Genomic DNA, 72,089 nt, shown 5'->3' on the forward strand with positions numbered 1-72,089 from the left:
TCCATTTGACAAGATTTGCTGCTGCCATCCTGTTTCCTGGTCAGGACTGATAAGAACTGGTTGTGTGGCAAAAGGAAAAGGTAAACTATTTTAGCGACTAATAAGAAGAGTCTCTTTTTAGTTTATTACAATGAAACCAAAGAGGTACAAGTTCCATTGTCTTGTAACAACGTCGATCATGTCAATGAGGGAGATGTTAGGTCTTGCTCCTTCAAGGCCAATAGCTTTCCTTCCACTTAGATCCATATGACATCATCATTTTGGGCTGTGCGCATGGATTGCAACAGTTCAAGGCAGCAGCTTGTTCAAGGCACCATTTTTTAAAAGGGCAACTAGAGATGGGCAATAAATGCTGGCCAGCTAGGTACGCCCTCATCCCACCAGTGAATATCAAAAAAAGGAAAGATCTCTTCTTCCTGCTACAAACTCCATTTCTGACTTTTTTTTTGCTGGGAAGTGGCACTTTGTGGGAAAATGCAAGATACCAGAAGGCGGCAGAATAGTGCTGCAAGAAGAAGTGGTTTAGCATTACTACATTGCAGCAACAGTTTCAGAATGCTCTCACTTGGACACATGAATATTCCAACGATGCTCCATGATGACTATTAAACAGAGAATTCAAACTGTATTCTTTATTGTTGTTTGAAAGAGAGCTCATGAGAGGAATTGTTCTGGCCCCATACTGAGCTGCTATCCGTTGTTAAATCTCCAAAGCAAAATGAAATTTCATTCCTCTTCTGGGTTCAAAATGATCCATAGCCTCTCTACCTAAATCATCATTGTATAGCTTAAAATGACACATCTGGCTGACCAGCACCACCTCAGGGGCAATTAGGATTGCGCAAATATTGTTGCCTCGCTGATGACACCCACATCCCATGAGAAAACAAGAAGAAAAAAAAAATCACCAAACGTGCTTGTCCATATTGCAAGTTTATAATTTACATTACAGTCAGAGTCAAACGGCAGAGAAACAGACTCTTCGGTCCAATCAGTCCATGTTGAACATAATCCCAAACTAAACTAGTCCCACCTGCCTGCTTCTGACCCATACCCCTCCAAACCTTTCCTATCCATGTACTTATCCAAGTGTCTTTTTAACGTTGTAACTGTACCCGCATCCACCACTTCCTCAGGAAGTTCATTCCACATACAAACCACCCTGCGTAAAAAAAATTGCCCCTCACATCGTTTTTAAATCTCTCTCCTCTCACCTTAAAAATATGCACCCTAGTCTTGAAATCCCCTATCCTAGGCAAAAGACACCGACCATTAACCCTATCTATACCCCTCATGATTTTATAAACCTCTGTAAGTTCACCCCTGAACCTCCTACACTCCAGTGAAAAAAGTCCCAGTCTATCCAGCCTTTCTTTATAACTCAAACTTTCCATACCTGACAACATTCTAAGAATTTTGAAAAAAAATGACAGAGAACAGTCGATTATTTGTGTTATATGGAGCTACAGAAACGCTCTCGTTGACAGAGAAATCCAAATATCTCTCCTCTCTGACTGACTTCACATTCACAATTCAAGCTGCTCAATTCAGAATGCGAGCTTGCAGCCTGAAAAGGACAGCTACTTCCCAATCTGCAAAATTATCCAACCAAAGAACAATTAGCCACAGTGATCAGAACCTGTGTTTAATTGGACCTAAAGGGATATAACTCCTTCCTTAGCAGCAAAGTTAATATTGTCCGCTAGATATTATAAAGTGCTTGTGCCATAAATAAACAGTATTATCAACATCAGCTCTGCCAGAGGAGATCTGCTAGCAGCCACATGCTGGAATTATATTACTCTCTCATTCAGAACAGTGCCTTCAAAATGCAAAGTCATATTTTGTCGGACGACGATAAAACATAGACGGAAAGCACCAACTGCAAATTTTCAAATGTGGATTGAGGAGAAGATTTTAAAACAGTTGAAACAAATGACTTAATTCACAAACATCTTCACATTCCTATTAAAGGATGAAAAATCTCACAACTTGTGTCACTTTATCAATAGCGATGATTAAATCCTGAAATCTGGAAAGGACCTGGGGAAAATATATCTAAATTCAAAGGGAATGGGCTGAAAATGTTGAATATGTTCTTCATTACGTGCCTGTTCAATGAGCAGCACAGATACTAACTTTACATTTGTAAGGCTGATCAACCTTTATACTGAGGTGTTTCAGATCTATTATCAGTGATTCTTTCTAATTTAGTTAAAACAGTATGAGATCCATTACAATGAAAGAATATTTAATCTGTATTCATTCCATACTGTCAATTAAAATAACTGTATGAAAGGAAATGGTTTTCAACAAAGGAAACAATACTATTCAGGAATGTACAGAGGACTGAAGGCTAAGATCGCGATTATTGAGTAGCCAAGTACTGCCATCTGCAGGTTTACATTCTAACTGCTAAATATTTGAAATACAATGAAATTCAAATAATTTGTTCAATTTTTTTTTTACACTCTTTACACATAGATAGTAATTCTGATGAGCTAATTACAGTTTAAGATTTTTCCAATTATGAAGACAGCATCTTCAACACTCAGTGTAGATTGGATATGCAAGGTCGTGAAAGTACCTTATGGTCTAAGGTTTAGTTTATGTTGTAGGGCCTGGGTATAAAGACCTTTTTGTTCATGCACCAAAGTTCATATCCCAAGATGCAGAGTAGGGAAACAATCAACAGGTCACCAATTTCAAAGAACTTGAAAAAACAATATAACATTGGTACTTGTTAAGATGCTGTATATTACCAATGTGGGACGGTCAGTGTTTTGGTAATTCAAGGTCCAGTAGACTTTATGTTAGAGGCATACAGGGTTTCAAAATTGGATAGATATGCAAATAGAAGCTTGGAGTTTCAAAACTCTCTGAAAATGATTTTACTGTACAGGCTGCAACCATCCTACTGGGCCAAGCTGCTAGTTATTCATTATTAAAACTGAATAGGTCCAAAACAATCAAATAAAGTGTAACATCTTCTAAGTTCTGGCTGCAATGTGAATATGCAAATAAACTGGATTTTCTTTCCTGGTGTAATTTCTAATGGGCAAAGCACACTCTCATTGAATATTCACCCCATTAAAGGTCAACTGCCCTCTGCTGTGGGCATTAAATAACCGGCATTGCCTCTGTGCCAAAATTAAACTGGCAACCACAGACCTCCAATATGCTCATCACTACAGTATCAATGCCACTTACACCAGATTTACAAGCTACTTTCAATCCCTTCAACTTCTGCAAAGAGCCTGTCCTTGGATGTTGCCAAAAGAAAATTTGTATCAACTTAAGGCCTGGTCATTCAAACATTTCACCTTCAAAATCTGTTGAAGGGACTCGAGAATAGCTTGACCACTTCATACCTTAACAATCATCTCTGTCAAAAGGCCATCGTTGACGAGGAGGTTCAATGCCAGATCAGCTCAACTAGCTCAGCCTTCTACAAACCACAGCAGTGAGTACAACAAAGACTTCCACACATTAACTAAGTCTAACTTCTAGTGTACAAAGGGGTATTGTCGCCACATTCCTGTGCAGCAGTGAAACATGGACTGCAGTATCAGCAATACACGAGAACAGTCTGTATCCCAGTATGATGGGCGGGCATCCTGCCTTACATGCCCAAAGATCAGCTTAGATGTCAAGATCCTCACCAATTAACTTAGTTGGCATTTCAGGATTATTTCAGATAATAACATTTTTCCAATAACGTATTAGACTATCAGAATCAAACATGGCACTGTCAAGACTAAATGGATCTGATTTAAAATAAAGCTCACATTGTCCTGTCCTAAATATGCCTTATCTACTCCTAAACTCCAATACAACATCTTCTATTGTAGCAATGAGAATTCTTGTGTTGACAACCATCCTCATATCATCTGAATGAATGCGAACCTGGAGGCAGTTTTTCCTAAATGAAATTCCCAAGCATATTGATGCAGGATCCTTTTCAATTCATTTTTGGACAAATGCCTGCATTTATTTCCCATTCCTAGTTGCCCTTCAGAAGGTGGTTGTGAGCTGTTTTCTTGAACCATTGTAGTGTGTGTGTGGTGTAGGTGGACCCACAGCTCTATCAGGGAGGATGTTCCAGGATTGTAACCCTGATAGATTGAAGGAACAGTGATATAGACCCAAGTCAGAATGGCGGTAGCTTGGGAGGAACTTGCAGGTGGTGATGTTCCCATGTAACTGCTGCCCTTGTCCATATGGGTGGCTTACATTGTGGATTTGCAAGATGCTATCAAAGGATCCTTGATGAACTTCTGCAGTACATCCTGTACATGGTACATGGCATTGGTGTGTGTTGGTGGTGGAGGGAATAGATGTTTTTGAATGTGGTACCAATCAAGAAACTTGACACCATCTAGGACAAAAGCAGCCTGTTTTAGTGTTGTTGGAGATGCACCCATTCAGGCAAGTGGGCGGTATTCTACTGTACTCCTGACCTGCATCTTGGACAGGTTCTGAGATATCAGGATATGCATTAATTGCTCAGGATTCCTAGCCTCTAACCTGCTGTTGCACTTATTGCACTTACTTGGCTTCTTCAGTTCATTTTCTGGTCAATGTTAACCCCCAGAATGTTGGCAGTGGGGGACTAAGCAACAATAACGTGATAGGATGTTGAGAGATAAGAGTTGGACTCCCTCTTGTTGGAGATGGTCATGGACTGGAACTGGTGTAGTGCATATGTTTCTTCCCACTTGTCAGCCTAAACCTGAAAGCTGTCCAGGTCTTGCTGCATTTGGACATAGGACTTTGTCAAAAAGAGAGGAGCTGTGAACAGAGCTGCACTTTGTGCAAATTCCCACCTCTGACCTTCTAATGAAGGGAAGGCATGGTGACCTTCAGGTTAAACCACCATCAGTCATCTCTCTCTAATGAAAGAGCAGCCTAATGATCTTCTGGGACTATGATAACTTCACCTTATTCAAGTACAGTCAGCATAATTAATTTTTACTTCTTGAAAAAATATGTCCTATCAAGCTATCAGGGTACAACTGAATATTGTTTCGCAGAAATAGGTTCTTTTTCAATTACAAGTAGGTGGCGATCAGTAAGAAGCAGAGATAAAGGAAACCAGCAAGGAAAATTGATGAATATTCATGAATAATGGTGCCAGGTTTTTACATGATGGTCAGAACTTTTCTGTCATCTTCAAAAGTACTGTGGGAGTTGTCAGAAACCTCATTATAAAAGGATGAAATTCTTCCTGATACAAGAAATGGGAAGTTACCTGTTACTTACCACTGACCCCATCACAAATCATAAGAATAAGCAGCTTTGAAATGGACAGTTTCTGTTGATGCAATTTGTATCACAGGCCATGAAATGTTTTACGAGAAAAGAGAAATTTCACCCTATGTAATTGTCTTTGATCATTGACAGATGCTTTATTTCTTCTTTTGGCCAATGACCATATTTGAAAAAAAAAACAAATTAACATATGAATCCTACAGAGAGAACAATTTAATCACAAAATCTGATCAAAACCTCAACCTGTTCCTTATAAATGAACATATGCATATATACTATTGTGACACTTTGCTCTTATTACTTCCAGGTTGTTCAAATTAATTGCAGCTTTTAGCACTTTGGAGAAGGGGAAAAACAAGAATAAATTCCGGAAAATTGTAACCATGTCTTGCCTTGGCATTTATTCCTTAATTACATACCAGTGAGATGAATTGTTACATTCCGATTTCCTTTCCTGTATGGGGTTTAAGCGCCAAATGCTTCAACAAATTCAACTGAAGCCATATTGGTCTGGATTCTCCGATGGTCAAACAGTTGTTATTCCCGTGTGGGGGGAGTCGCTCATGAGGACTCTGCAGAATTCCCATCGTAGCAGACTCCAAAGGAATCCTCCAGGAAATTGATGATTCCATTGGGCAATTTCTCTATGCTTGATACTTCTGAAAGCATCCATTTAAATCAGGAAATTTGGAGGGTTTCGATTAAATTAGTTAAGTCATTACTCAGGAAATGTTGGACTATTAAATACGTAGCATAACTCCAGAGAAACTATTCAAATCACTCCATACTCACACATCCCCAGCTACACCTCCCTCAGCCAACTTACACACAGCACCCCCGCCCCTCCCAGATCCAGACTAGGCACTGCCAATATCCCTGACCCTGCCCTGGAACTGACACCCCACTTCCCTGCTCTGGACCCAACACCTGCTCATTCCCTCCAGACTCAGCCCCTCACATTCCCTTCCTTGATCTCACAACACCCTCATGGGATTCAATTTCCCCTACCCTGCCCACCCAAGGCATAAAGGCTATGGGACAAGTGCTGAAAATGGGATTAGAATAATTAGGTCAGAGATAGTAGGAACTGCAGATGCTGGAGAATCCGAGACAACAAGGTGCAGGGCTGGATGAACACAGCAGGCCAAGCAGCATCATAGGAGCAGAAAGGCTGACGTTTCGGGCCTAGACCCTTCATCAGAAAAGGGGGAGGGGAAGGGGGTTCTGAAATAAATAGGGAGAGAGTGGGAGGCGGATAGAAGATGGATAGAGGAGAGGATAGGTGGAGAGGAAACAAACAGGTCGAAGAGGTGGGGATGGAGCCAGTAAAGGTGAGTGTAGGTGGGGAGTTAGGGAGGGGATAGGTTAGTCCAGGGAGGACGGACAGGTCAAGGGGGCAGGATGAGGTTAGTCGGTAGGAGATGGGGGTGCATCTTGAGGTGGGAGGAGGGGATAGGTGGGAGGAAGAACAGGTTAGGGAGGCGGGGACGAGCTGGACTGGTTTTGGGATGGGATCCCTCTTCCGTACCTACACCGGCCCTAAACCCCACCTCTTCCTCCGTTACATTGATGACTGTATCGGCGCCGCCTCGTGCTCCCACGAGGAGCTCGAACAGTTCATCCACTTCACCAACACCTTCCACCCCAACCTTAAGTTCACCTGGACCATCTCTAATACCTCTCTCCCCTTCCTGGACCTCTCTGTCTCCATATCGGGCAACCACCTAGAAACCGATATTCATTTCAAGCCCACCGACTCCCACAGCTACCTAGAATACTCCTCCTCCCACCCACCTTCCTGCAAAAATGCTATCCCCTATTCCCAATTCCTTCGCCTCCGCCGCATCTGCTCCCAGGATGAGGCATTCCACTCCCGTACATCTCAGTTGTCCTCGTTTTTCAAGGACCGTAACTTCTCCCCCTCAGTGGTCGAGGACGCCCTCAACCGTGTTTCCCACATCTCCCGCAACTCATCCCTCACACCCCGTCCACGCAATAAGAACCAAAAAAGAATCCCCCTCGTCCTCACGTACCACCCCACCAACCTCCGGATCCAACGCATCATCCTCTGACACTTCTGCCATCTGCAATTCGACCCCACCAACAAAGACATCTTTCCCTCCCCACCCTTATCTGCTTTCCGGAGGGACCACTCTCTCCGTGACTCCCTTGTCCGCTCCACACTCCCCTCCAGCCCCACCACACCCGGCACTTTTCCCTGCAACCGCAGGAAGTGCTACACCTGCCCCCATACCTCCTCCCTCACCCCCATCCCAGGCCCCAAGAAGACTTTCCACATCAAGCAGATGTTCACCTGCACATCTGCCAATGTGGTATACTGCATCCGCTGTACCCGGTGTGGCTTCCTCTACATCGGGGAAACCAAGCGGAGGCTTGGGGACCGCTTTGCAGAACACCTATGCTCGGTTCACAATAAACAACTGCGCCTCCCAGTCGCGAACCATTTCAACTCCCCCTCCCATTCCTCAGACGACATGTCCATCCTGGGCCTCCTGCAGTGCCACAACGATGCCAACCGAAGGTTGCAGGAACAGCAACTCATATTCCGCTGGGGAACCCTGCAGCCCAATGGTATCAATGTGGATTTCACAAGCTTCAAAATCTCCCCTCCCCCTACCGCATCCCAAAACCAATCCAGCTCGTCCCCGCCTCCCTAACCTGTTCTTCCTCCCACCTATCCCCTCCTCCCACCTCAAGCCGCACCCCCATCTCCTACCGACTAACCTCATCCCACCCCCTCGACCTGTCCGTCCTCCCTGGACTGACCTATCCCCTCCCTAACTTCCCACCTACACTCACCTTTACTGGCTCTATCCCCGCCTCTTCGACCTGTTTGTTTCCTCTCCACCTATCCTCTCCTCTATCCATCTTCTATCCGCCTCCCACTCTCTCCTTATTTATTTCAGAACCTCCTTCCCCTCCCCCTTTTCTGATGAAGGGTCTAGGCCCGAAACATCAGCCTTTCTGCTCCTATGATGCTGCTTGGCCTGCTGTGTTCATCCAGCCCTGCACTTTGTTGTCTAGAATAATTAGGTGGCTGTTTTTGACCAGTGCAGACTCAATGGACTGAAAGGCCTTTATCGGTCGGCCTCAATGATTGTGGCAATCTGACCTACGTCGAACACTGCATTACTTAACCTGGCCTACCTGCCATCTTATGCCCTGGCATCTAACATCCTACCCACTTGGCACCCTAGACCATACACACTTGGCATCCTCCCCTCCCAGCACCCTCACCTCACATTTACGTTAGGAACATACCAGTTGGCAGCAGCAGTGGCAGTGTGCCATTCTGGGTTTTTGCAGTTCAGATATAGTGACGGACACAATAAGCTGCAGTTGGCCTTCCTCTGACCATTCCGTAATTATGACAGAACTGTCAGAATGGAAGTATGGCTCCACAGTTCCAAATCTGTTTGAGATTTCCACTCCTCAGGAAATTCAGACCATTGTTTCTGAAAGTAGAAGGGCTGTGTGCTTGGTGCGGTGGGCAAGATTCTCATGATTGCTATGGCCAGTTCCTGGGTGAGGTTGCCCTGTCCTTGTCTTGGGGACTCCCGAAAGAAGGGTGTCTTGCTTGACCTGACTGAGGGCTATTAGTTGGACTTTGAGACATGGCCATTTGGTTGAAACACAGTGTACTTGAAATATAAGCTGCTGGCGTATGGTGCAGGTATGATACTGATGTGGAATGATGCCAAACTGCAACATATTCACCCTCTTTACTAATGACTACTGAGAACCAGGACAAGCTGCCTGGCTTTGTATCTGCACTAAAAGGCATATCAAGGAAGAAGTAAAATAAAACAAAGAACTGTGGGGAAACAAAAACAGAAATTGATGGATAAACTCAGCAGGTCTGGCAGCATCGTTGCGGAAAAAGCAGAGTTAATGTTTCAAGTCCAGGGACCCTGTTCAGAGCTAAGAAGCTATTCAGTAGCTCGGAAAAGGTGGTACTGCAGTTCCAAATAGAATATACAAAATTGCCAAGCACATGGGGGTGATTAAGAATGACACGGCTCCTCTTTATTCTGCCATCCACCATACCCCTGCAGCCCCTGTCCCACCTGTCTCATTGGTCACAACAAGGTTCATTTAAGAAGGAGAGTAAATTGATTTACAGTCAGAAAGGAGTCACTTTAACCTGGCTGTCTTGAATTAACAAAAGAGTGTGTTTTTTTAGTTATTGTACGCAAGAAATAATAACATGACACACAGATAGGTTGAGAAAATTACAGGCAACTCCAAAATAAAGATAAAAGTTGAAAAACATATACAATCAGCCTCCAAGTTCTATGAAAAGTAGACATGTTGGATGTTGTGATCCTTACAATGGGTGATACCAGTAGCCCTGATGTTGACTACTGAGCAGTTGATTGTAAGATGCTTGGCTCTGTGGGTCAGCTGAAATGTCTTTGTCCTGTTGCCTTTTGACTGTGATCCTACTTGCCTTGTGGCGTTAGGCAAAGACAGAGAGACTCCTCACCTTTTTACCTGTAGCACAGGGATGATTAGGGGTTTTCTCAGCCTGATTCACAGACCAACGTCACCTACTGATACACACGGTGCATTAATGAAAGGAGAAAATGCAAGCATGCATCTCATTCAGGCTGTTCTCTTTAATTCCATCATGGTCACAGTCTGAGTTAACGAGATATTTAAAAAGTTAAAATTCTTGCTTTTTTCAATTTCACCTTTCTCTTGCTATTTTGTTTTCTAGACATGATTTCAGGTTGAATTACGTTTTCTGTTTCATTCTTCCTGGTGTAAACTCAATATGACTCAATGAGGTTGCTTCAACATGATCAATTTAAGAAACTTGCTGTTGCCTGCCCTATTCACAAAGATCCAGGACCTGGGATATAATGAAGCTCTAATTATCACATGTTGCCACTCAGAAATCTGCTGTTGTCACTGACAATAAAAGCCATTCAATTACATCCAAGACTCACCAGCCTGTTCAGCCAAATAATAACATATCCATAAACTAGATCAGGGAATACTTCAGAGATAGTAAGTACTGCTGATGCTGGAGCCAGAGATAACACAGTGTGGAACTGGAGGAGCACACCAGGCAGCATGGGAGGAGCAGGAAAGTTGACCAAGGGTCCCAACCCAAAACGTCAACTTTCCTGCTCCTCTGATGCTGCCTGGCCTGCTGCGTTCCTCCAGCTCCACACCTTGTTATCTCAGGGAATACATCAGATCCTTGCCATCCAAGAGCTCACGATGGTCTTGATCTGAACAAGCAGGGAATTCACGACGGTGTATCTGGCAGATTGGCTGTGTATCATAGTCCCCCCTACCCCCCACACTCCTGACAGGGCACAAACAACAGCAACATGAAGGCCTCAACTGGCAGAGGAAGGTGAAAGTCCCCCTCAAACTTCTCAGCCCCCGACTTGGTCAGAGGGAGTCAAGGAGGTTGACCCCATGTCTTTCTATGCAATCGTGGGCTCACTACTTGTTTGGAGGACGACTGGAGGTGGAGGGAGAGGTGAATATAAATTCCACCCATTACCCTATATTTTCAACAAATGCACTTCAAATTCAGTGTGTTCAGATAGTCTACGTTTTCATCATGCTTCGTGTTTTATAGCGTCATAAGGCACAGAAAAGGCCCTTCAGCCCATCAAGTCGACACCAATCCCACTTTCCAATACTTGATCCATAGCCTTGGATGTTATGACATTCCAAGTGCTCATCCACATACGTTTAAATGTTGTGAGGTTTCCTACCTCAACTGCCCTCCCAGGTTCTGCCAGACTGGAGAATAGATTAGTTTTGGGCACTGGCCACTCTTAACATTTGAGTTTGAGGGATGGAAGACAATCAACATCCCACGGGTAACGGACAGAATGGAAGAATGCAATTCCTTTTCTGGTGGCAAGGACATCAACAACTGAGTTAGAAAAGCAATTCAGCAAATTAACAGCTGTTGAAGTATCATGATGAATTTAAGGTCAAGAGTTAGACAGTTGGTAGTTTGAAAGTACAGTGGCAGATGATTTGAGAGAAACTATTTGTTCTCCCCTACGAGAAAATTTGCAGAACATAATTCATATTTACACAGTTAAATTAGTCTCATCAAGCTGAAGGCCAAATAATTTAAAGTCTTTAATGCAAACAATTTTATGATGAGGAGATTACTATTTCAGAGGTTGAACTATGTCCCTCTGCTCATCACTAGATTAATATAAATTACACACCATGAGTAGCTTAAAGAAAGAATAATTCATATTTATTGTTGCATCTAATCACTTCTCTCAGAAATATTCCCAAGTATTTATTTATTTGCTGGAAATGCAATCATCCTGTGCAAGCAAATACAATGGTTTGTGCACAAATATGGGTATCCAGATAATCTAATCATTGGCTGAGACAGATGGAGAATTCTGCTTTTCAAATTATGCAGCAGGAGCTTTCATATCCTCCTAGTCCAGAGGAATAGGTGTACAGGACTTCAAAGTCACATCACATCCAATGGACAGCACCACAAACAACGCAGAATATCTCTCAGTACTTCACTGGAACATGAGCTTAGCTTATATGCTTAAGTTTAATTAAAACTGGTCCATATTAATGGAGTACACATCCTATAGGACAACCAAGATAAAACAAGAGAATTGGTATTCAGAGAAAATTAAAGTTTCTGAAGGTGAAATAGTTACTAAATGGACTGGTATAAAAGAGAAACCCATTAAGTGTAAAATCTGCAGAAAGCCAAATAAAGTAAATAAACAAGGCAATTAAACTAAAATGAATTTGGACCTCCTGATAGAATAATTTGGTTATATTTTCTTGCTACTGACTTTAACATAATAAGCATGCATTTCTAGAAACAAACCTGAAGTTCAGCTGAATTTTCTCTTATTTTTGTACAGATCTTACCCAATTTATTTTTAAATGGATTAAGACTTGTATGAAAGTAGCAAAGTACAGAATTGCAGATGGAGGAGTTAAATACCTGGACACATACATGCCACAGCATTGTCCCTCAGTACTCAAATATTAAACTTATACATACGACTGATTTATCTTATGAATTCATTATTCTATTAGTACTGCAGAAGCTCAAGCACTCCACTCCGAGTAAAATGAATCAGTTTTCTTAAGTCAGGAAACTGGAAGAAGTAGAATTTGACAGGTTTCAACAGTGAGTGACCATCTTGTGATTCCTACGGGAACGTGTGTGAGACAAACTCAACAGAACAGGCCAACATCAACTGCTCAAATACGTACCAATAATCACTGTCTACGTTCACACACAAAGGATGACCACTTCAGCAAGGGTGTGGAGGTGCCAGTGTTGGACTAGGGTGGACAAGGTTAGAAATCACACAACACTAGGTTATAGTCCAGCAGGGGTTATTTGGAATCACAAAAGCTTTCGGAGCACAGCCCTGAACAGTGCTGCACATGACGAAGGGGCTGCATTCCGAAAGCTTGTGTGATTCCAAATAACACCTGTTGGACTATAACCTAGTGTTGTGTGACTTCTTATTTCAGCAAGGGGACTGATGAGAACTCAAGCGTACTACTCCTTTGGATCTAAATACCCAATATAAATTAGAACTTACATGGTTAGCTTCAATAGAGTCAGAGCCTCAATGCATGCTGGTATGGGCTCACTGAAAAGACAGAAACATTGTTCATGTCACAAAGCTGTGGCGCTGAGGCGATGTTAAAGTGACCAGAAATATTCTGCTACAGTAATGTATCAGATACAGTTTGGCAGATTTATATGTCCTGCTTATCTTCATCCCCTCCCCCACTGTGCTCCCTGACCTATGTTGGCTTATGGTGTGCTAACACATGGATTAAAATTTTAATCCATTTCTTCCAAGACTTCCACCACATTTCTGTCACATTCTCCAGGGTCCTCCCATCCTCAGGTTTTGATGTAGAGTGTGCACTATCCAGATTGCAGAGCCTACAAAAATTCTTTCATTCAAGGATGATAATGCTTTAAAACATCTCTCTGCCAAGATCATAAACATTCTGTAAAGTCATAATAGATGCCTTTCAGCAGGAGTAAATTGTATTTTCTAATACATATTGACAACCAAGATGCAAAAACAGATCTCGGTATGATTCAATTTCCAATTCTTAATAAATTTAGACAGTGTGTGTGTTGGATAGGAACATAGTTATCAAAAGTTGATATGCTGCAGGGCAGACTTCAGCTTATTATACAATACCTGGGCCATGTAGACTGTATTTCCAGTGAGTAACAGCCTTTCTTCCTGAAGCACTGGGGTGTTCCTCACAAAAGACACACAGCTTCAAACATGAACACTCAGCATCACTCTCTGGAAAGGTGACAAAAAACACATTGCTAAGTTTTGCTGATGTTAATGCCTCACGATGACCCCAAACCAGAACTAACTCAAAATGTACTTCCTTGCTCCTTTGCTGTAAAGAATTACCTATCAAAATTAAGCTTCAAACTTGTAGGTCTGTAATGACTTTCAATTTGCATTTAATTTGTGCCTTCAATGTAGTAAAACATCCCAAAGCACTTCACATACGCATTAGCAAGCAACTGTTGACCCCGAGTCACATAAAGAGAAATTAACATGGACGATCAAAGATAGTTTTAGGCAACTTTTTAAAATAGGTACAGAGAAAAGAGTTAAAGAGGGAATTTCAGAATTTAAGATCCGGCAGCTGAAGACTCAGTGAATAGAGTGTGGAACTGGAGAAACAAAGCAGGTCGGGCAGCAGCCGAGAGAAAAAAAAAAAACGACGTTTCGGGTTTACACCCTTCAGCAGGACTCATCAGCTCACGATACAACATCATGAGCTGAAGACTCATCAATGTTGGATGACCACTTGTACTGTTGTCCCAAAGCCCATTTATAAACTCCAATTTAAACAACTGAAGATGCAGAAAGTATAGAGATCATTAATAAGAATTTATAAAATAGGAGGAGATCATATAGCCTTCTGAGCCTGTTCCAGCAACCGATAAGATCATGGGTGATCTTCTACCGCAGCTTCATTTCCCTGCCCTAACCCCATATTTCTTCATTCCTAAGTGTCCGATAATCTACCAATCTCAGTCTTGAATATACAACTGAGCATCCTTGGCCCTCTGGGATTGCAACGTTCAGATTCCTCTGACAAAATTCCTTCACATTCCCCTCCTGACCAGCCAAACATATTCTGAACATGCAACTACATCCAAACTCCTTCTTTGGGGAAACAACGTCACAACATTTACTTGACAAGCTACAAAAAAAGTGCCATTAACTCTTTGGTCTTTACCATACACCCATTTACTAAAATGCATTGTGCCCAAATCTGTTTTTTTTTCTTAAATTGCACAGCATCTTTCAAAAGGGTGACAAAGCTTGACATGAAAGTGGGATTCAACATGACCAGTGCGCACTGCCCCAAAAATGTATCTAATAGTCCGCAATTAAAAATAATCTTTAAAAATGGTCAAGTATTTCATCCTGAAATCAGAACATTTTGATCAAATCACTGAAGCCCTAATTGACTTGCAAAAATTACAAGCACCAATAATTAGATGGATTCCCTCAAGGCATTCCTCAGCAATAGCTTTTAAAAGGAACAGGCCAGATAAGCAACGAATCATTAGAAACATCAGGCTAAATTTTAAGGGAGTGTTTTAATGTTCCCTGCCTTCCCCTCCCCCTCAAATTAGTCATATGCAAACTAACTAACTTTATAAAAAGAGGCCTCCCTCCAGTCATATCACAACTTGAACTGAGATGGGACTTCTGCCGCTCAGTGGAAGAAAGGAAGTCCACACTGCAAGAACTAGCGACTAATTTGCTTGAGGGAGGGCAGATTTTACAGGCCCTGGGATACACCCAGATGGATAAATCAGTAAAACATGCAAGTGACACACGTTGATCCCAATCACATCAAATTGGAGCTCCAGTAGGACCAGTACAGCCATTTCCAAGTGTCACTTTCTTGAACTTACTTTTCCCTTTGGACAGGAACCACCTCCCCAATGACGTACACTTGCCCCCCCATTGTCCTTTTCACCAAATTTAGTGAAAAAGATGGCCTTCCCACTTTTCCCTACCTTCCCAGTGCATTGTGGCACTGAAGGTAGAATAAAGGCCTCAGTAGGATATTAACTGCCCCCATAAGAGCCTGCAATAGGCCCATGTGCAGTCAGGTTAGTGCACACCTTAAAAAAAACCTAGCAAGTTAATGTAGTAGTCCCACTGAACCTCCATTTTGAAGTATACATGGCATGTTGGAAATAGTATGTGTCATTCGCAGGTTTCAGCTGTTTTTCCTTGTGGGCACAAGGTTGGAGGTGGGAGGGCAATAATGGGCCACCCACGTGTCATATTTCATACGCTTCTCTCCTTCCTCCACCAACCCCAAAGAAAACAAACCCAACAGTTTGTTTGGGGCCATATGTTCCTGTGTCTGAAGCTGCTCATTAGCAACATCAGATATAATTGACACCCTAAAACAAAGTAAAAATACTGTGGACGCTGACAATCTGAACTAAAAGCACCAATTTCTGGAGATGCTGAGCTGGTTTGGTGAGAGAAACAGAGTTAACATAGAAGGGTCCAATTGGAACTTTCTTCTGAACTGTAGAGAGGTAGAAGCCTCAAAAGATTAACTTTGTCTCTCTCTCTCTCCCCACACAGATGCTGCCAGACCTGCTGAGCTTCTCCAACATTTTCTGGACTTATACTAAAAATGCTGTTCTGAATACCGTATGTATCAACAAAGATTCTAATATCACAATACCATATGATTTAATTTGAAGTTATGTATGTCTCTCTTTGGGTACTGTTTGTAAACATTATATTAATAAAGTCACCTTATTTGGGCTTAATATTGAGACTGGTGTATGTTAAAGCACATGTGGTTTCAAGTTAGGAAATCTACATTTCTACTCTTCAGATGATGTTTGTAACTGGATCCCTGCAGAAATTTAAGGCGTACCATTTTGCAATAATTCAGCATTTTTCACACATTTGAGAAGTGATAATGAATGCTTCACCCCAGCAGCCTTGGTCCCAAATATTGATAGGCCTGCAGATAGTCTTTAGAGATAGGTATCCAGTCTGAGGATTCAATAAGACAGATTCAGGAAGAGAGGCTGGAGCTCTCTGGGATGCATAAGGTAATGGTTCTGCAAGGATTAATGATAGAGACTGTATTAAGCACCACCCAATCTGATGATGTTATTCGGTGGGGAAAAGGCTGAACGCATTTGAATCATGAAAAGGTCAGACCTACTATCCGAGATCTCCTGATAGTCTTAATAACAATGCTAATTTACTTGTGTAGCTTGTCTCTGATGGCCAATGCACAGTAAACTACATCATCGTTAAGAGATTCTTCTCATTAAGACTCACTGTTGATTTTCCTCTCCCGTTGTAAACCAAGAGGGGCCTTGGGCCCAATCAAGGAAACAGGATGGTGACAGTAAACCACCCCAACCACAAGCTGGCAGTGGCTGGCATCACAACACTTTCGGCAAAGTGCATCTGCTACCCATTAGGGCAGTAACAAAATGACATGCAATCCACTGAGACAAGTGAGATTAGCACGTATCACATGCACTAATCCACCTTATGGACTTAATTCATATATTAATCAAAGTGGTTAGACGTAATACCAAAACGGGCCATGACAGGCATCCTATGAACAAATTAATTGCTTTAAAAAGTCACAACAGTTGCCAGATGCAAATTAATCCCACAATCCTCAACAGAAACAAGACAACACAGAATGAATCGAAAATTACAGATCAATCTCAAACTCACATAACAAGACCTGCAGCTATGAAAAGGAGTGCAACACTCACGTAAATAGCTGAGAGTGACAGATATAGCATTAATCCCACACACATTCATTATCAGAGACAAACAATTACAGAACAATTCTCATGCCTGACAAACACAGATTGAATGCCACATTCAAATAGAAATTGCAGAGACCGGGATACACAGAATGATTCCAGCAAATTTTAGAAGGGCTCACACTGTGAATTTGAGTTCAGTGTCACACATACAGAATGCATGATATATTCAAATTCAGTGCTGTATACTGACAGATACAACATTGAGCCTGTTGGACTTTCCAGTGTTTCTGAATTACATCAGCTCACAGTCTACATTAAAAGCAAAATACTGCAAATTCTGTAAATCTCAAATGATACACAAAGAAAACGCTGGTAAGATTCAGCAGGTCAATCATCTGTAGACACAGGGAGGAAGGAGTGACATTTCAGAATCGTTGCCAGTAGGGATTTCCATTTACAGGTCATTGTAACACCTTCACCTCAGAGTCACACAACTCCAGCTTCAAGTCCCATTCCAGGGCTAGAGCATAACAATAATCAGGTTATAGTGTCATAGAGTCATACAGCATGGAAACAGACCCTTCAGTCCAATGAGTCCACACCGACCACATTCCCAAACTAAACTAGTCCCACTTGCCTGCATTTGGCCCATATCCCTCCAAACCTTTCCTATTCATGTATGTGTCTAAATGTCTATTAAACATTGTACCTGCATCCACCACTTTCTCTGCCAGTTCATTCCGCACACGAACCACACTCTGTGTAAAAAAGTTGCCCCTTATATCCTTTCTCCTCTCACCTTAAAAATACGGTCCCCTAGTTTTGAACTCCCCCACCCTAGGGAAAAGACCCTTCGCTATTCAACTTTTCTATGCCTCTCATGATTTTATAAACTTCTTTAAGGTCATCCCTCAACCTCCTACACTCCAGTGAAAAGAAGTCCCAGCCTAGCCAGCCTCTCCTTATAACTCAAACCCTCCATTCCCAGCAACATCCTGGTAAATCTTTTCTGAAGCCTCTCCAGCTTAATAATATCCTTTCTATAGCAGGGCGACCAGAACTGTACACAGTGCTCCAGAAGAGGCCTCACCAACGTCCTGGTATCGTGTCTCAGAGGAGACATTAAACCAAGGTTCCATTTATTTTCTTGGATGGTGCAAAAAAATGCCATGGCATTTTGAAGAGCAGAGGTGGGTATGCATGGTTTCCCAGTCAATATTTATCGCTCAATAAACAGTTCAAAAACACATTATCAAGATGCTATCACATTGCTATTGATAGCACCTTGTTGTGTACAAATTGGCTGCCCCATTTTGTACCTTTCAACCCGTGGTTACATTTCAAAAGTACTCCATTGGCTTGATATCTAGTGGTCAAGAAAGCTGCCATATAAAATCTGAGTCTTTTCAAATGTGCATTTCCCATTGCAAGCAAGAAATGACAAAACTTAACAAAAACGGAAAAAGAAACCTTCACTTGAAAGCTTTTGGGAGAGAAAAACAAACATTTTACACTTTGCCCAACCATTAGCTTTTCAGTTTAATGCTAACAAGGGATAGGAACAGCAATTATTCAAACTGTTGCTTACAGCAGTTATAAACTTGTCATTTTGGCTTCTGCATTCCAATTTACTAAAAGAGAACCCTTTTTGAGTCATTACAGTTGTTTTGAATAAAGTGACAGTATAAGCAATACCCATTTAAAAAGTTCCATTTCCATTCTCGAAAGAAATGAATAATCGCTCAGATAGCACAGAAACCTGAATTGCTGCACCTAACACTGGATGACCTTTTACAAAAGCAAAAAGAATCCAGCAACCAAGTGAATAATTACAAGTCATTAGCTCATTCGGAGGATGTAGCACTGCAAATTCAATGACAGAATTTAAAGTTGATGTAACTCTTTCTGCTAATGCTGGAGATGTTTTTTTTTTGTAGGTAGGATATGTAAATGAGCAGTGTGCAAGCAGGAAAAAAAAACAGTTGACTCTGAAATGTTTTCCTGATATATTGAAAATGTTCTGTGGCCATTAAGAAGTCACGACAAATATTCTCACTGAAACTTCCCTTTCTTTTTCAGTTTGTTACAGTTTACATGGGATTGACAAAATGTTGGTTAACCACCTTCAAATAAAACTGTAAGAAACAGGAACAGGAGTAGGCCATTCTGCCCTTCGAGCCTGCTCTGTCATTCAACAGGATCATGGCTGATCTGACATTACTCATAACCATTTTCCTGTTTTTTTTTCCATAACCCTCAATTCCTCTACTAATTAAGAATCTATTCGATCTCAGACATAAATACACACATGGTCTCTGCCCCCACAGTTCTCTGTGGCAAGGAGTTCCAAAAATGTACAACCCTCAACGAAGAAATTCCTCCTCATCTCTGTCTTAAATCAGTGCCCCTTTATTCTGAGACTATGTCCTCTGGTCCCAGGATCTCCCATGAGGGAAAACATCCTCTCGGCATTTACCCTGTCCAGTCCCTCAAGAATCCTATATGTTTGAATGAGACCACTCCTCATCCTTCTCAACTCCAGTGAGTAGAGTCCCAACATGTTTAGCCTTTTTCCATCAGTTGAACCACAATTTTTGGATTTGGCAGATAGTTTCACATTTAACCCTGTCATCCCTAATTGTGGCATCAATATGCACAGGCTTGGCTGCACCAGTAACTGAATTCTTCTGTAACAAAGATGTCCTCGATTGGAACTTGATCCCAGGGCCTCACAATTCAGAGGAAGCAGAGCTACACATTGAGCCACTCCAGTCAAATTATTGCAGTGAATTTTATCAAACCATATTAATGAGAAAAAAGCAAAATGGGATCCTCTACTGCTGGCTATTCAGCTATGGATGGGTATTGTGTTACATTTCTACCACCACTGGTGTATAATTATAAAAATTCACAATGGTCAATTATCATAAATTATCCTCTAAAGCTGCCCAATTCCTCCACTTGAAAATTATATACAATATTAACACTTAATTGTGCAGTAGGATAGTTTTGAAAAACATTAAAAAGGAGTTCAAATACTTTCCTGCAAAATGAGCTTTTGATGTCCAAAACATCAAATAGCAATCACCATTTAATTTTTAAAAGCAGAAATGGCCAGGAATGAGGGCTGTCTATGCATGCCTTTGAAAGTCAGGGAAGAAAAGGTTTGTAATAATATTGTCAATTGTTGCAGTGGTGGTTTAATCTCTTGAAATGTATTTATCTTCCCATGTTACATAAGCCAGTCACCAAGTTGATAATGTGTTCCCATACCTCAGCCATTATAGCTTGAACAAGTTATCTCCAAGGTACAGGAGTTTAGGCTATGCATTAGTTTTCATCTAATTTCCTCTATTAAAAAGAACATGCAAAATCTCTGTCCACATTTCCATGGTGACACAACTTGTATAAGGAGCTCAGCATCTCTGGGGGGATATACAGTGACAGACAATATGCAATGTCACTCTAAGCAAGATCATATTACAGAAAAAAACTGAAAATTATTACATGCTGCATCTCATTACTGTTACGATTTCTAACAATTTACTCCACAGAGTTATTTATTTCACAGTCACCGCAGCACATGTAATATTTCCTGCAGTTAACCAAAATGGGCACCATCTAATTGCTTCACTTCAATGGTTTATATTTTCGTGCAGGGCAAGGGAAATAGCAGCTCACTGGGGAGTCCCACTTGCAGGATAATAAAACACTAAAATTACTGTCCAAATTTGCATGCATCTGAAGATCCCAACACAACTCACGCTGTACTGTGCCAAGCTTTCATGCCAACACTATTCATTCTTGGTGTACATATTTGACATTTCCATGCACTTGGAAAGGGCAGAGATTTCTTGCTGAACAACAAACCTTCCAGCTAATTTACTAATTGTCCACCGCCGCTTCAGTACGGTGATCGTGATATCATGGCACATGCAACGCCTGCATCTGCTCTCTGATCCTCAAGTCTCATTTTAAGAAGGATTCCAGAATGGAACAAAATGCCCCTGTTAGTTTTGATTTCTGCTTTCCAATTCTGCCTTAACGGTCTGAAGAAGCAGGAGCAAACAACGGGGAGCACTGCAAGATTGTCAACTCTGTGATACTCTCATGTGGTCAACATATTAAAAAGAGGACTCTGAGCCAGGAGGCCCAGGTTCAAGCCCCATCTGCCCCAGATGTGTGTCACAATATATTTGAACAAGATAACTAAAATAACTACAAAGAAAAGACCCTGTTTACCTGATCACCTCCAGCGAATCAAGATGCAGTGACTGATTCCATTGCTCTGGACTAGAAAGGACAAAATTGAGCAATATCCAATGACCACTGCTGGAAAGTGTACAGAATTTTGAGCAAGGACAGGACCCAGCTCAGCTGGGATGGCCAGTGTTCACAATCTTGATTCAACAATAAAAAGCAGTAAAGTGCATGAGACAGCAAATTGCTGCTGATATGCATGCAACAAGCTGCCCAGTTTAAGATCTCAATACCTTTTGGACAGAGAGGTGACAGGAAACAATATTAAGCTTTTCAAAATGAAGAATTAAAAATTTTAACCCCTATCGACCTTGACATTTATTTATATTTGTATGCCAATAGCCTATTACTATTGACAATCAAAAAAAAAACCCCATGTGTTCATGAATTCATGCGGGCACAAGAACAACTGCAGAGAGAGAGAATAAAACCCAGACAGCACATTGGTATAAATTTTCTGTGGCTAGGTCAGTCAGACATTTGCTGATATACATTGACAACAAACTGCACAATTGACTCATGTATTGTGCTGTCTAGATATCAGCAATCAGTTTTGTCTCACATGGGTTTCAGCCATTTTCAACCAGGAACATTCATAAAAGCATTGTTGAGGTTGGTTAGCTCGCCAAGCTGGTTTGTTGTTTTGCAGATGTTTCATTACCATGCTGGGTAACATCCTCAGTGCAGCCTCCGATGAAGCGTCAGTGTGTTTTCCCACCTGGTTTTTAAACTCTGGGGTCTGTTGAGATGGATTGCCTCACTTCCGGTTTTCCTTCATAATGGAATGTATATGGGGTTGAGTTCAATGTGTTTATTAATAGCATGCTTCGTGGAGGTGCCATGCTGCCAGGGATTCTTGTGCCTGTCTCTGCCTAGCCTGTCCCAGGATCTTGGTGTTGTCCCAGTCGAAGTGGTGGTTCTCCTTGTCCATGTGGATTGAGATGAGTGAGTATCGGTCGTGTCTTTTTGTAGCCAGTTGGTGTTCATGTACTCTTGTTGTTAGTTTCCTTCCTGTTTGTCCGATGTAGTGTTTCTCGCAGTCTCTGCAGGGGATCTTGTAGATGACATTGGTCCTGTTCATGGCGAGGAGTGGGTCCTTGGTTCAAGTGAGCAGTTGTTGCAGGGTTGAGGTGGGCTTGTGTGTCACTCTGATACCCAGCGGTTGTAGGAGTCTTGTGGTGAGTTCCGACATGTTCCTGATTTAGGGTAGTGTGATGAGTGTGTCGGGGCATGTAGAATCTTTCTGATGCTGTTCGTGTAGGCATCTTCTGACCCAGTTCTTTGAATATCCATTATCCTTCAACACTTGGAAGAGGTATTATTCTTCCTCTTGGCGTAGTTCCATGTTGCTGCAGTGTGTTGTTGCCCTTTTAAATAGTGTTCGCAAAACCTTAGAGATTCATAAAAGCAGCCCAGCCTGTGAGTAAACATAGGCTGATGTTTCAGGCCTAGACCTTTCTTCAGAAATGGGTCTAGGCCCAAAACAACAGCCTTCCTGCTCCTCTGATGCTGCTTGGCCTGCTGTGTTCATCCAGCTCTACACCTTGTTAGCTCAGATTCTCCAGCATCTGCAGTTCCTACTATCTCTCCCCAGCCTGTGCGAGGTTAGTTTGATAGAAGTTTAATACCTACCACAGGAGGGCACTGCAGAGACTGTACATACCACACAAAGTCCCTTTGAAAATACATTTTTAGAGTATTGAATGATTGAACTCACATTAAGTCGCGATCAACTAATGAAAAAAACAGGAGAAAGTGGATTTTTACCTGCAGGCAGAATAAGGTAATCAATTGGAATAAACCTTGGTTTACAGGTGGTTGAATTAGAACTGTACACACAAGGAAAATTGGTGCAAATCTGAATGATCTCTCTGGGTTCATTCGTGTGCTTTATTATTCTGAGTCAAAGAAACATTTGACAGCTCCAGCCAAAAAGAAAAAAAGCATCTCCACTTAAGCTGTCATCTTCAAAGCTGTTCTGCCAATATCAAATAGCAAAGCAGCAGATTGATTAGCTAATTATTTTCTGACATTTTATAATATATATTGTTTAATAGAGGGAGGCTACAATGACAGAAGAGATTTGGTGAGCCAATTACACCCGATATGCCCATTTTGTCAGAACCATGCGACAATTGGATTATGCCTCATTTGTGTGGACAAAATGTCCATAGGGCTGAATGTTAGGACCCAGATTGTACACTGACCTTGGAATTGGGAATTTTTTTGACTATCTTGGTTTTCTAGGGATCGTCTAGGTATCCCATCCTTGCTGATGATGTGACCCAGGAAGCAAATGGAATCCCTGGAAAATTCACACTTGTCATTCAGCATGGAGTTTCATTTGGATAATCATAGAATCCCTACAGTGTGGAAACAGGCCATTCAGCCCAACAAGGCCACACCGCCCCTCTGAAGAGCATCCCACCCAGATCCATTCCCCCGATTTCCCATGTCTAACCCATCTAACCTAAACATCCCTAGGGCACTATGGGCAATTTAGCATGGTCAATCCACCTACCTTGCACATCTTTGGACTGTGGGAGGAAACCAGAGCACCCGGAGGAAACCCACGCAGACACAGGGAGAACATGCAAACTCCACACAGACAGTCGCCCGAGGGTGGAATCGAACCCGGGTCCCTGGCGCTGTGAGGTAGCAGTGCTAACTGCTGAGCCACTGTGCCACCCTAAATGTGAGGTATTACATTTGGTAATACAAAGAAGGACAGGACTTGCACAATTAATGGTAGGGCCCTGGGTAGTGTTACCAAACAGAGACCTAGAGGTTTGGATACATAATTCTTTGAAATTTGTATCACATGTAGACGGGATGGTCGAGAAGGCATTTAGCACGTTTTTCTTCATCGCTCAGATCTTTCAGTATATGAGTTGGGATGTCATGTTGAGGCTGTACAGTACTTTGATGAGGCCTCTTCTAGGGTACTGTAGACAGTTCTGGTTGCCCGATTATAAGAAGGATATTATCAAGCTAGAGAGGGTTCAGAAAAGATTTAGCTGATGTTGCTGGGAATGGAGGGTTTGAGTTATAAAAATAGACAAGAAAGGCTGGGACTTTTTCCACTGGAGGATGAGATTGAGAGGTCACCTAATAGATGTTAATAAAATCATGAGGGGCATAGATAAGGTGAATGACAAGGGTCTTTTCCCTAGGGTGGGGAAGTTCAAATTAGGGAGCATATTTTTAGGTGAGAGGACAAAGATTTTAAAAAAGGACATGAGGGGTAACTTTTTTTTTTTAAAAACACAGAGTGGTTCCTGTGTGGAAATGAACTGGCAGAGGAAGTACTGGATGCAGGTACAGTTACAACATTTAAAAGACATTTGGATATGTGCATGAATAGGAAAGGTTTGGAGGGATTTGAGCCAAATGTAGGCAGATGGGACTAGTTTAGTTTGGAAACGTGGTCAGCGTGTACTGGTTGGACCAAAGGATCTGTTTCTGTGCTATAGGACTCTATAACACTTGTTCTTAGGACATCATGTAACCTCCTATCATGGAACTGGATAGTTTCAGCATTCATCAGAATACCATCCATGTGACCTATGACACTGTCTAGTCCCCGAAAATAGTGTGTCAGGAAATCTCTGGTGCAGGATTGATACCAAAGAATAGCCTATTGAAACAGCTTTGACCAAAAAGGGTTAATGAAAGTGGTGAGGATTCAAGATGTCTCATCCAGAGGGACCAACCAAAACCCACTGTTGCCATCCAGCTTAAGTGTTCCACTACTAGTGGATTGTTTAGCCAAACGTTCATCATCTGAGAACACAGGATGAATTTCTCTACCAACTGCTTTTTAGAGCTGTGTGAGATTGATAAATTTGTGTGGAGCCGAAGGACTTGGAAGCAGACTTGGGAGCACCTATGTGTGATCTTTGAAGGTTAGTGAGACACACTACAAACATTTTTAACTGTAGGTATGGTACTGTGGGCAACCCTCAGCTTTAACCCTGCGGTAGAATGTTCATCTCTGTTAATCTCTGTTTGCTGATCTAACAACTGCGTCTAGAAGATTACACTTTTTCTGGTGGAAAGATTGGTAGAGGTGAATTTTGTTCCTTGTTGGGTTGCTGATGGGCAATTGAAGTTGCTGATTGAAATCAGTCATTATGTAGACCAAGAAAACAATGTCCCACTACAGCACATTTTGTTAAAAGCAATACACTGTGGATGCTGGAAATCTGAAACAAACACAAAGTGCTGGAGAAACTCAGCAGGTCCGGCAGCACGTGTGGAGAGAGAAACAGAGTTAATATTGAGTACAGGATGACTGTTCTGCAGAAATCACTTTGTAGCCTTGTTGTATTTTTTGTTGATTAAGTTTGTTGTTGAATCATTGTTGTTATAAATATAGTTGTCGCAGAATAAAGACGAAAACCTGTTAAATTTTCATTTTTCTTTTACATGCTGTTTCTTCCCTTACCAATATTGCATCTTCATAGATATGAATGAATGAAATATTCCTTCTCCAAGATGGCTCAAGAATTGCCTAAAGATTTGTCGGTAGAAACTTCTTCAAAACGGCTTCTCTCAAAAAGATCCAATGATTTTGTTTGACAGTATCAAAGATGGCTGCTATAAAACTACCTAGTTGTTGAATAAAGGCTACGTACTTTGCTCACTAAAGAACAACAGGAATCTCTTGACTGAAAATAAAAATTGCTGGAGATCACAGCAGGTCAGGCAGCATGCGTGAACAGAGAGCAAGCTAACGTTTCCAGTCTAGATGACTCTTCATCAGGTGAGCCATCTAGGCTCAAAACACAAGCTTGCTCTCTCTCCATGGATGCCGCCTGACCACTGGGATCTCCAGCAATTTGTTGTTTTCAATGCAGATTCCAGCATCTGCTGTAATTTATTCCTACAATGGGAATTTCTTAACCTACAGAAATGTCTGCTAAGTCCTGGGCCCATTTGGGCACAGATCTGTTTGTCAATGATGATCATTCTTTTCTCATCGTAGTTGATTCCTACTCAAGGTGGTTCAAAGTGAACAAACTGACATCAGTGACCACCAAAGTGGTTGAAGAGCCAAAAACGAGATACTCGCCACCAAAAGTATTCCAGATATTGTTATTTCTGACAATCACCCACAGTTCATTGAGATGTTTGGAACACTTACAAAGACAATAGGCAGTCAACATGTCGCCAGTTTGCCTAGAATCCCTCAGTCCAATGCAGAGGTAGAATGAGTGGCTCAGACAATGAAACATCTAGAGAAGTTCCAGATTTTCTTCCTGCTCTGATCACCCACACCTTCACTCTGCACTCCCCAGGGCTGAACCCATCAGAACTGCTGATGGGGCGCAGATTTTAAACAAAAACAACTCCTTACGTTGCCAAGTAACTTGGTGTCAAGAAATAATACTCAAACAATCAGATCGCTTCCCAGAAGGAATACCACTTCTGAAGTAGGTAGCCTCAGAATTATAACGTGCACCAAAACATTTGCTTACTTTCGAAATGAGCAAATAGTCTTGATAAGGGTCCTTCAATAGGAAGGGTACTGTTCAGAAGCGAAGGCCTTTGCAGCTTCGATCGTAACTTCGAGACACAGCCAAAGACCCTATCCATCACAACCACCACTAACAAACCAAACAATTCCCCCTTAACTACTAACTATTCCCCAACTGAACTAAATTCTACTGGTATGCTATCACAGTAAACAAAAGTCCCACTTATATAAACCCAAGTAATAAGAAAATAAATTAAAAATTAGTGTCTCAAAGTCTACACACCTTTCTTCTGCTGTTCTCAAGTCATAAACACCTTTCTCCCACTGATCTGGCTGTCAGGGATGTTTTCTCCATGAAGTCTTCTATGAGGACTCTTAGCTAGAAGTGCTGTGGTACCTTTTGTGGATAGAAGGTGCTTTCTTAGAGAGCTTAGCGATTTCTTGTGAGCTAAATGCTTATTTCTCAGGTGGCAGTTCCTTCTCAGACCGATTTTCAGAAACCCTCTCCTTGGATGACATACCAATTTTCATTGGTCCGAGGTTGTCAAAGCCATCAAACATAAATTCAATTGGCTTTCTATTACTAAGTGCTTGGTTTAAATTAATTGCCTGATTCCAGCTCGTTGCCAAAGCATCAAAACACACAACCAATCGATACGCATTTCAGTTTCAGAACTGGCTATACCCCTTTTAGCTGCTTAGACACATTTTCTGTACAAACCTCTAAGCTTTGAAAAGCACTTTACCTCCTAAAAAGGAGACACGCACTCCTCCCCATCTAATTTTTACAAACAAATTCTAGCTTCCTGCCTTCCAATTCACAATTAGTCTACACAACAGTGGCTCAATGGTTAACACTGCTGCCTCATAGCGCCAGGGACCCAGGTTTGATTCCACCCTTGGGCGACTGTGTGTGGAGTTTGCACATTCTCCCCATGTCTGCATGGGTTTCTGCTGGGCACTCTGGTTTCCCCCCCACAGTCCAAAGATGTGCAGGTTAGGTGTTTTGGCCGTGCTAAATTGTCCATAGTGTCTAGGGGTGTGTAAGTTAGGTGGATTAGCCATGGGAAATACAGGGTTACGGGGAAAGTGTAGGGGGATGGGTGAGATGCTCTTTAGAGGGGCGATGTGGACTTGTCGGGCTGAATGGCCTGTTTCCAAACTGTAGGCAATCTATGATTTTATGAACTTTGTAACAATCTCCACAGTAACACCCGATTCTGCTCCAGCCTCAACTCTCCTGTACTGAAACCTTCATCTATACCTTTGTACCTTGATCATTCTATTGCACGTCCTACATTCTACCTTCTGTAATCTTAAAGTTATCAAAACTTCTGCTGTCTATCTTGTACCAAATCCCATTCCCCCATTACACTTGTGTTCACTGACCTACACTGTTTTCCAATTAAGGCTTCAATTTTAAAATTCACATTCTTGTTTTCAAGTCCTGGCCGTTCTGTATCTTTATAATAACCTTGAGCCCTGCAGCACTCAGAGATAGCAAAGTGTATTCACAGAGTGTATTCACAGTGAGGGGGAACAGCAAGACAAAACTAGATATTGGTGGCATACATCTGAAAGTGAAACCCATAAACTGCTGCTAAACCTTTGGAGATTTGTATTTTATATTGCCTTAGGTTCAGAAACATTGACTATTCCAAAAAGGAACCACATGCCCAAATGAACAAAATCACGCACTGACCAGACCCCATTATCTAGCTGAATGTAGCAAGGCCCAGCAAGTTGGAATATACTTAAAGATGAGGTGTCGTGTGTTTTCAATGTACAATAGTGTAAGGGTAATCATATAACATACCATGTGATGTACGTGCTGGCAACTCAATGAAAAGGCCTGTACAGTGTACAGCAGTCTGTTCATGGTTGAACCATCCTTGAATAAAGAATTTGTGTTATTGCATTTTATGGTGTAACTGATTCTGTTTTGACTGGTCAACGCCCTTGTGAGCATAAGAGTAGCCATCATAGAGATTAATAGATCATAACACAGGACACTACCTGCAATAGTACACTCCAGTTTATACATGCTCTCATGTGGTCAAGTTTGTCTTCAATAGAAATATATATGTTCCGTCACATTCCTCCTTAGGCCACAAATCAGTGGACAAATTACTGAACACAACAGATAATAGGCAGTGCAAACAATATGTTTAGAAATGAAAATGTTACTAATGTCCTCAATACAAAAGTCACTTCAGTTCTAACATTCAATACCCATATGTAATGGGCTGCCAGAGAAAGTAGTTGAGGCAGGTACAATAGCAACATTTAAAAAACATTTGGATAGGTACATGGATGGGAAGGGTTTAGAGGGATATGGACTAAATGCAGGCAATGCGAACTAGCTGAGGGGGCACCAAGGTCAGCAGGGACCAATCTGGGCTATGACTCTATGATTCTAATAGACAGTGCCTCCATTGCTGGTATCAACCTAGTGAAACTTCTCTGGACTGGCTCCAATACCAGTTATCTTTTGTTACATAAGAGAACCAAAACTGTTCACAACATTCTAGCGGTGGCCTAACTAGTGCCTTCCTTAGTTTTAGCAAAACTCCCCTACTTATATATTCCACTCCCTATGAAATAAAGGCTAACATCCCATTTGCCTTTCCTATTATTACCTGCTGTATTTGGATGCCAGCTTTTTGTGATTCATGGAAGAGGACTCTCAAATTCCTCTTTTCTGTAGCTTTTCCGGTCTTCCTCTATTTAAATAATAATCAACTTCTCTATTCTTCCTGCCAAAGTGTAAAGCCTCAGATTGTCCCTCATTATATTCCCTCTACCAAGCTTTGCCCATTTGCTTAACCTATCTACATACCTGCACAGACTGATATCCCCATCACTTGCCTTCTCATTCTACTTTTGTCTCATCCACAAAAATACATATGTTAATTAAGTGTGGCAGTAACTCCTGAATCTGTTGGCTTTTTAAATAATAATTCAAAAGAGTTCACTTTTGTTAAAAAGAAAACTGATAGGTACTTAACTTACTAGATTCAGACTTTCCAATTCTGCAACATGATGGTGGAATTTACTGTATACTCATGAAACCAAGATTGCTAGTTCAATACCATTACTAATGCACTTGCATACTCCACTTTGAATAAACACATTATTGTGCTATACTATAAAGCAAGGTCATTGTTAGATCTGAATAACCTTAGTCTACCAACATCACATTGGGCATGACTTACGCATGTGGTTTCTAACAATACTATTAAAAGCCTAAACTATCACAAGCTGTAAACCATTTGGCCTGTGGCTTTTGCATGATGATTTTCTGTTGTCTACAGTGTGTTAAAAACATGAAATGTGGGAATAAGATCAATGAAGGCATCTACTCATAACCTACGTTAAGACATGTTAAATGATACACATTGTTAGGGGCCAGACCAAACCCCCTTACAATTTATTAAGATAGCCTAGACCCTAACTTTTTCTTATTTTAAAAGTCCAAGTGGAAGGTATTGTGTTCCAGATGCAATTCGACTTGTCAAACCACCAGATTATACAGCGCTTAAAGCCACAGTATCATCACTACATCAAAAGTTCAAAATATCACAGTCTTGTAATGATACGACTCTTTTCTCAACCCCTCCCCCTCCTTCTGAAATTACCTGCGACAAAACAGGCATAGGGCACAAATATTCCCTGCTGAAATATATTTTCCCGTGTTTAACCATCTGCAAAGTAATGGTAGAGGGTGGAGGGTGGAGTGTGTGAACGTGAGAGAGAGAGAAAAAGGGGTGTGAGAGAAACTGGGCTCCCTCTGCAAACAGAGAGCGTCCCTCCACCAGATACTATGCAACTTTCTCTGATGAAGTAGATAATGAAAGAAATCAGTAATAAGCCAACTCCTTCAGTAGAGGGATTTAAAACACGCATAGGATGGTTTGAACGTGAAAGCCCCATTATTTTCGTAGTCACGAGAAAATAGTCGTGAAAAAGCAAATTATCCAAAAATGCTGCGGTAACAGGTTTTTGGAAAAGCATCTAAAATGTATTTCCATTCCAATTTTTAACCTATTGACTAATAAACATAATAAACATTGATTTTGCTACACCCTGATATTCTATCTGGTTAAAGTTATAAAAGAATACCTACAACACAGTACACCATCTGATACACTCAACCCTTCAGGAGCCATTCCCTCCGCCTGACGAGGCTGCTTTCTCCCTGATCGAGAAGTTAATTGGCCCTCACGGGGAAAGCCTCTTGCCTTTGATAACCCGTGATCCCAGTCATCTGAGCTCTCACCCAGACATAGCCAGGCGGCATGAACGTTTTAATACATGCCCGTGGTTGTAAGTTAAAACTGAAACGTTCTGACGATTTACCAGCAAATGAGAGCTTCTTAGGAATGTACAGTACCGTTTAACAAAAAAAAACATTTTGGGGATTTATCAAGAGCCATGAGGACTACAGTAGCTCTGAGAGCCAAGAAAAGGAGAGCAGATGTGATTTTCCTTGTGGTGGGGGTTAGTGCGGTTCTGTATGGAATAGCCCATCTTCTCCACGAAGTTGCCTCCTCTAGCTTGCGTGCTGCTGTGAGAGCTCGTCGAGATACATCGGGTATTTGATTTTCTGTTAAAATCAAAGTGGATTATTTAAAGGGGATGCTGTCCTCAGTTGTCAGGCTGGTGGTTTAAGAAATTCGTGTCTCTGTTAATAATCATGATCAGTAAGTTGTATGTCTGATGTGTGTGTGTGTGTGTGTGTGTAGTGGGGGGGTGGAGGGTGCTATTTGTGTTTTTATATCCTAACTCGAAAGCACTTTTTTTCCCTCCTCTCTCACTTTTTAAGCGGATAATGTAACCAAATGTGTACAGGCTCCTTCATCCGAATTTCCTGAAGGATTTTTTACGCTGGAAGAAAGGAAGGCGGGAGGGATCATCATTCATTTTATCATTATCCTCTACATGTTGTTGGCTATAGATATAGTGTGTGAAGAATATTTCCTACCTTCTCTGGAAGTCGTCAGTGAATGTAAGTTTTAATGCTAGTTTGGATATAATCTTGCATTTGCACAATTGAGACGATGACGTTTTGCTAGGTATTATCATACTTATAAGAAAAGTTAACAATTCCTACTTTCATTTTTATTTTTCAAAATTTTACACAGTTTTGTTTTTTCTTGGATGTATGTGGCATTGGCTAGGCCAGAATTTATCACCCACCTGTAATTGTCTGGAAGACAGTTCAGAATCGGCCACATTGCTGTGGGTTGGAGTCCTAACAAGGTCAGATTTCTGTCCCTAAGGGACGTTGGCTCGATTTAGCACCACTTTGATAAGTCATTGTGCTGCAACTTTTTTTTGTAAACTGAAATGCTTTCATTCTGACTTTTTTCTGCTACCTAACTTTCATTTGACTTCTGTATTAAGTTCTGCATTACGTAAAAACACTGTTTAAATGTGCAATTCACATTCCAACACATCCCAACTCTTTGATCCCACTGTACTTGCCTCCACTTCTTCCTATTTGTACAGTAGCAGCATAGGAGGTGTACTACTTTGAAATTACTACTTAAAGTATCATTGAAGACTTTTTTTGGACAAAGCAAGAGTGAAAATCTACAGAATTTTCAAATCAGCCTAGTTTGTATTACCAAAAAAGTGGAGAATACAGACCATAAAATCATAGAAAGCCCACAGACCATTTGGCCCACTGAGTCCACTCCGACCCTCCGAAGAGCTTCCAACCCTATCCCGGCATTTCCTACCCTAGATACTATGGAGTGATTTTTAGCATGGCCAGTCTACCTAAGCTGCACAATCTTTGGATTGTGGGAGGAAACCGGAGCACCTGGAGGAAACCCACGCAGACACGTGGAGTATGCCCGACGCTGGAATCGAACCCGGGTCCCTGTGAGGCAGCAGCGCTAACCGCTGAGCCATCTTTGCTGCCCCATGTCCTTTGCAAATTTTGATAACAGCATTTTTTGTTTTACTTCTAATATAATAGCACATACTTTGCAAATGGATTTGAATGATGTGTCAAGGAGCAAGTTTGAACAGAATTATTCCCAACTAAATATTAAAGATAGAAACCGTTGCATTTGGTCCTCATCTAAACTCTGTTCCCTGGGTACCGATTTCCATCATCCCTGGCAACAATGACTATAAAACCAGTCTTAAGCGTTAGTTCACTCTTGACCCTGAAATAATGTCCCTGCCAGTGGTGCCTATCTTCAAGGACCTTTGTCCTTGGCTCAGTTACTTTGCTGCTAAAAAACCTAAGTTATGCCTTCCTTATCTCTGGACTCGATTATTCCAATGTGCTCCTAACTGGTATCTCAACGTTTTACAGTTGGACTTGATTTATCCAAACCCTCTCCGTGCCTTAACTCGCAGTCTCATTAACCTTTTGTTCTTCTCGTTGACTCTCAAACTCCTAGGAAACGAGTGCCTAATTTTTGAAACCGGCAGAATGCTGGTAAAACTTAGCAGGTGTGGCACCATCTGTGAAAAGTTAGCAAGTTAATGTTTAAGTCTAGCGTAACTTTCTCTTCTTCAGAACTATCTTTTTTTAAATCTGCTTCAGTTTTGGGCGCGTCGTGGACTAACGTTTGTATTCTGCCAACATCTTATAAATGTGGTTAACAAGTGATAATGTAGTTGGTTTTTTTTTTGCTGACACCAGTTGAGAGAGATCCCTGGTGTTCTGGCCAAACCCCTACTCTTGGAAATATTGCCACGGACCCTTTGTGTGCACCAGAACAGGCAGATGGGACCCAAGTTTAATGTGTCTCCTCATTTGAAAGGTGGACGTTTCTGCAATGCTGCGCGAGCTCATGAGTCAGCCCTAGTTTAATGTGCTCAAGCCCTAGTGTGGGACTTGAACTGAGACCTTGTGCTTGGTAGGCATGGGTACTACTAACTAAACACAGCTGACACACTGACACTGATCCTTGTTTTGAAATTGCTTCAGGGTCTTGCCCCATTTATCTCTGAAATTTCCAGTCCACAATCACTGAGGGAGCTCTAATTTAGACCTCTTCAACATCCCTAAATTTAATCTCTTCACCATTTATGTCTGTGCCTTCTCGCAGTTTGCTAATAAACACATCCAGCAATGTTGTTGCACATCTCTGGAGCAGTGGGACTTGAACCTAAGCCTCTTGCCCAGGAGTAGGGATGTCACCACTGTGCCATAAGAGCCCCAATGGATCTGCCTTTATATCGTCTAGGCCACGAACTCTGTGAAACTCCCTACTGTGGTTTTATTTTCCCCTCTACCTCACTTTCCTCATTGAAGACACTTTTTAAAACCCAATTTTTGTCATCTGAGTTGAAGTCATAATTTTGTTTCACCAAGCTCCTATGAAGCACTTTGGAGTTTTAAAACTTTCCCCAAGGTATTAAGAATTGTTGATCATTCCTCACTCTGAAGTTATGTGCATTTAGGATCACATTTTAAAAATAATAAACATCAATGTCTCATTTCAAATTAATGTGTGCATTCTACATTTTTCATAGGTTTTTAATTTCATTATTTTGTCATTAAATGGTTTTAAAATCTTTTCTTTAATTTTATTGTGTAGTGCACATTTTATTCTTGACTTCAGGAAATAAACTTTACGTTTTAATGAAGAAAGAAATCATTGTACGTTTGACTTGAAAACTCAACTCAAAACTGCAATGGAGCAATCTCTCCTGAGTCGAGTTTTCTTTAGGCTGTTTGAACACCTGATCTCTAAGAAAATGCATTAACTTCAGTTTGCTTCTCTCCCTGGGAAATACATTGTGCCAGGCCCCATAATGGGCACAGTCACAAATAGCTTTTAAAGTTCGTGTTGTAAATGGCTCAGTGGTAGTACAGTATAACTGCACAGCTCTGTTATCTTGCCCTGATATGCATTAGAGGTGAACCATGTGAGACCCTACAGGGTGACCATCTCTCATGACTCGGGCTTGTTATCCTATGGTACACACAATTCCACTACAGTCTGAAGCCAAGTTTGAAAGGAAGTGCAGGTCTGCTGAATTGCTCGAGCATTCTGATAAGTTGTTACATTTCTAGCTGACTTCACTAAGTGCATACTTAATTCATTCAGGGAGTTTCAGTGTTGGAATAATAGTATTTGTAATTGGTTGTTAGGTCTTGGTCTCTCTCAAAATGTTGCTGGAGCAACATTTATGGCCGCGGGAAGTTCTGCGCCTGAACTGGTCACTGCTTTTCTAGGTAACGTCTGAAATCTTCCTTTTTCTTTTAAAATGCATTGGGGTAGATGTTTTCTGACTAATCTGACTCGGATGTTATTACCCACCTCTGGAGCAGGTGGGAATTGAACTTTGGTCTCTTGGACCAGAGATAGGGACATCACCAAGAGCCCTAACACACACAGGTAATACAAGTACACAGCACATTCCATTTAATATTTGGTGATCACTTGCATATGTATAGGCTTGAATTCAGCATCTTTGCTTAATCTAAATGTCAAGTAATAAAATTGCTGTTAAAATTTTCCATGAAGAGTTGAGGAAATGCCTTAAAATGTTTTGATCACATAACTTAAAAATACCTAAATATTTCAAGAAATGATCTGTGCTGGTTTATAATCACACAACGTGCAAATACATATTTTCTGCATTTATGAATTTCTGAGTTGAAGTGTATCCTTCAAAACAATATTGAATATTTGCATTTTAACTCTATAAAACTTCTATTACTTTAGACTCTCATGGGAACCTTTTTTAAAGACATGCAGAGTTCATTGTTTAACTGTATTTTTAGGTATCTTGGTACCAGAATTTTTTTTTTCTGATCTCTTTTGTACACAGGAGTGTTTGTGACAAAGGGAGATATTGGAGTCAGTACCATAGTTGGGTCAGCGGTTTACAATTTGCTTGGTATCTGTGCTGCATGTGGATTGTTAACTACCATGGTACGTAAAGAAAATATCAGTGCTGACGTGATTTAACAGGTGAGAAAAGGTCACACCAATATCTTGGTTTGGTAATTGTGACCTTTGCATTTTTTTCTTAGAAATGCTTAGCTATTCCTGCACTGAGTCAAATCTAACCAGTTCAAATTTGTTTTAACTCAATTTATAGAATTTATTGAAGCAAAGTCCAATTTCATAAGAATTCTTGTAACGCATGATGGTCAAGTCTGGATTGGTGAAGTATTCTAGATTGGAACTGTATTTGTAGTATGAAATTCCTCTTAGTAATTTAGAAATTATATTGTTAAATGTCATGTACTGAAAAATGGCTTTCACGGCTGAAAAATGGTTGAATTCTGATCACGAGAATCTTAAAACATCTTTTCCAGGTTTGTGACTTGACTTGCTGGCCAGTGTTCAGAGATTGCGCAGCTTATGCGATCAGTGTTGCAGCACTAGTTCTTGTTATCTTTGACAATGCAATCTACTGGTAAGAAATGTGTCTATTATTAACAGTTTTTTTTTTTAAAAAGCCAACATTTCCTCACCTAATTGAGTGAATAGCTGTGAAACCAACTGTATGCTCCAGAAAGATCTCCAAACTATAGTTTTGGTTTACTCGCTGCACAATTCTATAAGGAGGGAGGTTTGCCCCTGGAATTCTCAATTCGCACTCTGTTGGCTAATGCAGAATATTAAATCCTTTCACTCAAAGCTGTAGTTGCTTCATCAGAGGGATCATGAAGGTGTTCATATATCAAAATCCCCCAGTGTATATTTTTCAAGGCTGTGCTACACTTCAAGCCATTCCATTTAATCTAATGTTACTTCAGCCAGCTATTGAAACTTTAAAAGAAAATAACTTCATGTCTGCGCCACCAAATCCAAAACAGTGGGTTGTAAATCATTTACATCCTAGAACCTCGTTTTATATTTCTGTATAATAGAGTGACAGTCAGAAGTTCTCTGGATCCTTGTAAAATAAGGTTAGGGTGGTTTCATCCTTGTGGCCACGTGCTATTATATTCACTCGGCATTCACCAGATGATTGATTGTGGAAAAGTGAAAGATTCAGTGCTGGATTAAAACCTGGGACTGTATGGAAGGAGCTTTAATCTGCATTTTAACTGGTCTACATGGAAAGGGTTTTTGGGTAATACTGGATGCCAAATTCCTAATTGATAGAAACATAGGAATATGAGTAGGCCAATCAGCCTGTTGTGCCTCCTCCCCATTTCATAAAATCATGGCCTATTGAACACTGCCTTTTACCCACACTTCTTCACATAACCCTTTATACTATTGAGTGTACCTTACATAGGTTCAAAAGCTGACCGTTCACGGCTCCCAGGGTAGAGAATTCCTGAGATTCAAAACCAAAAAATCTCCTTGCCTTTCTCTTAAGTGTCATCTATTGAAAGGTAGAGTGGTCTTGAGTGGCCTACTCTTGCTCCTTGTTTGTGTGTCTGCTGGTCCTTTACTCCCTGACAGAGGAAACATCTTGCCTGTATCTCTCCTGTCAATTCTTTTAACTATCTTGTAGATTACAAGAAGATTGCCATTTGTTCTTCAAAATCACAACATTCAGTTCCAATTTGCCCAGTCTCTGTCAAATAGTCCTGCCATCCTAGAACAAGCCTGGTGAACATTTGTTACACTGTAAGGTAGTGATATCCTTGCTGAGGCAAGAGGACCAAAACTGCATACAGTGCTCCAGGTGTGGTTGAACCAAGCCTCTGTACAGTTGATGCAAGACTTGAATACTCTTGTATTCAAATCCTCTTGTGATTAAAGGCTAATGTTCACTTAGCTTTCCTAATATTTTGCTGCTCTTGCGTGTTAGACATCTGTGATTTATTGATGATATCTGTCCCTTTTACTACTTAAGAAATATTCCGCACAACTGTACTTCCTACCAAAATGGACACACTCATTTTCCCCCCCACATTAAATTCCCTCTACTATGTTCTTGCTCACTCACCTAAGCCTGTCCAAATCCTCCTGAAACCTCTTTACATCATCTTTAAAGAACATTCACACTTAGCTTTATATCACAGATACTTGGTCCCCACATCCAAATCATTGTAGGTTATGAATGTTTGAGGGCCAAGTACTGATTCTCGCAATTAGGGGCCCTCTTGTGCCACAATGGTAGTGACCCACCCTGGACCAGGAGGCCTGGGTTCATGTCCTACCTGCTCCAGTGGTGCATAATAAATCTCAACAGGTTGATTAGAAAACTGGGTCAAAGGTTTTAAAACAAAACACTAGTCAGAGCGTGCTTAGGCAAGAATGACCTATTTTATTGCTATTCAATTTGTCTGCTAGCCAATGATTAATCATTGCTAGTACGTTACACCTTGTCCCACGTGCTTTATTTTTGCTTACCAACCTCCCTGGGGAACCCAAAGCCTTCTGAGAACCCTAGTGTACTAAGTCCATCAAGCTGCTCTCTTGATTTTTGTTTTGTCAATTTTGTTAACATCCTCAAAAAACATTGCAGATCCAAGCTGGTTATATCCAATCAGGTCATTATTATCCAAGTATCCATGTACCACATCCTTTTATAGAACTTGAAGTGCTTTTGTCAAAGCTTTTTGTCTTGAATTCATCAAGGCAATTCAAGATCACCTCTTCAGTGATCCCAAACTGTTCTGAATGACCTATTGAAAACTTGGCAAGAAGTATCTCCTGTATTGCTGGGCAGAATTGATGTTGCTACCTAAACTCATGGACCTGTCTGTTCCATAAATGTTACGAGTCACCAACTGTTGGCTTGCTTAGAGCAAAAACTAAAGGATTTCAACACAGAATTGTGGTTTTAAATGGGTAAGTTGCTTTCAATATTAGGTAAGTATTCTCCCACCTACCCTCACAACTTAGCCAGGAGTGAATCTATGCCACAAGACACAATTGACTTGTGATTCTGAAATGAGCCTAGAACTCTACCTTGAACTCTTGCTCTATTGTCAATATAATTACAGGAGACCCAGGATTTAATGAAATCCATTGTTAACATTTCTCTTAACTCTTGCATAGAAAGAAAATCTGCTACTCTACCCTCTTTCTTTCTGAAAAGTAAAACTTAAACTCTGTTCTTCTGCTTGCTTGTTTGCATGTGATCGCATTACTTGTCCCTGCAGTAATAAAATGCTGGACTGAAAGCCCAAAAATGCTGGAAATCCTAGTGAGTTAGGCAGCATCTGTGGAGAGAGCCACAGATATTGCCTGACTCACTGTGATTGCCAGCATTTTTTTTAGTACAGATTCCAGTATCTGCAGTAACTTGCTCCTATCATGGGTTGACCTAACCATTTCAAAAGAATGTAATGTAATGACCACTACGTGACTAATTCAGTCTATTTTTGAATTGCCTGTTTTTTTTTTTTTAGGTATGAGGCTGCTTTGTTGCTTTTGATCTATACATTGTACATCGTGGTTCTGTGCTTTGACATCTGTTTAAAGCGGTATCTAATGGAGAAGTTTAGCCCATGCTGCACCTGTTTAACACAAGCAATGGAAGAAGGCAATGAACAGCGACCACTGATAGATTGGCAAGAAAAAACTGGGCCATTGGTACATCGCTGTTCTCGATCTGATAGCGGGATTTTTCAAGAGGATTCTGATTATTCCCAACTCTCTCTCAGTTTACACGGGCTGTCTGAGAAGATTGAAGGTAACAAAAACAGTAGCCATTTGTTTAACAGGGAATAATTTTCAATGAGTTCATCTCCTTAATGGATATATAGAATATTGATTTGAGGGCTTTGGCCAAAGTCAAGGTTTAAAACACTACAAAATTATCCATTTTAGTATTATTCAGGATTTGTCTAAATAAACAATCTGCTAAATACGCTTTAAGACATCTATTTAGAACAATTTGTTAACCTCTACAGCAAGTAATATACACCTGTATTTTTCTTTTACCCCAAGTCGTACCTTTTGTGACTTGCCCGAATAAAACTTGGCTTTTGTACTGAATTTTGTGCTATGGATTTGACCACTAGAAACATTGTACAAATTTGCCACGTGATTATCTTCAGATGACTGATCACTGATATTTTTGAGTCTGTATCTCAAGGGATGCAATTTCTGTTTAGCATTGCCTTTGGTCTCCATATATGGAGAAATAGTTCCAAGACTGCATTGGATTATTGTGTGCAACTTATTTTGGTCCCCTTAATTGAGGAGAGGTGTAGTTGTACTGGAGGCAGTTCAGAAGAGGTTCCCTCGATTAATTTCTGTGATGACACTTTGGCTTTAAGAGTTGTATTTTTTTCTATTCATTTGTGGGATGTGGGCATCGCTGGCTGGCCAGCATTTCTTGCCCATCCCTAGTTCACCTTGAAGGTGGTATGAGCTGACTTGTTGAACCGCTGCAGTCCAACTGCTGTGGATTGATCCAAAATGCCATTAGGGAGGGAATTCCAGCATTTTGACCCAGCGCCAGTGAACAAAATTGGAGAGATTTCCAAGTCAGGATGGTGAGTGACTTGGAGGGGTACCTGAGGTAGTGGTGTTACCATATGTCTGCTACCCTTGTCCTTGATGGAAGTGGTCGTGGGTTTAGAAGGTGCTGTCTAATGATCTTTGAATTTCTGCAGAGCATCTTGTAGGTAGTACACACTGCCGCTACTGAGCGGCAGTGGTGGAGGGAGTGGATGTTTGTGGATATAACACCAATCAAGCAGGCTGCTTTGTCCTGGATGGTGTCAAACTTTTTGAGTGTTGGTGGTCCTGGTTTTTTTTTTTTGTGTGTGTGTGTGTGTGTGTGTGTGTGTGTGTGTTTTTTTGCTTTTTTAATGAAGAGGTTGAGACAGAGAGGTGACCAGCTTCTGTTCCAATAAGGTAAACAGCTTGTGAGGACCTAGCATTTTTTTTTTAAAGTGAGAACAATAGAAGCAGCATGAATCAGTGGACTTGGGCTCCTGCAGAAATAGGGTTTTAGATTAACTTTAACTTTATTTTTGAAGTTGGTTGTGGAGGCTGCCATGTCATTCTCTCACTACAGTTTAAAGTTTGAATCTCGCTCTCTGCCAGATTCATTTTCCTCTTGATGTTTCTCCTGTCCAGGAGGAAAGAACATTATCACATGCAATATATTTTACTGAATTTGCCTTCACCAAGGGTGTGTTTATGGGATTTTACTGTATTGGAACAGTTGCTCGTTAGTAGTTAAATAATCCATAAATAAATAAATAAAGCTTTCTAATAGAGTTAGTTATTCCAATTCTTTTTTTGTTTGTTTGTATTTTAACTGTTGGAAGAATAAAGTGTGTTTTGCTTAAAGTCTGGTAATGTGACTAACCAAATTACATCTGGAAAACAGTGCCTGACACCTGCCTTTAAAATGATACAAGTTTAAAGTCTAGACTATCTCCTTGATATTTGAAGGGGATTTGGTCCATAATACCAGAGATAAGGTGTTTGTCTTAGTGTGCTGTTTAGAGGAATGAGAGGAGAATGATGGGGGATATTTTTGCTCAGCAATCTAGAATGAAAGGTTGTAATTTTAGGATAATGGGTAGTAGATTTAAAACGGTTGAGGAGAACTAACTTCTCTCTCAAATGGTTGTGAATCTGTGGAATTCACTATCCCAGAGTGTAGTGGGTGCTGGGACATTTGAATAAATTTGAGGAGATACAGATTTTTAATTAGTAACTGGTTAAAGGGTTGTGGAGTTCAGGCAGGAAAGAGGAGTGAGGCCGAGATGAGGTCAACCACAACTGTCTCGGATATCAGAGCAGGCTGGAAGGGCTGAATTACCTATTCCAGCTCCTAATTCTTATGTTCATAACAACAGGATGGAGTATGTGAGTGAGTCATGGATAATTCTGAACTGACCACAGGTATGACTGACTGACTGAATGACTGTGTGGTATATTAGCTTGTCACTTTTGGAAGGCTGCATGAGATTAGCAGTTTGAAAGTGTCACATATAGTGTGCAAAAGGCCTGAAGGGGTTAATACTACTTGAGCACTACCCACTATGATGTGGGTGGATAGTTTACGATGTCAAATAAGACAATAGGTCTTCCTCATGGTCTGTGTAACAGTCGCAATGTAACACCACTATCGGCTAACATGCAATACACTAATTTTAAGAACATGTTCCAGTTAGATCCGTAAGCGGTTCTCCTACTGACTTGGACCAAACAGGCCCAGTAGGTTCCACCTTTCGAGGATGGGAGCAAATGTACCCCCATAGTGAGGTGCAAACTGTTTGAAAAAACACAACATTAAAGAATTATTGAAATAGTCTGAATGTGCAAGTGTCTTCTTTTGTGGAGTATTCAGGACTGAAAGAGTCGATAGAAATTTCTATGCAGTATTTTCTAATGAAAATCAGAGGATTAATTAGTGTGCTAACATTTGTGTGAAGCATCAAAAACATTTGGAAGTAACTTCTATGTTCGTAAGTGGGCATCATCAAATTTCAAGCCACAGATGCAACTTTGCATGTTTACTCGACCCAATGTTTTAATCGTGCATGAATGGATTTTGAAATTGTCACATTCTCTTTATTTTCAAAAATGTTGAGCTGTTACTTCCACAGAGTAAACAATTGCAAAAGGTAATGGTTCTGAAAAGGTTAATGTTCATTTGTCATGTTGGCTTCACCCATTCTACTGCTTCTACCTATGTCTATGGGTAGAGACCAACTTATATCTGCTACCCCCAAGTGCTAAAGTACATCTTGTCCAACTGTTTATGATCCTAGTAATCATGCATGATTGTAGTTATACTAATTGCTATTGTGCAGGAAACCTTTTTTTTGCTCCAAGATAAGAGTCTTCTCAAGGTACTCTACAGCCATCCAAGGAATGGCAACAGACGAGTAATCCAGAGCCCCAATCTATAAATGCTCAGAGGTCAGGGGTTTGAACTTCAGTGAAACTCGAATTAATTTATTAAATTAGTAATTAATCATGGTGACGATGAAACTATTGTCAGAAATACCTAACTCCTTTTTACAGAAGGAAATTTGTCATCATTAACTGGTCTGGCCTTTGTTCAGTTCCAGGCCCAGAACAATGTACATGGGTCTCTAATTTATGAATTACAAACACAATACATATCTTTTAAGATTTTAGAATAGATTTGTAGCACGGGTTGTGGATGTTGTGGTTGGTTGGCTTGCTGAGCTGGTTCATTGTTCCGCTTTCATTACCCTGCTGGGTAACATCGTCAGTGCAGCCTTTGATGAAGCGCTGTTATGTTTTCCCACCTGGTATTCTGACTAATAGCTGAAGCAGTGATGCAGAGACTTCAAAGTATGGCCCTTCCGCTAATCCAACCAAAACTATGGATACGCTACGTGGACGACACCTTCGTCAGTTATTAAATGAACCAAACTAGAGGAGACACACGAACTAATAAACAACACCCTCACCGGGATCAGATTCACCAGAAAAGAAGAAACAGCTCCCATTCCTGGATGTCCTGGTGGAACGCAGGACCTATGGGGAATTCCTAACAAAAGTACACAGGAAAGCCACACACACTGACCAAGTACTGAATTTCAACAGCAACCACCCTAACACACACAAACGAGGTTGCGTGAGAACATTATTTAAACGGGCAGTAGCACAGAGCTACGTCATGAAGAAGAAGAATACCTCTTCCAGGTGTTCAAGGACAATAGATACCAAAAAAACTGGGTCAGAAGATGCCTATCACACGCGTGACACCAAGAAGATACTACACGCCCCACCACACATCACGCTACCTTACATCAGGAACACATCTGAACTGACAAGACTTCTATGACTACAGGGCATCAGAGGAACACACAAACCCACATCAACCCTACGCCAACTGCTCACCTGGACCAAAGACCCACTACCCTATGGACAGGACCGATGTCATATACAAGATTCCTTGCAAAAGACTGTGACAAACACTACGTTGGCCAATCAGGAAGGAAACTAACAACAAGGGTACACAAACATCAATTAGCAACAAAAAGACACGACCAATACTCACTCATCTCCATCCACGTGGATAAGGAGAACCACCCATTCAATTGGGACAATACTAGGATCCTGGGACCGGCACAACAGGGACAAGCACAAGAATTCCTAGAAGCCTGGTATTCCACTAATAAAGCCATCAATCAACACAAAGCTAGACCCCATATACACACTATTGCGAAGGAAAACCAGAAATGAGGGCACCAGAATTTAAATACAGGTAGGGAAAACACAACAGCGCTTCAGTGGAAGTTGCACTGCTGATATTACCCAGCAGGGTAATGAAACAGCTGTAGAACAGCTAACCAACCACGCCATCTCTTTTAACTTTTTAAAAAGACCTGATACGTGAACATCTCCTGTACTTAAAAACAGTTGCTTTCTATTATCATAGAATGCCTACACTATGGAAGCAGGTCATATAGCCTATTGAATCCATACGCTCCTCTCTACAAAGCATTCTCCCCTAGGTCAAAAGTAGCAAATAGTGCTGTTTGTGTAATTACCAACAAACCTCTTCCCTGCTTCATGTACTAAAGCTGCTGCGTACATACGTGGTGATTATCCGGATCACTTCAGGCTAGTACTGATAGGTGGTGCAAATGTTACTTGCCAAAGGACAGCGTATAATGACTATTACTCCTTTTAACATTCAATAGCATTCCCCTGCTGCAATCTCCTCTCAACATGGTGGGGGTTGTTAGTGACCACAGACTGAACTTGATGACTCATGAAAATACCGTTAACAAGAGCAGGTCAGAGTGGGAATGCTGTGCTGTGTAACCTATTGCTGTTCCCCTGCCACTTACTGGGCACGTCATCCACCACCTTCAACATTTATTCCCTTTAGTGACAGTAGTATGTACTGATAACGAGAAGCACAGCAGTGACTCAGTAAGGCACCTTCTAAGCCTGAAATACCTACCATCCAGAAGGATGAGGGCAACTAATTCATAGGAACACCACCTCTCTGTCAGTATTGCTTCATGGGCATGGGATCAAAATCCTAAAACTCACTTCCAAAAAGCATTGTGGGACTAACTATATAGCGTAAGGATTGCAGAAGTTCAAGAAAGCAACTCAGCGCCATCTCCACAGCATTAAATGTTGGCCTGTCATAAATCCCTACAGTGGGGAAGCAGGCCATTTGGCCTATTCAGTCTGCATTGACACTCTGAAGAGCATTCCACCCAGACCTTACCCCTTTCCTGTAACCCTGCGTTTCCCATGGCCAATCCACCTATTCTGCACATCTTTGAACTGTGGAAGAAAGGTGGAGCACCCAGAGAAAACCCATGCAGATACGGAGAGAACATGCAAACTCCATCCAGACAATCGCCCAAGAATGGAATCGAGCCTGGGTCCCTGATGCTGTGACAGAATGAATTAAAAAATTTACAATGTTCAAAATGAAAAATGACTGAATGAAATTGAAATTATTCTTCAAAAATAAAATCCCAAACATGCTTTTCACAGGATACTGATGCTGATTACTAATCAGCCAATGAGTGTATTTCTTTCAGTTTTTCTGTGCTCTTTTTATGTGGAGTTGACTTGTGTCATACTCTCGTCTGTCAGATGTTGACCTTCATATCGATCCTCTATCGCATTTATCATCAAATAATTTTGTGTCTGTTTGTTCTACTGTCACAACCTAATATGAAGCTAACAATCTAAAGTGCAGTTTTGCAACAGCCAAAATTTAAATTTCTAGGTGTTTATGCACACTCTGTAATGTTTAAAATTGGGTTCATGGACACTGGTTTTTAAATTGATTTGGCAACAGCATAAGAAACAAAATGAGGGGAGGAAAAGAAAATTCAAGGAGCAGGTGGTTAGGATTTGCGATGCACTGCTTGAGATTGTGATAGTGTGATAGACTTGATTTGCCTCTCAAAAGGGAACTAGATAATTCTCAGGATAAAAATATTCCCAAGGCTTTGAGGAGGGGGAGAAAAGGTCAGTGTGGGGCACTAGCTGAATTGCTCTTCGAGAGCCAGCAGGGACACGATAAGCTGAACAACTTCCTCCTGTGGTGGTCTGCTGGAACTATTTTCCATACAAAGCTTGAACTCTATAGGAAACAGAACACTTCCAACAAGCTGATGGCAACTTCATTAATGCTTCCAACTGGATGTTGATTCCAGGTTTGAACTGTAACATAACATACTGTAGAGCAGAAATCTTCTGTATAGAAATTATTGAAATTGCAGTATAAGGGAAACACTAACCACAAATTGTACAATGATTTAATTTTGTTCATTAAAATCATCTCTCACTGTCCAATTACAACCAAAAAAGTATTGTGAATATTGTAGCCTAAACCTATATCAGTCAATATCTGTGGGGACATGGTTGATGTCCTGAACTAGTTTTCCTTCAGCACTGGAGAGAAAAAAAAAAGTCTAATAACAGAATTGGAAAATGGAAGGGTGAAGAAAATGCAGAACATCTATCTTTACCTTTATCCTATAAGCTTGAGGTAGGAATACATCATCTCAATCAAATAATACAACAAAATGCTGGAAAAAATTTATATACTGAGGTGTGAGTAACCTAGAAAGTGGGAGACTTAAATGAAAAGAGAACCTGAGAAGTGTTGAAAAAGCTCTGATAGAAAAGCAAAAGAAAAGTAAAAATCTGAACCAAGAAAAGAAAATTCTGGTAACTCAACAGCACACTGAGCATGTGTGGATATAATTTGATTTTTTTTGGACACAGGTTCTCAATCAAAACTGAAAGATCAAGTTCAGAATCAAAGCACATAGAATGGCAAAGTACATTATGTTTTAAAACGGAGACTAGCTTAAGAACATAAGAACTAGGAGCATAAGAACTTCCGGCCTGCTTTGCCATTTAATATGATCATGGTTGATCTCATTCTTGGCCACATGCCTGCTGCCTATAACAACATATTCAACGTATTACTGAGTGAAAAGCTCTCTGTTTGCTCCTTTAAATTATTGAATGTTCTGTGTCCACCACACATTGGGGTAGTGAATTCCAGATGAGAAGCAGTTTCTCCCCATCTCTCTTTTAAATCTGCTACCCCTTATCCTGAAACTATGACCTGTCCTTTTAGATTGCCCTGCGTGAGTAAACATCCTTTCTATGTCTACTCTGTCAATCCCATTTAGCATCTTAAATACCTCAATTAGATCTCCTCTCATTCTTTGAAACGGCAGAGTACTGGTTTAAACTGATCAATCTCTCATCATAAGACTAACCTCTCGAGGAGGGCATTATACTCCATTAATACTGTACTTTATCAGCATCTGTTTTTAATAGAAAACCTGGGGATCAAATTTGTATCTTTTTTCTTTACCATAAGCTTTCAAAACTGAATTATTCACATTTTAACATATTGAATTTCTTCCGTTACTTTAATCAGAAATATTCTGCAACACTATTTAATGAACATTACACTCCACTTTTCCTTTCTACCCAAATTCATTTTAAAGTTCTACTCGACATCAATAATTTGATAGATAGTAAGAACTGCCGATGCTGGAGTCACAGATAACACAGTGCGGAGCTGGAGGAGCAGGAAAGTTGACATTTTGAGTCAGGACCCTTCCTCAGAAATGGGGAGGGGGTAGAGAGCTCAAATAAATAGAGGAGGGGTGAGGCTGGGGAAAGTAGGTGGGATGGTGATAGGTGAGTGCAGGTAGGGAGTGGTGGGGATTGGTCAGTGTGAAGGGAGGGGCGGATAGGTGGGAGAGAAGATGGACAGGTTGTGTCAGGTCAAGGAGGTGGGGATGAGAGGGAGGGTTGGTCATGGGATGAGGCCAGGTTTGGGGAGATTTTGAAACTGGTAAGTCCACATTTAGGCCATGTCGATTTTACCAGTTTCAAAGCCTCTCCACCCCGGCCCAGGTTCTGGTTTTCGATCAGTAATTTGCTGATTTTTAGGTGGTTCGAATCACCCCCAGATCCCTGGACTTTATTTAGGAATGTGAATGAAGAAGGCAGTAGACAGATGGTTCAGGAGCAAAAGAATCTCTGTTTATTAAATATAAAAAGTGAATATATTACAAGAAACGAAAGGCAAATACAAAACAGTGAAATAGACATGATCAATTGTACAGAGGACAGTACTCAAACACACTATTAAATTAAATATTGGTTAAATACTATTAGAAGCTAAACAGTAGTTTTAATTACAGTAGAGTCATTTCTGAAGAAGGGTCTAAACCCTAAACGTCAGCTTTCCTGCTTCTCTGATGCTGCTTGGCCTGCTGTGTTCATCCAGCTCTACACCTTGTTATCTTTTAATTACAGTAACTTTAATCAGACTTCCTAACCCTGGGGTTCTTCGCAGTCACCAACCACCTTCCCCTCCCTGGCAGCTAAGTTGGAGACTTTGAAACACAGCTGGCTGTTCCTGCTTGCTGTAGCCCAGTGTTTCAGAGAGACAGCTGAGCAGAGCGTTCACGGGGACAGTAGCTGTTTGGGATCCCTCGTTTGGAGATGGCAGTGGGGATCAGTCTCAGGGCGGTAGCTCTTTCAGATCCCTCTCCTCGGGGTTGTTGTGGGGGTAGCTCTTGGGGAGATAGCACTTGGTTGTCCCCCACCCACCAACTCACACTCGGAAGTCCTTTGTTGTGATGATGCTCTTTGTCTCTCTGATTCAGCTTCTCTGTTCGGCCTCTGTGGTTCTTGGTCCCAAAGCTGCATGTTGGGGCTGGAGCCTGAGGGGAAGCTGTTTCTGCGGGATCTTGTTGAAAACTCCCTCTCTCTCTTCCCCAGATCAGGGCTAGCAGCTATACAGACTGTGTGCTCCATTATCTCCTCTCAAATCTGTGTTATCCGTTGTGTTTCTGTTGTCCCCTTTGAGGTGAATTGGCTTCCTGATAGTTTAGAGTAGGTGTAAATATGTTTTGATTAAGTGGAATGTCCAGTATTTTTGCAAATGAATATTAATTGAAATTGAATGTCTTGGTATCTGTAAAGGTTCCATAATGTCTGGGTTAAATTGCTTTCCCAGGTCTGGTTGATCTTTTAGAGCTGACATGTGAATTGGATTTTCGGGTTGAACAGTGTTCCAAGCAGCTATCTCTGTATAATTTTCCCAAAGCATAGCCCAGCTGCCTTTTATTAAACTTTTAAAAGTTATTTGCAAAGTCCAGGATTTCGGTCCAGTATTTCAGAATACAGGGATTTTTGCTCAGTCCTACAGTCTGAAGCCAGCTTTGCCTTTCTGAAGAATGTCTGGAATAATCCTCATCAAGCTATGTTTGCTACAATCCCGGGGTGACTTGCCATCTTTGTATCCATGAACATCAAACCAATAGACATCTGAATTATCCACAACCTATCCTTTTCTCTTCTCTTCAAGGACTAGACATATTGGTCAATTTTTTTTTTGTCATCTTCCCCGTGCTTTCTCCAATCGCACAAATCAAATCATTGCAAAGAAAAATCTGTTTTCTTCCCCACCCCCTATGCCCACTGTGTGAGAATGTGTGTTTTGAATTAGTTAGAGGGGTAAGATTTATATATTTGTATTACAGAATGTCGACAAGTTTTGCATCATTATTGACTAAGTTTTTCTTTTTGTTTATAGTCAATAATTTGGGCTTTTTAATTAAAGAAACCTGGTTGATGGATTTCAAGTCTAATAGCATACCATTGTCACATCAGGAATTAGGTAAAGCAATTAAACGCGTTGACCTGTGGAGTAGTGGAACTACAGACAGAGTGGTCTCCTCCCATCTCAATCATAAACCAACATTTTGGACAAAAAGTCTTTACTTGGATAGGATACACATTAGTCATGACTAAATTGGATGGCAGAATGTGTTGATAGGGTTGCTGCTCTACAGTTGAGGTAATTTTATCAAAATTGTTCCAGTGAAGAATCCATACCTGAAATGTCAGTTCTCTTCCTGGAGGATACACTGAGTGTTTCCAGCATTTTTCTTTTGTTTTAATGTCATTAGCTTTCTAACATAGGAAATCATTACAAGGCACTTCACAGAACTCCAAGGGGGTGAAAAAAAATGAACTGGATCTGAGTAACATAATTGGATCGCGTTCTTCTAATATTGGAATTGTGTGATCAAGTCATCTTTGTTTCATACAGACAAATGCCATGTTTTTGAAGTGCCTGAATCAGATACAAAGCGAATCACGTGGGTACTATCGCTTCCCATTGCTGCATTGCTGTCCATAACTACTCCAGACTGTCGTAGACGTCAATGGAGAAAGTGGTTCATGCTCACTTTCTTCCTGAGTGCTGTGTGGATTTCTGGATTTACATATGTATTAGTTTGGATGGTATCCATAGTAGGTAAGAACAATCTCTATATTATTCAGTCTGTTTCCCTTTTGGTAAACTAAATGTAAATGGATTAATGCTTTCCCTCTTGGTATTTGTAAAAGGTATACTTTCACACAGGTTTTGACTTCCCCTTTTGTAAGTCTTGCTGTCGTTTTACTTAATGCTATGAATGAACTTTTTGTTCTTGTCCGAGCATATCAATTATACAATGAACCATTGAAAATTAAGATTTGCATTCAATACATTCTCTTATGTCACTAACTTTGCACATTGATCTCTTGGCTTTAAGACTTCTATTTTTGTAGCAGGTAGGATCATTAAAATAACAAGGTGTGGAGCTGGATGAATACAGGAGGCCAGGCAGCATCAGACGAGCAGGAAAGCTGACGTTTTGGGTCTGGAGCTTCTTCGTTTTCTGAAGGGTCCAGACCCGAAACGTCAGCTTTCCTGCTCCTCTGATGCTGCCTGGCCTGCTGTGTTCATCCAGCTCCACACCAGGTTATCTCAGACTCCAGCACTGGCAGTTCCTACTATCATTAAAATAACTCTTCCATTTATACAAAGATCTGTGTAATGTGCATTGCACAATTTACTTTGTTACTTAGTGACAAAGCAAGGAGCAAATAGAAGGACAAGTCACCGCACATGGCATAGTAACCAATGCTTTTATAAACTTGTGCAGATTATCAATGGGCAAAGCAAATGTTTCCAATATCTGAACAAAAACCGAAAGAACTGCAGATGCTGTAAATCAGGAACAAAAACAGAAGTTACTGGAAAAGCTCAGCAGGTCTGGCAGCAACTCTGATTTTTTTTTCGCAGATAACATTTCTGGTCTGGTGACCCTTCCTCAGAACAGTTCTGAGGAAGGGTCACCGTAGCCGAAACGTTAACTCTGATCTTTTTCTTCACAGATGCAGCCAGACCTGCTGAGCTCTTCCAGCAACTTCTGTTTTTGTTTCCAATATCCTCATGAATGACTAACAATTATAAATTAACATGGTTATTTGGATTTAAGCATGTTGGTGACAACGCTGCACTAATCTTTAGTTGAAATAAATGTTAACCAATTATGTTTTGGTAGTATTTTGAAGAAGAAAGATGGTCAGGTCACAAGAAGGACTCCATTTCAAATAATGGTATGCAGTACTTTTTTAGCAAGTTGACGCCTACCTTAGCCAAAGATGGCACATCAACCTTGCAGCACTCTTTGGTGGAGCAGTAAAACATTTTATCAAACCACTGTGCTCACATTTTGTGAAGCCATTTTGCATTGCTCACAGATAGTAAGAACTGCCAATGCTGGAGTCAGAGATAACACGGTGTGGAGCAATATGAAACATCAGCTTTCCTGCCCCTCTGCTGCCTGGCCTGCTGTGTTCCTCCAGCTCCACACTGTGTTATCTATGATAAACTTTTACTATTCAGATTATAATTTAAGAGGTAAGCATAATTCTACAGCCTTCCTGATTACATGTGGGCCTTGGACAGTGAAAATCGGTATGCTGTATCAAAACATGTCGCATCAACTAACTTGAAATCAGAAAATAACTTTATTTTGCTGAGATTGTAGAAGACAGCCCTGTGACCATCTGATCAATCTTTGACTACATATGTTATGAAGAACTTGTTCCAGTTCATAGATTTTGATTATTAGTAAATACAGAGAGGGATGTTCCCTAAATCAGGCAACTCAACACTACTTAACCACTTATTATTCAGGTGAAACCTTGGAAATTCCTGAGACAGTGATGGGCCTCACGCTGTTGGCAGCAGGCACCAGTATTCCAGACACAGTGGCCAGTGTACTCGTTGCCAGAGAAGGTATGAATACACTTTTATGTGAAAAGATTAACCCAAAAAGGTGGCAAGTAATTGATGCTAGAAATGTGAATCAGCACATTAAAAAGGTAACAAATTTGTGCATTACGATATTATTGTAGTAAGACTTTTTAAATGTGAAATTAGAACCAAAGAAAAATTACAGCACCAAAACAGAAGCCATTCAGTCCTTCATGTCTGTGCCATCTAAATAAACTAGCTGTCCATTCCCACCTGCTCCAGAAGTGTGTAATAATATCTCCGAACAGGTTGATTAGAAAAATAGATATGATCCTACTTATCAGCACCTGTTCAGTCACCTTGCAGGTGCTGCACTTCAGGTACAGATGCAGGTTCCTTCTTTAAATGAGCGATTCTGTCTCGAGCGTCAAACCAGACAGTGAATTTCAGGCACCTACCATCAAGCCAGAAACACTGCAAGGTTTCCTAGTCACTGAGAACTCAAGGAGAAAACAAACTGTGATTTTAAAATTCAAAGAAGCATCCTTGTGTTTTGATTGTGACTGATTTGGAGAATTGTAGCCCCACCTTGTACTTCTCCAAGAGCTGTTTTAACATTTTCCAGCAAACAGGATATAACTTGAGTGCAAGCAAAGTGGTGGTCGAAGGGACCTAACAGATGCCATTACAGAAACTGTAGTTCTCAATTAATTTTACATAAGAACTGATCACATGATTTGTATTTATCTAACAATGGCACAAAAGCCTTTTCAAAACTTCAGCTTTGGCATAAAAATCAAGGCTGATACTTGGAGTACTGAGAAGCTGATGTTAGCCCTCTTTAGCTGAGATTTTGTGGCCTGTATCACAGGGCAACAGTATTATCCCCAGTGTCCTGGCCAATAGCTATACCTAAACCAATATCACGATGACTGGATAATCTCTTTTTATTAAGACTGCTGTTGTAGGTGCTTGCTTTGTGCAAGTTGACTCACTTGTAGTCTAGGCAAAAAAGCACTTTGGCTGTAAAGTGCTTTGAGACGACACCATATACACCTTTTAAATAAGCACAAACTGCTGAAAAATCTCAGCAGGTCTGGCAGCAGCGGTGGAGAGAAACAGAGTGAACTGTCTGATATGGCAGTTCTTCCGAGCTCCACCTTGGTGTTTTGAAGAAATCATATTGGACCCAACATTAACTCTGCTTTTAGACCTGTTCATTTTTCTCTAGCATCCATAATATTTTGCTTTTATATAAAATTTTCCTGCCTGCAAATTCAAACAAGGTAAGCCAATAAGAAATCTAAAGTGTAAATAGGACATGTGCTTCCTAGGACAAAGGCTAGATTTAAGGGCATTCGAGGGTTATAGATTGCAATTCAGGCACCCTTACTCTAGAATAGTGACACCCTTTAAAACCAAACAATTTTCAAAGCAGTTTGGTCAATTGGTCTAAATTTCCTGATTTAAGTTTTTTTAAAAAGATGGATCTCAATATTTCCATCACCTTTCCAGTCATTATCTGTGCTGTTTGACTTTCGGAACTACATTTTCCACTTAATAAACATTAAGGCTGAAGCTGTTGCCTTTAGCACCCACCGAGAATTTTACCATTTGTGAAGCTTTGGATATTATTTTAAAGGTGTTTTTTCCATGATTTGTCTCCCTGCCAGCCAGTTTCACCTTCAAACTTTCCAGCCTCAGCATTTCCTCTAGTTCTAAATGAAGCTTCATACTCTATATCTCCATCACAAACCACCAATTTTTACCTCCATCCCACTGTCTATTCTGTTAGAAACCTCATCACTACCATTTGAGTACTCTCCTGGTCTTTTTCAATAACTTCAGCATCTATAACTTCAGAAACTGGGAGCTGGTGCACCACATTCTTGTTGAATCTCTTAATTGCCCCACCTTTCCATTTCTAAGCTTCTCTACCCCTCCAAACCCCAGGTCTTTTGTATGCCCCAGGCTCAGTTTTTCCTAAACATTGTCCATTGATCTCTGCAAGTACCTTCACCTTTGATAAGTTTTAGTTGCTGTTCTTGTAGTGTCTTTTTGTCTTAATTCAGACATTTTGTAGAAATTGCAACACAAGGTATTGGAATTGAATTGCTTTAATATTGAATACAATTTTCTTCCTCACAGGCAAAGGAGACATGGCAATGTCGAACATTGTAGGATCCAATGTATTTGATCTGCTCTGTTTAGGACTACCTTGGTTTGTTAAAACTACATTTGTGGACCCATCACCTGTACAAGTGAACAGCAGTGGCATGACCTATACAACAGCTTCTCTCCTCCTTTCCATTATCTTCATGTTTGTGGCAATTAAAGTCAATGGATGGAAATTAGACAAGAAACTTGGAGCAACATGTCTGCTTGCCTATGTGGTTTTCCTCACTATCTCCATTCTGAATGAGCTGGGAATACTAGGCAATGTTCCTGTAAGAACATGTGACTAATATTAAAATGTAATTGACACTGGGCTATAACGAAAGCTGAAGTTTTTAAACTTTTTATCCTTTGAAATATTTATCTTGGAGGTTGAGAATAGTAAGTTATATCAGATCCCATCATTTTCCATCTCCATTTCCACTCAGACCACTTAACACACTGTTTATCTTCCAAATCTGTGCCCAGTTTTCTCTCATCTCTTATTTGAGGTTCAAATATCCATCCTTCCACAGCTTTATTAGATCTCAAATAAAATGCTTGTGTTTTTCTACTGGTCTGAAACCATCGTTTAATCACACCAGCCACTTAAACACATCTCCTACACTGTCCAGCTGAGTATAGCTACATGGCTATATATGTCTACTTATGACTAATCAGTGCACTATGGTCTTTCCCATCACGCACCATTCCTAACCTCACGTTTCTACTGTGTTAGAGACAATTGGTACTATGGTTATACTGACAACTGTAATCATCAACTATCCAGTATACTATCAGACTGGTAAAAACTGGAAAAAAAAATGCTGTAAATCAAAAACAAATTGCTGGAAAAGCTCAGCAGGTCTGGCAGCATCTGTGAAGGGAAATTTTGAAAGTTTGAGGAAGGTCACTTGACGTGAAACATTAACTTGGGTCACTCGACCCAAACCATTAACTCCAATTTCTCTCCACAGATGCTGCCAGACCAGCTGATCTTTTCCAGTTATTTGTTTTTGTTATTGATGTTGTCAGACTGCTTTTGTTAGCCATGCTTAAAGGACCCAAAATTTTCTCCCAATTAAATACCAGGATTTGGCATCATTAAAGTTCTTCCCCGGGCACAAACTGGACCTCTCAACTGGAACAGCAGCCACCAGAGTGTTCATAGCTGCTGATCTAACCTTTTATCACAGTTACAATTATCTTTTCATCTAACATTTCACTCCTGCCTTTGTTCTTCAAAGATCCTTGTTCATCCATAAAACGGAGATACCGGCAGCAAATACTGTGATCTCTAACCTACATTGCTTTTGTTCACCAGCATCCCAAGCTCTAACCTGAAACAGCATATGTTTTGAGACACATCCTAAAATTGACCTTTAGCACAGTCCATTTTTTACTTTACTGTTGAACTACAGCATGTTTTAAGGCAAATGGTGCTTTATACATACAAGTTTCTATTGATTAAACAGTTTACAACTTGCCATGAACCATTTTTGCATGTAAAACTACGAATACAAGAATTTGGTTAAATATATGTTGGACCAAAGGGTTCCTAATAAATGGGAACAATTCAAGACATTATAACAAATTCATTGTATGTATTGAACTGTACTGCCTAGAGATTTTAACCTTAACAACAAAATCAAGATCAAAATACCTCTTGTTGGATACTATTAGTTTCTATTGGTGTCTATTAACATAATAAGGTTTCATTTTGTGCGTGTTCAAAAGGACTTCTTTCCCCCCCAAACAGGCATCTAGGAAAAAAGACACAGAATTGAGTTATATTCCAAGCTAAATTTAGGACAGAAGGTCATGTCTCTCTTTCAACTTCATAAAAACTTAATCAACATGAGAGAATAAGCTTTTAGGGTTGGGGTAAATGAGCAGTTGGCAAAAAAATCCCTGACCAATAAATGTTCATACTCACATCCCTGTATGGGAGCACATTCATAACATAATTAAGGATCCAACACAAACATTTCCTCATTTATCAGCAGCTATTTTGAATCGTCTTGCATAGTGTTTCAACTTACATACAAATTGACTGGAGAACAGAATCAAATGAAATCCAGTTGATGTCTGTACTGCCTTGAGGATGAACCAGTACAGAATTGTACAATGTTGCAAAATTTAAAATCCAACAATTTAGCTTTGTTTATAACAAACTGCATGTTACTGCTTTTTTCAAACAAATGCAAAATATTACTGATTTAATTTAAAAAATGCATGTTAAAAATAACATAACATCATTGATCCAAAGTAAAACACATCCCAAATAACCAAGGAGTTTAGATTTACTATTTCTAGATAATTTTAATCCATGTTTGTTAGAGGCTTTATGCAACCAGAGTTAATGTTGTGGGTCCAGTGACCCTTCCTCAGAAGGGTCTGATGAATGGTCACTGGACCTGAAATGTGAACTCTGATTTCTCTTCACAGATGCTGCCAGATCTGCTGAACTTTTGCAGAAAATTTGCTTTGTTTCAGATTTACAACATCTGCATTTCTTTTGTTTTTTTATTATCCACTATGTTTATTTCTGGGAAATAGGAAAGAATATGCCACCACTGCATCACAAATGGCTTGAAGCTGAATGATTAATTTGCTTACATACATCATGTAAAAGTTTTTATTTTTAAAAAGTGCAAACTTTAATCCTTCAAGCAGCAGTTAATTTACTTTTAAAATGCTAAGAGAAAGGTGAACTTTTCAGATACACTCCTAACTTAAAACTCCAAATCCTTTCTGGGAGCAAATTTGTCTCAAGTAAAAATTACATCGTGGTACATTTACTCAGTGATTAGTAGAAACCTAAAAGAGTTTCCTAGAGCTTTCCTCTACAGCAAGCTGATAAACACTTCATCATTTTGGGAGGGAATGAAGAGGAAGAGAAACGTTTGTGTATAGTTAGTTATTGGCTGCATGAATAATGTTATAGTCACGGACAGTAAAAAGTTAAGTCTGACAACATTTTATTAGAAACAGTTCATCCATTCAAACAGAAATGACCAGCAATGTATTGTGTCTATATATAAAAAAAATCAGACATCAACAGAAATTACAAACATACAACGGTCTCAATGTTCAATTACAAAGGTTGGCAATCTTAAAATTACGTTATAGCTCTCAGCAGGCAAACTTCCACTAAGCTGTTGGAAATAATTTCAGTATAAAACAAAAAGTGGAACAATAAAGCTAATCAGACAAGCTGTATTTTCCTGTACATCACATGGTTTTCATTCATGCATTGCGATCCATGCGTACATCTATCTCTCTGCCATTAATTTTTGTGCCATTCATCATTCTGCACGCTTTCTCTGCAACTTCTGGGGAATCAAAACGCACTGTCCCACAACCCTTGGACTTCCCATTTTCCATTTTTATTTCTGCAAACATGACGTGACCTGAAATATGACAAGAAAATTAATCAATCATTCATGACTGAAAATATTAGGGGGCACAGTGAAAAAGTTAAGGCAATACAAGAATAAACACTCACCACACTGACTGAACTTTTCCTTTAGCTTCTGCCATGTTAGATCATATGGAAGCTGAAAGCAAAAAGTTTATAATTATGTGTACATGTGCCTTTCATTTCAAAAGGAAAAGCTCAAGAAACAAAGTTATGTGCTACTTACATTTCTTGCAAAAATCTGGCAGCCTCTGAAGCCACTTCCACGTTCTCTTCCACTTCCCACCGATCCACTGTTCAAGCTTCCATATCCACGTTCCATATCCATGGTCCTGTCAAGTCCTACTCCCATTCCAGTTGCTATTCGGTCAAGGCTGGAACCCATACGTTCAATACCCATGGCCATGCCTCCCGGCATGCTGTTCATAACAGGCATTCCACTACCTAACCATACAAAACAGATTTTAAAAAAGTATTTAAGAGCAGTGGTTATACTTTAATTTATAAATATACCAAATTATCTCATATTCAGCCTCAGTTCAGTAAAGTATTCGTGTTTCTGTGTCAAAAGATTGTGGATTCAAGCCATCCACAGTCTGGGGTACATAAGCTGGCCAGACATCAGTGCAACAGTATGCAGTCAGACATGCATTAGAGAGGTTTGTTAGATAGCTACCTCCTTCAACCACCACCACCAAAAACATCAAACAGTAGCCACATGGAAATCAGCTGCCACATTTCCAAAATATAACAGTGACTACATTTAAAGTGCTTCAATGTTTGCAAAGCTCGGACGTCCCGAGTTTGTAAAAGACATTATGTAAATACAAATCAGAGAACAGAATCCTGACAGTGCAGGAAGAGACCATTCGCCCATCGGGTCTGCACCGATTCTCTGAAGAGTATCCCATCCAGACAGAGCCCCTGACCCTATTCTTGTAACCCTACATTTTATGTGGCTAATCCATCTAAGCCGGGCACTGTAAGGCAGCTATGCTAACCAACAAAGCCACCATGTTTCCCTACATCCAAATCTATATTTAGACTTTTAGCCAAGTTCTAACAACAATTTTTTAAAAAATACCAAAAATTAATCGACATTAACAATTCAAAGAAAGAACAACGTCTTTGAATTTCAACAAAATCTCTCTCGAATGTGGTTACTCAACATTACACTTTCCAGAAATCACTTCATCTTAATAAGATCTTAGGTGTCTCAACCTCACCAAGACAAGAACAACTAGATAAATGCTCTCTTTGTTTCTGGATGTTAAAGGAGAAGATTCAACAATGAAATAACAATGATTGGGTTGAAATCTGTATCCCCAGAAGCCTGTATGGGACTCAGTTTTTCTTCATATTTAAAAGCAAATTGAATGAAGGCAGAGAGTTGCGTAATTCAGTGTGAAGATGATACTAAGGAGTACAGATGGAAGCGGAAAGTTGCAATGGGGCAGGCGGATTAAGTTTGTCAAATTTATGGCAAATGATGTTCAATATCAGGTCACTCAATTTAAACTGCAGAAAGATGTATCTATACATTTTCTAGATGACATAGTAAAACCTATGTAGGAGCACAGAAACATAGGAAACAGCGCACATATCATGAAAACCTTAATTTAAAAATTAAAGGCTAATTGAACATGGACAAATTGGACCGAAGCATCTATTTCTGTGCTGTACATCTCTAGGACTCTATGGTCTTTAGCTTAATGGAATTGTAATGTAAAGGGAAGTAAATAATATTTGAGCCTGAGAAAGAGATGTTATTGAACCCCATCAATAATGGGGTCAGTGTGATATACTGAGGTTATGGTCACCAGATTCTGCTCAATCCACCTTAATTCCAACCTCAGATTTCTACTGTAGTGGAGAGGACTTGCAATTTTCAACGCTCATTTTTATCTGCAAATAGGATTTGAAGCTGTGTTAAAAGTCAGCTTCCTTTAAGCCTATGGACTGTGTGACAAGAACTGATGGTTTTGTAAAGGCAACAAACGCCTTTTACAAAGCCAGAACAGAGAAAGCCAGCATGAACTACATTTTCATTCAGGTTTTGCATCTCAAACAATTTAACTGAAAGTAATAAGGTGTTAATAATACTGGCCACCAAGCCATCAATTATCACAAAAGTACCCCAATTTAAAAGTCTTTATTGTCCATCCCAACAATTCACAAATTGGAACTTTCTGTAATATAGTTTTACAGGTCAAGGGATCTGTTCAAAGGCAATTTCATCAAAAGATGGTCATTTCCCAGGACAACCAATTTGAAAATTAGATCTGATGCATAGCTATCAATGTACTTTGTGGCTATTCCTGGTTGGAAAGCCATTCCTTATTAAGAATTGAAACTTACCCAATCCAGATGCCACTGGGCCCATGCCAGTAGAACCCATTCCACCTCCCATGTTTCCTCCAAGACCTACAACCATTCCACCTCCTAAAGGAGGAAAATCAATGGAAAATGTTTATAGATGGCTCACTTAAAACAGATGTACAATTTCCATATTGTGCAAAACAATTAGACTAACTTGCAGCCAATATTATTTCTAAGTTGCACACATGCAGCTGCTCCATTTGCCAACTGCAATGTTGACTTTCGGATCTGGAAGACGCTGGAATGCACAGACCTCAGAGGGTCAACACAGACCAGAAGAAAATTCGTGGGAATGCTGGTCGTGGTCTAGCCACCGAAGGAGGTAAAGTCCGTTAAGTAACTCATTTCCTCACAGCTCATTTTCGTAAAATGCGTAATAATATTTCTCAATTCTTGGGAAGAAAGGTAGCCAGCATTCAAGGAGATACGGTTTGAGTCCATGCCATTGGTTTTGAGAAATGGCTGTGCATTTCCCTCTAAACTCACTGCACATAGATGAACAAAATATTCAAGCCAAATAGATGAGGCATCTCTGCTCAATAGATTTCGGCTGCGACTATTGCATGTAAGAAATGGACATGTGGCCCGAACAGCAAACATTGAGTAAGTGGAAGATAAACAAACAAAGTGCCATTTGGAAAAATAAATTTTCAGCTCCAATAAAAAAATCACAAGCATAGTTTCTTAAATCAAGTGTAGGACTGAATTTAAGCAATCAACTCTTACTGAAAATATTTAAAGTAAAAATATTACAACCGTCAATAAGTCTCCAATGACTGGAGATAATTTCGGTCCTCAGCAAGAGAGATTTTTACCAAGAAACTGATCAAACCATTTGGGCATGCAGAATGGTATCAAATATTTACCATGCTTTGTGCCAACAATGCCCCTCAGCCCTGCTGTTAAAGGCAAAGACAGTGGCCTTGTTGTAATGACACTGGACAGTAAACCAGAGCCTCAGCCTAATGCTCTGGGAACGTGTTCAAATCTAACTATGGCAGGCAGTTGAAATCAATAAAAATCTGGAATTAAACGCTAGTCTAATGGCAACCATCTAACCATTCTCTAACACCCGCTAAGGGAGCAAATATGATATACTTATGGCCTACATCTGACTCCTGATCCACAGCGACATCCCTAACGTACCCCTAGACAATCAGGGATATGCAATATATGTTTGCCTAGCTGAAGATGCTCATGTCATGAATAAACAAAAAAAAAGCTCCGCTGCACCAGTGTGACTTTTCTTACATGAGCCAAACCAGGAGTATCAAAGCCAATTTTGGAGAGGCTTTTACTGCACATCACAAAAAAAGTCTCCTTAGCTTCTTACCCATACCTCCACATGAGTCCCCAAAACCACGGTTCATTCCCATTTCACTTCTTCCAAATTCTCGATCAAAATTGCCTGCCATGCCAGTTGATCCCATTCCTGCACGGTACATATCTGAAAATTGCAGAAAATTAATATTCTTGCTTTGAAAAACAAAAAAAAATAAAGTTTTGAATTTTATGAGGTTGCAGGAGAAATCAAAAGTTTCTAAAGGGCTTTCCAACATGCACAAACTTACTGTTTACAAACGACTTCCATACAAAAATAAACCCCGAAAAATGGTGAGAGATATATATCTCATTCACGTTGCTGAGAATCGGAGGTTAATCTTGCTCTTCGTAGTTAGTCCCATGGAATTATACAGCATAATAATAGGTCTTTGATCCACAAATCCGCAAGATAATAATAGGCAACATTAGACAGTCCGAATCAAATCGGACATATCTATGGAGTACTATCCAGTATGAGATTGCTCGACAGTGATCAGGTTCAAGCATTCTGCCCCACTTTTTTCCAAAATAACGAAAAAACCCCCAGCAAATGTAAGGACACAAAACATTAACTGAACATACGATATTCTCGGTTTATGCTCAAATATTCAGTGCATAAACTCATTGAGCATTTGGGGAGTGACGTGATTTAGCTTGATATTCTTTAATGAGTATACCAACAAACTGACATCAGTACAAGTACAAAAGCATCAGCTGCAAAACAACAATTTAAAAAGAAAACTTACCTCCTACATTGCTTCCCATTCCAACTATGTTGCTGCCCATCCCTCCAACAGCACTCATGTTGTTACCCATTGCTCCCATACTTCCACCCATTCCTGCAGCCATATTTCTTCTGAAGTCATCCATTGCACCCATACCTACAAGAAGAAATGAAAGGTCACCCAATATATCAAAAATAAGAAGGCATTGAGACAAGCAGAGGAAAAATAATTACCTGCCATTCGACCCATATTTCCCATGGCCCCTATGTTTCCACCACCATATCCAATGTTGTTCATTGGATCCACTCCACTGTTGAAACCACTGGGACCAGTCATACCTTCAGGTAGGGAAACAGAGAGAGGGGGAGAGACTTTCAATGAGAGATAAAACAAATTTACACTTCAAAAACGTGGGTCAGTACCAAAGACAACTCACCTCCGCCCATTCTGTTCATTCCTCCATAGGCTTGTCCATCCATTCCAATTCCTAAGGCAAAAAGAGATTTACCAGTAACAGTTAAAGTACCAGTACTAATAAAATGTTCCTACAAATCTGGTCTGCAATTTTCATTCAGAATCTATTTCTAAATCTCATACCTCCAGATCCCATATTTCCCATTGCACTGTTCATATTCATTTGATTTGCAGCTATTGGTTGGCCACCAGGTCCAAGACCCAATCCAATACCTCCAAGCCCACCTGAAACAAGTATAAAATATCAGTACTTTAACAGAATCATGCAAATCAGCCAATTTCTTAACATCAAGCATATCTGAATTGATATCTTATGTAGTTCATCATGCAGCATCTTGTATGGCACATACGAGGTAACTGTGGTGTTTTGTTGTCCGTGGAACGAAAGTCATCATGTGGAACAGATCGATCATCCTGTATAACAAAGAATTTGGTTTGTAACTGGAGAACCAAACAACTTCCAAGCTCTTCCGTATCATAGTTGTGACATATTGTAATCAAATCTTACCATTTTCACATGCATTGGTCTGTCAAACAAAAGCTGTCCATTGAACATAGCTTTAAATAAGTTAAGGAAACTACAACCCAGCGACAAACTGACAGTGCCAAAGAATAAAAAGATCTCAGCTGTTTATGAAATACATAAAATTGCAAAGGAATGTTCTTACTACAAATTCCAATAAAGATACATCCTTTTCTTTAAACATGGATTATACATGGTTGATTCAGAGTTGGATCTGTATTCGTTACTTTGCCCAAAGTTGATCCCTTCACCAATTATACTTAGTACCTTCAACCATGAAAGACTAGCTAGACTTCTACCCAATTATACATAGAAGCACCTATGATCCAAGGGAAACAAAAGGATGGCTAATAAAAAAAAACCTGTCAATGTCACACCAAATTAAAAAGTTACAAAGATAAACACCAGAACTGATGATTTTATTCTTACTGTTAGGTAAGTTTTCCTTTTGCCAGTATGGTCATTATTATGCAGGCTGGTAGCTTTTTCCAACCAAGTCATGAGTAATAGTAACACGGGCGATAAACAATCTCGCTCACTGGTATATTACATATTTCACAGAACAGTGCATGGAAATAATAAATTTTGAAAAAGGTTCAAATAGCAAACTACAAGAGGATAACAAAACTCACTGTCATCCAAATGCTGAAATTTCTCAGCATCTTGTGCATTTGCTTCTTCAAAATAAGCAAAAGGCTTGTTTTCAGAATGAATGAACTCACTGAAGAAATTTTCAGTATTAACCAGGCCGAGGTGATGAGCAAACAATCATAGATATCAACATTTCAAATGTTACAAGGAATAGCAACGATGTTGCATTTTGACAACCAAATATGCAACTGCATTAACTGTGAGCAAAAATAACTGACTAGAATTATCTGTCCAATGCTGTACTCTATGATGTTCCACGTGAGAAAATTCTAGGCCTAACACCTTGGTAACTTGTTAGTGTGAAATGCAAACATCTAAAGACAACTGGGGCCCCTCCTTTAAAGTGCAGATACTCAACATAATCTAGGAAAACATTAGCAAAAAAGTGTCTATCTTAAATAAATATGGAGGAAAAAGATACAGATAGCTTGAACAGCTTCCAGAGGCTGTTCAAAAATCACAGTTCCTATTCCACGACTCTTGCCATCCTTGTCTTCTTTAATATCTGCACGTTTTACCGTCCCAGCCATGGAAAATACTTCTTTCAGCTTCTTCCAACCCACTTTAAAGTCAAGCTAAACACAAACAGGTAAGTGAACAAATATTTAAAAAGAACAAAATTGTCTTTCAATTTCTGTATAGGAAATGACAAAAATTATGTACTGTACTCACATTAGCAACAAATACAGTTGGTAGAAGTCTTCCAGCCTGCAGAGCAGTCAGAACCTCAGGGGGGATATTTGGATTATTGACAAGATTTGGAGGCAAGTTAATGATTGGTGAACCTACATCTGGCCCAGGTCCACCAAGGTATGATCCACCACCTCCACGCTGCATAGCCCTGCGGGCATGCTCTCCATCAGCATCCTATACAAAGCATCAAAACAATACAAATTACATTTTCCAGAAGTTACACAAGTTCAGAACTTCAGATGAACAACATTCAGGCTACTCAGTAATGGCTGAGTTTGTAACACCTAACTTTGTAAATATTGTCTTAAAAAAAAAGGAAAATTGAGTGGTGATTTGATTGTGATGGGTTTCTGGACATAGAAGGGATTGAGGGGTATAGCAAGGTGACAGCAATATTCTTTCCTCTTACACGCAACACACACAAGAACGTAAGATAAAGAAGCAAGAGTAGGCTTTCCTTGCCTTCCCAAAAAAAATTACAGTTGATCTGCCCCAGGCGTGAGTTCACCTTTTGTGTCAACTCATCAAACCCATCAACTCCTCAATATTTCACAAGTCTACCTCCTATTTACATGCTTTCAATAACTGAGCTTCCACAACTCCTTGGGGTACAGAATTCCAGATATTCACTACCATCTGGTGGTGGGGGTGGGAGGAGAAAATTTCTTTGCATCTCAGTTCTAAAGGAGTTTGCTCATATTCTATACCTATAACCTCTATTTTGAAATTTTCCCACTGGTGGAAACATACACTCAACATCTACCATCAGCCTGCTCAAAATCTTATGTTTCAAAGAAAACTGAAAAGACTTTTGGGTTTTAGGTTATGTATTTTTCCTTAGGCTTTGTAATACCAAACACTCCCAGGCAAGTTTTTTCCCTGCTGTACCATTACCTGCCTAACTGCTACGTAAATTGAAAACAAGACCAAAGATTGAGCAGAAAATGTTGAGTTTACTGGATTGCGTCACACAATCACAGTGCCTCTTGGAATTCATCAAATGGGACCAAACACAGGCAGATTCAAACCATAACCAGAGTGTTTAATTAATACTGCCTGTATCATTTAAAAAAACAAATCCGCCTGTAAACTTTGCGAGACTCAAGAACTTAAAAAGATTTCTAGACCCTCTTCCCTAAAAGAAAAAATGGAAAATTGATATTCACTTAGGTAGTGGAACATTACCACAGGGTTATATGGATTCAGTCAATCATTCTGTTGCTTTGAAAGCTTATCCAAGACCACAATTATTCAGTTTCTCCAGTAAAACCCTTCGATTTGGAAGCATTAAAACAAAGCCATAAAAAAAGCACTCTTAAGCTGCTTGAGTAATGAAGAAATTAAACTATGAAGAAGAAAACTGCAAATGCTAGAAATACTCAAATCTGTGGAGAAAGCAATTAAATATTTTTTCAAATAAAATTTTTAACAATAGTTTTGTTAACTGCTCACCCTACAGGTTGACTAACCTACTGAGTATTTCTAACTTTTCTCATTTATTATTACACCATCAGGCAATATTTACCAGTTACATTGAAATCACTGAGCCAATCCTTTAACGTCCATTTAAAACCTGTTAAAACTTCCCACGTCCACATCATTAGACAACATGAATTTATTAATATTAGACTATTATGCCTTGCGAATTACTTAAATTTTTTTTTACCATAAAGGACTACAGAAGTGACTCAATACTCACCTCTTTTATATTAAGTGGTCTTCCACCGAGATCATATTTGTTCATAACATCTAAAGCCTTTGAAACTAAATCTTCAGTTTTGAATTCCACAACTCTGTAGGTTTTAATGAAAAGTGTTAGTTTTTTCAACATAGTGCAGTAACTTATTTCATCAATTTTCAAATATTACAACAGTGGGTGAGTGGGGATAATTTCATGCATCTTGCACAAACTAATATCTAGATAACCTGTGTATCAAACAGCACTGACTACTATACAGCTCTACGCTGATACTATCTTCCCACAATCAGCAATTAGCTAGGCTCTCTTAAAATAGCTGATATTAAAGTTGAACAAATTTTGCTGATGGGGTTGAAACCTATTTTGTAAACACGCACAGGCCAAGTGTCCGGAAATGGATATTCAGCAGCAATCCCCAAGTAAATCTGCCTGATCCAATAAGACCATTCATCACCAACAGGTATTCGTTGTCACTGATTTCACTAAAGTGAATCCAAGAAGATTTGAATGGGGCAACTCACAAGTGAATGCAGACTGTACCTGAGGAAGAAGCACCACATGCACCCCTCTGATGCCAAGATAAAAGGAGACACTAAAGCATTACTTAATTACAGAGTCTGGAGCTTTCATTGGAAAATTAATGTAGTTCAATGCATAGTTCTTAAACATGATACACTGAAGAGAATTATTTCAGGGAAAAGGGAAAATACGTCTAATTTTTAATATATATAATTTGAAACAAAGAAAAACACCTTAACCGATTAACAAAGATAAATGGCAACTTACCCACAACCCTAAATTCAGATGACAGGCAATGCAAAGAGGGAAGAAAAAAGAAAGATAATTTAGCACATGAAATTACATAATCATTTCAATCTTTTACTTTAAAAAGTCACAATTTGTAGGAAAGGATTCACAAAACTATTGAAATTACATAACAGGCCCTTGCTGCAACTACCTCCTACATTTTAGGATTACTTTTCTATAAAAGCAATGCATTACAACTTGTTTAAACTAACACCAGTCCAAATCAATTAAACATGAAAATATCCACTACAGGCCTGCAGATTATCCCTTTCTTAATACCAGACAACACAACCAAACTCCAGCATAAAGCAGAGTTGGCAATAAATACAAGGGTATCCTAGCTAACAAAACACCTTAAAATTGAGCTACCTGTACTAAACAATAAATTTAAAAAAAAGACTGCTGAGGACCTTATGAACCCCCAAGCAGATTTTCCCACTTACCCTTGACTTTCCTTCAGCATCCTTAAAGAGTTCCACGTATATAACATCACCAACTACATGAGATATACAGAGGGGAAATACCAAAAACAATGCATTTAAAAGACCACACACTTACTTCACTGTTGCCACTTACACAACACTACAGAGGAACAACCCATTATTCACCAACAATCAACACCAGACCAGCACACCTCCTAGTAATTACAATACATACAATTTTTAAAATGAAAATCAACATTTTCCCCAAAAGATTTGTCACCTGCATCATCCAAATCAGATTCAAACAACATTTACTATCGTATAACAGCTAATTAAACAGATTTGGCCTGTATGATATAGTTGGTGAACAAATAACAAAATGTTGTTACTACCATTTAATAAACAATCCAACATTGCTAAAACAAGTTACATTTTCCTATCAAAGCCAACTTTGAGGCAGTCAAAATACACTGTTTTAAGGTGACAAAGCTTACAACCCTGGATGTGTAAAGTCACAAATACATAAACACAATACTGCAATGAAAATGCTTGTTGCACAACACACAAAAGCAATAATTCAGCCATATCATGGCATGAAAATCTAAATCCAAATCCAACACATTGAGCTTCACAATTAAAACTTTGTGTCACCTTACAACAGATGCAAACATCAAAAATTACATTTTACTTAGCACAAGATCATTTAAGCTCCAATAGTTGGCTCAATAGTAAAGGCATTAATAAGAACAATACTTGGAACCAAAGTCCATCTTACTTAATAAAAAGGACAATAAAGGAAGTATATCAGCTTCCAGTTTTCTCCAATAACTTAAAGGCAAGCATCAGTAATTTTCTACTTTTTCTCTTCCAGATGCAATTTCCTTACACCAGAAAAAACCCTACATTGCCATGTGCACAATAAGGAAATTTCACTGTCTATGTATTTAGGAGTTGCAATGCTCAACCATCTATTACAGGACTTTAATAATCCATCCTGAGGCCTAAACAAAGCCCAGAATTATACAATTGGCTGCAAACAAAACAAATCCTGATTAAAGAAGGCCTTTACAATGTTTGATGCCTTGTCTCACATGTCCACACGGCTCTGCTAGACAGCCTCAAAATGCTCTTAGTCATTCATCACTTGTAAAATCAGTTTGCAAAAAATATGCAGTTTTGGATAATACGTTTTTAAAAATTATGCAGTTTTAAGTTGTACTCATCCATGATAATCAAAACTATTTTATCATTTACCAAAATCTAAAGTGAAAAATACAATACTGCGTGTCACGAAGTGCGAAACAAGTCATTACACAATTTTAATTACCTTTACATAATTTTAATTACCTACCGTAACTGCAATTTTATTTCCAAAACTGTGCTCACTAATATAGTTCAGTCAAGCAACAGTTAGAATTCTAAGAGAAAATAGGAATGCTGTCTCTTAAGAGCTTTGTGTCATGCGTTCATCAGGTGCTCTACCAAAGCCTGTATACATTTATTAAACATCTCATACACCCTGGGGTGTTGAAAAATTCTGAGAATAAATAAAGATTTGTCTAGTTATAATTGAAGAGAAGAAATAAAGGAAGGAGCTTTGCATGTGGAACTGAACAATATAAAAGAATGAGAAATACCACACCTATATCAGACATTCAATAGTCATCCTATACATATGGTACTGAACCATGTTGACAATCACTTGAATGTGATCAACCAGCTCAATTGCAAAATTGCCCACTGTGAAGGTTACTCAAAAAGCACTTGCCAACAGAAGAATGTGTTGCTGCACTGTCACAGCCAAGATGAATTAGTCACAAACTTTCTTAGTAGGTCCTGAACAGCCAAGTAGCAATACAAGGCAATACACACCAACAGCCAATTTGCCATTGTCAGTAAAAAGGAAAGCATTAGCAAAAACAAAAACATTCCAATTCTACATACCAATTCTTTCACTGCACAGACCTCAAAATTTCCTTTGATGCAAATCTGGACTCTGGAAACAGGATTTCTCAAGATAAAAACAAAACAGAAACTTCCAAACTGCCAAGTGATGTAATCTTGTTAACATAAATGAGATAGGGCAGTATAGCGGAGCTCAATATTCTGGATCTGAAATATTAATATGACGACACCACTAAGTGCAAAACTACGTTCCAAGAAAACATACATGGGCACAGATTCCCCAACTATGTCTTCCAAAGATAGGCTCTGGATGAAATAATTACCAAGTAACTGCCAAGCAAACAACTTGACAAACTCATATTGTACAACAACCATGTGAATGCCTATCCTATAATTCAGTTTCCTCCACCTACAAAACATGAACCAAAAACACCGAGTTAGGTCTTAATTTTCTCTTGGTTTCTCAATCCCAATGGTACACAATATGGAATATGATCGAGACTGTAACACCGAACAAAAACAATTTAACTTTTGTATCATAGGTCCTTAGAAAGTAAGGACAAGATTCCAGGAAGTCGCCATTAGAATTTCCATCTATTGGAGGTGTAAGGGGCATCAGCAAATTATACTCAAAGCTCTGAATGTAAGCTTTTACTAAGCAGTGGTTATCACATTTTTAGCTATTTTATTGCTTAACACCTTTTTAAAGATGCTTGTTGACAAAGAATACAGATTTCACTTCAACAATTGGCTGCAAAGGATTTGAGACTAATGTAGCTTGCTACTGTATAAATACACATTTTCTTTTCCTCTTATCAAACTACAAGAGGTACATCCAAGTTCACATACTTTACTACTTCCTCATGTCCCAGACTATGAATTTAAAATTTCAATGAAAGCCAGAGCTGAAAAATAAATTATCTAACCTCTTGGATACGCCATCTGAATGATCAATAATGTATTACAATCTTAAAACTCATTTTCAAAGAATCCAGAATCTTTAGATCCAAACTGCATAACCAAATCACCATACAGCTAGATGAAATATAGGTTCCACTTAAACAACATTGGGACTTGAAATATCCAGTGATAACCAAGTTGTAGAAATGTATGGCCTGAAAATGCAAAATGCTGATGGACTTCCCGCGCCTGAACTTTTTTGGGAAATCAGCAAATTCTTACTCTCCCAAGAAATGACTAATCTATCTGGAAAAGGTTTAAACAAAAAGGTCCAGAAAGATTTTGACCAATCTGAGAAGCAACTCAGATTCCATGAGAAATATTTCTCACCCAAAAATGATTTTGTTCCAAATGATTCAACATGGATCCACTAGAATTTACAACAGTAATAAAATGATAATGATCCCAAGTTAATGCCAAGGAAACAGACATGTCACTCTTTATGGCTCATGTATCTCTCGGTACAAATCCTCCATACTGAAGAAAATTTCCATTTGTCTTTTGAAAAAGGAAGATGCTTTGAGCTAAATTTTGGACGTTTCCAGAAAAATTTCAATGTCTACTAAAGGTTTTTAGCATCACCTTCATCTCAAGTGACATTTCAATAAACAACGTGCAATTACATTAAAACCAAAAGAACTGCAGATGCTGTAAATCAGGAACAAAAACAGAAGTTGCTGGAAAAGCTCAGCAGGTCTGACAGCATCTGAGAAGAAAAGTCAGAATTTCGGGTCTGGTGACTCTTCCACAGAACAGCTCTTCACAGATGCTGCCAGCCCTGCTGAGCTTTTCCAGCAACTTATGTTTTTGCTGCAATTATATAACGTCCCCAAAGAGAAACATTCCAGGCGGCACCTTTGCGATCCCACAGGGAATATTTTTGCCCAACAAATATCTTTCAACCTGTAGCTTTCCAGTATTATGTATTTTCTTTCCTTTCATGTTTTTTAAGGCAGAATACACTACGCAAAGTCATTGACTGCACATCATGGAACTGATGATACTTTTGAATGAGTTCTCTGGACAACATTATCATAAAAGCTTCAATATATTCACCCTTGTAAAGACAGGCAAGTAAAGCACATGAATTAGCAGGATGTCAAGCTCTTAAAAGTACTTTTTGTTCCACTCCACAAGATAGTTTTCATTTTCATGCATAATTGATTTTAACATTACAGATTAGATCAAACATGATAAAAAAATTGCATATATTTACATCAAAGCAAAGATCAGCTTTAACATCTGCCCTGATGTTTCACATAAGCTAAATGTTTTAAGGCTAAATTCAAAGCAGAAAAAAATATGGTCTCATTAGTGTGGACTGGATCATGAATGTAGAAAGTTCTCCAATTTTATTTATGCTTGCTACGTCATCAATAAAATTAAAACAAACCTCTAAAATTTTAACAGATAAAATGCTAGATTGATTTTGGAAAGTATTGTTATTCGTGTGTAAAAATTCCTTCCATAAATTACCTTTTTCTCGCATAAGGTCTTTAATCACTTGCCACTTTGTGTCATATGGAATATTGCTGATAAACACTCTGTTCCGGTTATAACCCTTCTTGTCTCCATTTGTCGCCTTCTCTTTTAAATATGGATGAAATCTATTAGACTTTTTGTTTCCTGTGGATTTTTCTTTCAAACTCGAAGTCTCTTCCTTTGATGGCTCATCCTCTTCACTAGGTATTAAAGAAAAATACATTAACTGAACACAAAACTACTCAGATGCTTTCCAAGAAGCCATTTGTCTCAAATGTCAACATATTAGCACCTTTCAACCTAATAAGAACCAGATCTTACACATTGCAAAAGGAGACAAAAATTCAAAGCTTTTCATCTTCACAATGTGACTCAAGAAGCTGAGTTGAAAAAGTGAGAGTTGAGACAGCATGAGTAGTGACTAATGAGGCTGTCCTTGCCTGGAGGTGCAGCAAGATCGGCCGTCAATCTGAATTCAGACCAGACAGGTATATTCGGATTGATCAGGTAATTGCCATGGGAATGTAGCAGAGATTAAAGTCATAGAGCTGTACAGCAAGGAAACAGACCCTTTGGTTCACCTCACCCATGCAACCAGATATCCAAAATTAATCGAGTCCTATTTTCCACATTCGACCCATATCCCTCTAAATGTTCCTTTTCATACACCCATCCGG

The 72,089-nt window shown here is 39.8% G+C and overlaps 2 protein-coding genes and 1 long non-coding RNA gene across 3 annotated transcripts; 1 reads left to right on the forward strand and 2 right to left on the reverse strand.

The window, feature by feature from the left end:
• Positions 1-12,871: 12,871 nt before the first annotated feature.
• On the reverse strand, positions 12,872-31,061 carry LOC125486767. The gene is made up of 3 exons (XR_007265390.1): positions 30,973-31,061; positions 13,494-13,604; positions 12,872-12,923 (listed from the first exon to the last, which is right to left on the reverse strand). It is a non-coding gene; the product is annotated as an uncharacterized LOC125486767 (long non-coding RNA).
• A 75-nt stretch (positions 31,062-31,136) lies between these two features.
• Positions 31,137-54,771, forward strand: slc24a5 (solute carrier family 24 member 5). The gene is made up of 9 exons (XM_020522299.2): positions 31,137-31,440; positions 31,672-31,854; positions 34,969-35,052; positions 35,652-35,755; positions 36,145-36,245; positions 39,148-39,431; positions 49,815-50,021; positions 51,735-51,836; positions 53,943-54,771. The coding sequence occupies exons 1-9, from the start codon at positions 31,281-31,283 to the stop codon at positions 54,257-54,259; spliced, it is 1,542 nt and encodes a 513-aa protein (XP_020377888.1). The 5' UTR covers positions 31,137-31,280; the 3' UTR covers positions 54,260-54,771.
• A 2,141-nt stretch (positions 54,772-56,912) lies between these two features.
• myef2 (myelin expression factor 2) lies at positions 56,913-71,617 on the reverse strand. The gene is made up of 17 exons (XM_020522384.2): positions 71,407-71,617; positions 67,087-67,139; positions 66,623-66,630; positions 65,837-65,930; positions 64,117-64,311; positions 63,866-64,019; positions 62,779-62,828; positions 62,621-62,684; positions 62,394-62,495; positions 62,233-62,283; positions 62,030-62,134; positions 61,818-61,952; positions 61,088-61,195; positions 59,728-59,811; positions 57,596-57,813; positions 57,457-57,508; positions 56,913-57,361 (listed from the first exon to the last, which is right to left on the reverse strand). Exons 1-17 carry the CDS (start codon positions 71,417-71,419, stop codon positions 57,198-57,200), a joined length of 1,650 nt encoding a protein of 549 aa, XP_020377973.2. The 5' UTR covers positions 71,420-71,617; the 3' UTR covers positions 56,913-57,197.
• Positions 71,618-72,089: the final 472 nt, after the last annotated feature.

This window comes from Rhincodon typus, chromosome 33, assembly GCF_021869965.1.
Source record: "Rhincodon typus isolate 14 chromosome 33, sRhiTyp1.1, whole genome shotgun sequence".
Classification (NCBI taxonomy): Eukaryota; Metazoa; Chordata; class Chondrichthyes; order Orectolobiformes; family Rhincodontidae; genus Rhincodon; species Rhincodon typus.

What these genes read in the sequence shown, in the direction of transcription:
- myef2 (XM_020522384.2), bottom strand. An exon ending in AAATATGGGTCGAATGGCAG is followed by an intron (nt 61,953 to 62,029) that starts GTAATTATTTTT and finishes TTCTTCTTGTAG; the next exon opens with GTATGGGTGCAATGGATGAC. An exon ending in GCCAGATTTTTGCAAGAAAT is followed by an intron (nt 57,509 to 57,595) that starts GTAAGTAGCACA and finishes TTTTGCTTTCAG; the next exon opens with CTTCCATATGATCTAACATG.
- slc24a5 (XM_020522299.2), top strand. Translation starts at nt 31,281, where the DNA reads ATGAGGACTACAGTAGCTCTGAGAGCCAAGAAAAGGAGAGCAGATGTG. An exon ending in GTGGATTGTTAACTACCATG is followed by an intron (nt 35,756 to 36,144) that starts GTACGTAAAGAA and finishes CATCTTTTCCAG; the next exon opens with GTTTGTGACTTGACTTGCTG. An exon ending in GCTGTCTGAGAAGATTGAAG is followed by an intron (nt 39,432 to 49,814) that starts GTAACAAAAACA and finishes TGTTTCATACAG; the next exon opens with ACAAATGCCATGTTTTTGAA.